This window comes from Arvicanthis niloticus, chromosome 9 (genome assembly GCF_011762505.2).
Source record: "Arvicanthis niloticus isolate mArvNil1 chromosome 9, mArvNil1.pat.X, whole genome shotgun sequence".
Lineage (NCBI taxonomy): Eukaryota > Metazoa > Chordata > Mammalia > Rodentia > Muridae > Arvicanthis > Arvicanthis niloticus.
Genome location: NC_047666.1, coordinates 72,437,678 through 72,509,766, shown reverse-complemented (window position 1 = coordinate 72,509,766; position 72,089 = coordinate 72,437,678). Strand labels below are relative to the sequence as shown.

General features: G+C 42.9%; 1 non-coding gene across 1 annotated transcript; it reads right to left on the bottom strand.

Annotated features, from left to right (window-relative positions):
• Positions 1–32,786: 32,786 nt before the first annotated feature.
• LOC117715928 (small nucleolar RNA SNORA36 family) lies at positions 32,787–32,915 on the bottom strand. Its single transcript, XR_004607708.1, has one exon. It is a non-coding gene; the product is annotated as a small nucleolar RNA SNORA36 family (small nucleolar RNA).
• Between the last annotated feature and the right edge of the window lie 39,174 nt (positions 32,916–72,089).

The window sequence follows — 72,089 nt, the reverse complement described above, 5'->3', positions numbered from 1 at the left end:
TGAGTCTCAGGCTAGGTGGTAGGGCAGCTTCCTGACTGGCTGCTCATGAGGGGTTGTTTTTCCTGGAATTGATTTGTTTCAGACTTTTCCTGTTCTAAGAAATAGAAATTTAGGCCTAGTCTCCCAAACTACCTGTCATGGAACAGCTTGGCTCTGGCTAACGCTGTCCTCTTAGCACATTCCTGGGAATGTCTGTGAGAGAATTTCCAGAGAGACTTATCTAAAAGTCAAAGATGCATCCTGAATGCAAGCAGTGGCATTCAATAGCTTGAAGATCCATAGACATAAAAGACAAAGAAGGAGGAAGCCACAGCACAGAGATGTGCTCTGTTTCCTGGCTGCCATGGGCCGGGCAGTTGTGCTCAACAGCCAATCCAGTGACTGTAGGCTGGAACTCATGAAACTATGAGACAAAAACCAATCCTGACCTCTAGTTGTCACAGCAGCAAGATAACTGATACCACAGGTATGGGCACTAGAAATCCTAGGCATAGGATTTCTATGCTAATAAGGTGAACTGTCTACTGAGCTTTGTAGGCATGAATGATGGATTCAATGATATGTAAGAACTGACAGTCAAAGTAGAGTCAGGGTCAAAACTCAGGTATGGAAATAGAAGTCATGCACATTCATCCAAGGCAGAAGGAAGAGCTTAAATGAGAAAATGGGAAGCAAGGATTTGAGAAAGCAAGAAATGGGACTTTAAATTACCTTAGCCACAGATGTAGGGAGTCATAAACATAAAGCTTATAAACTGAGGCATCTCCCACCACCATCAGGGGGCATCTTATGTGCCCCTTGCCGAGAAGTTCACAGACCCACAGATAGGATCAGTAAGCCACATTAGCAAACTGGAGACTGGAAAGAAACAGAAGTCAAGAGTACAAGTGAAACTTATTATAGCTGTTGACACTTCTATTTAAAGTATTGATCAAAGTACAGCTCGATGCCTGGCACTTGTTAAGAACACAAGCAACAGACATCTCCTGGCGGACTTGCTGATCCCCATTGGACAAATGTGACCCTGCTTGTGTTTATAATGATAGAACTAAGAACTGGCATCAGTGAGGTGCCTCGGCAGGTAAGGTCACCTGCCATGCAAGCCTGGCCACCTGTGCTCCATGTTCAAGCTTGTCCACCCATATGCACACCTGTGAGCAGAAGCATACCCATGAACACGCATGCACATGCATACACACACACACACACAGAGAGAGAGAGAAAGAGAGAGAGAGAGTCATAGACAGAAGACAGAGAGAGAAAGAGAGAGAGTCATGACAGAAGAGAGAGAGAGAGAGAGAGAGAGAGAGAGAGAGAGAGAGAGAGAGAGAGAGAGAAAGAGAGAGAGAAATTGAATACTTTGAAAAGGAGAACTGGCTGTGTTTCCTATCCTTAGGCTCTCCCATCTAAAGACTGTGACCAACATATTACTAAAACATAAGACATGGTAACATAGGTGCTAAGAAAAAGTTAAAATGTCAGGAGGAGACATTGGCTTCTCTTGAGATTATCTGGATGGTTTCATGGATCAGGTGGTAGGCTTATTTGAAAGACTATCTATGGCCTATCTTCATGACAATGACAGCTACAGGGGACATCACTAATATTCTAAACCTATGCTTCTTGGTGTATTCCCCCATGGTAGGTACTGAAACCTCCATTAAAATACCAGTGCGACATGACTTCAGCTGTGAGCCTCTTGGTGTTCTGGAGTCCAGGATGAGGGCTTGCTCTGTGGTGGGCAGCATTACTAGTGAAAAGTTAACACACAGGAGAGAAACTCCTCCTTCTATCTGCCTGCTTCCTTCCTCAGGCAGTGAATTGTTTCTGCTTCTTGCGTATCTGCTGGTCCTTGGATTCCAAGTGTACATGGTCCTGTGGAATTCAAGGTTTCTAAGGGTGAAATAAGAATCAGATCATTGCCATGGGCAACATCTGCAATGTTTGCCAAGACCCAATCAGATACCAGCAAAACTTGGACTTAAAGTGTAATCAGCTCGTGAGCATTGACTGAATTCTGGCATGGATGGATAGCTGAGTAAGCGAGGGAGATAAATGGAGTAGGAGAGAAGACAAGTAGATTCATCAAGTAAATTCCCCAAGGTTGTGAGGAGATCATTTCCTCTTTATGTAATCAACAGGCCATATGAGAGAATATTAAAGTTATGAGTGTTTGGAGGACAAGAGACTGGCAACATAAAGAGATAGAAAGGGGACCAGAAAACACTGTTGAAGCTTCCTAAATCCTGGTGAGAGGCATCACCAGGATTCAGGTCTAGATTAAAATGAGGGCTGGCCATGGTCTATACCACCTCCTCTACCAGCCGAGACTCTAATGAGAGATTTTATTGCTGAAAACACATAGGGACATACTCTGTAGCTGCTCCCTGCCATGTGCCTGGGTCCTTTACCTAAGCTTTGGCAAATCTCATGCAAGCAGTAAAGAAGTATGTCTAGAAAGGGAAGCAAAGCAGAGAGGGGACCTGGGACTTCCTCAGTTGTGTCTTCATGCCTGTCTCCAGGATCCAAGGACTCCACAGTGAGCATCTGGAGTGGTCGTCACAGCCACTTAGACGCTTTCACAGGTAGAAACAATCCAGATTACAATTAGGGTTCTTCATGTTGTCAAGGAGAAACTCTGTATGTAAGCCACTCTGTTAGCTACAACTTACTGTCCCCTTCATGAAGCTTTCCCTGAGATAGCCCCCTTCCTGTGACTTGTCATTTTGAATCTATCTAGGAAGACATAGATTACAGAGACCCATAGATTGGCATGCACAAAGGTTAGAAGAGGCTCACAGCTGAAGTCATGTCACACTGGCATTTAATGGAGGTTTCAGTACCTTTCATGGAGGAATCCAACAGTAAGCCAGTGAATGAATAATTATAGTTGAATGCTTATTAAATTTTGGGCTTCACTCAGAGAAGATCCTCTCTGGGAAGTAGTAGGATGTTGAGAGTTGATTATTGTATTGGTTTCTGGAGTTTATATAACAGAGTTTTACACAGTGTGGGGCTAAGAACAACAGAAATTTATTGTCACACAGTTTGGGATGCTCAGAGTTAGAAATGAAGCCATTAACAGAAAGTATTTCTCTTGAGGTCTGTAAGAATCTGTCCTGTGTTTCCCTCTTAACCTCTGCTAACCCTAGGCTTTCCTTGGATTTTAAAGGTCTCTTCTCCTATGTCTTTCTACTGTCTCCTACACATTGTGACTTTCTGAGTCTTTCTTTTTATTTAAATGAAGACACAGGTCATATTGCATTAGGATACACCTTAATATCTTTATATTCTTAACTTAATATGATAATTTGTGAATACTCAATTTTAAGTGAAGTCACATTCACTTATGACTATGAATTATGAATTATGAATCATGACTACAGTGTATTGGAAGATATATAGTTCAACATATAACCATTAATATTTGGATATTTAGAGATTCAAAGGAGCAGTATTTCTGGCCATAGATAAGAAACAAACTAAGTTGTGGAGGCAGGAGGTGCATGAACTGTGTGCTTCAGAGAGTAATCAACTTCGTTTGGCTCCATGAAAAGGTTTAATGACTATTAGTATATCCAAAGGTGGATCCATGAACATATATATATATATATATATATATATATATATATATATATATATATTCCCAGTATTGATGCTGAGACACTTTATTCCTAGCCCAAGACGACCCAGTTTCTGTGTTTTGAGAAGTTGGAGTTGGCATGACAAGGCTGTTGGTACATGCAGTATCAGCCACCAGTTTCTGATGTGAAGCATGGCTTGCTGAGGGTGGAGGTCCTTTGTGACAGACTGATGAGTCTTTCATTAGGACAAGAGAAGTCAGTGCTGATGGATTTTTTTGCAAAGGAAGATGGACACCTTCACTACCACCTCCTTGTAAGACATTATGCAAACCACTCGTTTTCCATTCCGCAAACACAGCATTCTTCCCTGGACTGACAGCTCCCAGGAGACCCATGTATGATGACTGCTTAGGGCCGGGTAGAGTTTGTCACAGCATTATCTTCACTCTAGTATCACTTCTGAGAGTTGCCACAGGGCCATGGGCAAAAAGATGTTTCGTAGTCCACTTTATTCCATTGCACTATAGTTGCTTCATTCTTCCCCCTACTTCATAAGTTTCATTGTCTGGTATCAGTGACAGTATCCATGGTGATGGCATGAGTGATGGAAGATGTGCACAATGTGGATGTGGGTTTGGAGGGAGGATGTCAAGTTTACAAATCACTGTCTTATTGAGTTACTAAGTAGTAAAGAACTGAAATGGTGGGTATTGGTTCATTAAATCAAACTTCATTAGCTGTGAGGGATCTTTCTAGCTGTGTGTCTTAGGGAAAGAGGAGCTGGGGGTTTGACTTATGTTCCACCTGCGTCTCCTGCTGCCCCATTTGTCATAGTCATAGGATGAGAAGAAGCAGAGAGATGTCAGAGCCTCAACAGCACAGAGGCTCTCCACTAGCCTTTCTATTTGTGTCTCTCCAATCTCTGTCTCCTCTCTCTGGTCTATTCACAAGCTTCTAAGTTAGCGCATCATGATTATATAAGACAACGCACCATATTCAACAAAAGAGCAAAATCAATTTAAAAATCACTGTTACTAAAGAGTATTTGGCCAAGAGTGGTTGTGTATACCTGTAGTGCCAGCATTTGGGATGCAGAGACCATAGGGCACTACAAGCTTAGGGACAGCCTGATCTACACAGCAAGTTCCAGTCAGAACAACATAGCAAGATTCTACATCCAAATAAAATGATACTTTATATCTTTGTAAAAGTGGTAAGTAGCCAACCTGAAGAAGAGATTGTGTTCATATTTCTATTGAATAAGAAAGTACTCATTGAGGCACAGAAATTCTGGACCAGTCAGAAGTCTAAACAGATAAGGTCACCTGTCACCAAGCCTTGACAACCTGAGTTTGATCTCTAGAACCTACATGGTAGAAGGAGACAATCAACTCCCACAAGTTGTCCTCTGATGTCTCCATGCGTGTCATAGGACATACATGACACACATACAAATAAATACATGCTGCTTAAGAAGAGGCAAAGTTTTCTCCACTATCTCTCTGAGATGAATACAAGCACACCAAATCAAAACTGTTAAAACATATATAAGGCCTTCAGACTTAATCAGCATTGAGTAAACAGTCCTTGAGGGTGAGGTGACTGCAACAGGCATGTGCACAGGCAGAATGCATCCATCCCAGGCAGAGTGACCAGGGCTCTGATGAGCCAATGAAGGTACAGACCACTTCCTGTGAAAACCCAAATGTGTCCAGCTGGCAAGATTGGAAAAGTCAGCTGCAGCCCACTTCAATGAGGTCTTTGTCTTTCCCTGGCTTTGTTAGTGGCTGATTGTCTCCACTTTGGTTCAATCTGAATCAGCTGTTAGCATTGTGGCACTCTCCGGACCAGCTATGCTTCTGTGCTTCTTAATAATAGCTCATATTTATTTAGTGCAGCATTTTCACACAGCCTCCAACATACATTATTTCACTTTATCCTCCCACTGCCCCTGTGAGCGAGCTCAGGCAGACAGCGGGGAGGTCCAGTGCCGAGCTCCAGGCTGCCACCCAGCAGGAACTCAATGTGTTCTTGCTGAAGTGGTTGGCTGGCCAGCTGGAGGGAGGAAATTACCTATTTAGTTTAAGTGGTTTTCCTAAAATGTCATGGGTCTTTAATGCCAGGCTGGGAACAGAATACAGCCTTCCAATATCTCTGCCCACTGTTCCTTTCACTGCGCCTTTGCATACCCCGAAGTCAGGAATCAGCACTTCCCCAGGTGGGCCTGGCTCTTCACTGAGATCTTTAGGCTCGTGGGAGCCCACGTGATATTCGTATGACCCCACGGTTCATAACTTGTGGGTTCTATACTGATTTTCAGGACTCAGTTTCCTTGGTTATCAACACATGGCCACTGTCATCAAAACTCAGTTGGAAAGATCTGCAGTATATAACACAGGGGATATTTGCACTGATGAGAGATACTTCACACTCCCATCTTTTCCAGATGGCCTTCTCTTTACTAATGACCCTCAAACTATGCAAAAGTTACTTCCTGTTCTTGTTTTTTCTGCAGTGCTGGAGATATAACATGAGGCCAAGTGCTTGCTAGGACAGCGCTCTGCCACTGAGCTACATCCCAGCTTTGACTTACATATTTGCATACTATACTCAGGTATGTCTAACTTCTGTTTTCAAGTGATGATGTAGACACAAGTTTCAAGGCACAGAATAAAATCTCTTAATTTTCTACATCCATCACTAATTGGCTTAACATAATGCATACAAATAATTACAGTGGTAATTTCCGAGTATTTTCCTTTTTGGTTGTTCATTAGTTTCTACTCCACGAAGACTGGTCTTCGCGTTGCTCTATGGATGCTATAATTACCATTTTAACAATTGTTCAGTATTCCATCATTTGTTCAACCATACCTCATTATTGAGCATGGTTTCCAGTTATTGGTTATTATAGATAACATTCCAGTGAAGATGTTTTAATTATAAACCGCACCATTATACTCTGATGCTTGTGACTCACGTAGCTGCTCAGAGTTGGGGCTTAGTGGGTAAAACTCAACAATGCTTGTTATGTAATCGCTGTGTCTTTAGCAATGTGCAACAGACACAAGAATCTCATAAAGTAATCTTTATCCAGATTAATTTATAAGATGAATGTTCTGGTACATACCTATAATTATAGCCCACCAGGACTTCTGTGAGTTCAAGGCAATTCTGGGCTATTTAGTAGTGTGACATCAGCCTAACCAACATATCACACGTGCGCACGCACACACACACACAAGGAAGGATAGAAAGAAGGAAGAGAGAGATGAGAGGAGAGGAGATACTTATGGTTTTGTTGCTAATGAGCTAACTGCATATTAGATCCCTATCCACTCTGTTAGAAGTCCAGTCTGAAGAACTCATGTTGGAAAATACCAAGGAGTCTGGGCTCTTGGAAAAAATATGCAGATATTGCAAAAGCAATGGCTAGAAAGTAGAAGGAAGGAAACACTGCCTGCCACGTTAGTGTTCACCCTGGGCCTCTGCTCTCAATATCATTCAGAACCAAGCTCCACATCACATGCATGCGGACTGGTTACCAAGTCTGAAGAAATTATTGATGGGAAACAAGTGATCCCCAAAATGTCAGAGGAGAAATGAAATGATGGAGTTGAGAGAATAAAAAAATTCCCTGGATTGAGTCTCAGACTTAGGAAGCACCTTGTGATTCTAGGGTACAGTGGCCAGTGCTGAAGGGTATGTGAGGATATTTCTATGAGCTTCACTCCCCTTTCAAGTAACAGAAAACCTATCAGGAAGCACATTGATCCCACTGAACAGCATAGTGATATTTCATTCAGGTACCCATTTGGTACGCATTCATTAGGTGTCATCAGATGACTGTGCTCTGGGAACTAGCCTAGACTTTGGGGTCACAAACAAGTAAAATGAGGCAATTTGGAAAACTCTTATAGGATACTGAAGGAGACACTGTTACAAACAAATCTTTTTAAGACAGATCAGAATAAAGTGAGTGGCAAAACTGGAGAAAGGAGTGATGTATTTTTGAGTGTGATACCCAAGGAAGGAGCCTGACAAGATGAGGCATAGGGTTGGGGGCGGGGGGGGGGGGGCTTTGAAGACAAGTGATTCCACAGACTCAGCAATGAAACAGTCAGTAAGGAGAGTGTTGGGCTTGGCCAGTGTCACAGGAGTGCAAACAGCCAGTGTGCTGGAGTTACTGTGATTCTGTTACAAAGGAAATAGATGGTATGTTCACAGATGTTGCATGAATCCAGCAGTAGCAAAGGATACAAAATGTTTTCTATCGAGACGGAGCTGGTGAGGGAGCTGGTGAAGCTTCCCTTTCCTGGGAAGCTCTGGACTTACGTTAGACCCATCCCAGATCCTTCTCTCCTACAAGTTGATCCCACACCATTAGTATCGATGGTGCCCTGGCACATCCTGGACATCAGAGCCACTGGCTTTGGCTCCCCAGCTGCCAGCCGCCCTTAACTCTTGCTTGTGAGAATAGAGCATCTACAAAGCTTGGCTGCTCAGCGGCTTTGCCCTTGTCAGTCATCAGTGGAACTGACAGACTCAGAAGATAAAATATATGCCTCCAGGAGAATGCAGAATAGATTCTGTATAATCTAGGTCACCAAGGAACCAAACCCCCATGGTGACTGGACCAGAAAGTCAAGAGACTTTCAAAACAGCCATTTGCATCAACTTCTCCACCCCATAGTACTGGATATCATACCTAGTATACACACACACAAGCACACACACACATATACACAAGCACACAAGCACACAAGCACACAAGGGAGGGGGGGCTTTTTTTGATTTCTAAGCCTTTTACGGTCTTCTTTATATGGTGTATTGCTGGAAGATTTGACCAGAAGTAAATTTAATTGAATAGTTGGTATTTGTGTGGTGTAGTACAGAATGAGTTGGGGATGGATGGGTGAAGACAGCGCACTGCTGTCTCTCTGTAACACAGAGTTCTCAATAGAAGAAACACAGCCATACGAGAAGGCTGGAGTTGATTGCAAAGAGGAATTGATTTCTTCTAGCCTTGAAGAAAGAGTCAGGGAAGAAGGAAGCTTTCCAAAGAAGGTGGTATTTCAATGGGAGACAGGAGTGTTTTGACTTGTAGATGGATGTCAATGACAATGGGAATGGGGGAAATACTCTTTGTTTGCTTGTTTGTTTGTTTCTTTGTTTGTTTTGTGGCGAGCCACTCAGGAACTTTTGCTTGTATAAGGTTTATTTTATGCAACAGTAGACAATCAAAGAAGATGTGGATTCAATAGTGAGAGCAAAAGTACAGATTATAGAACTCTTTCTGGTTTATACTACATTGCAGGTGAATTTGTAGCTTGAGTGAGGCTTAGATATACCAGACCACACATCATCTTCTTATTATAGCCCCTGGCCAAATGCCTATCACCCCCTAGTTCCTTTTTTTATTGAATAATTTATTTATTTGGGAATATCATTCTAGGCTATGGGACCAAAAAAGTTAAAAGTCCTGAATGAGAAGGGAGAGGATCTGGGAGCTGCTTAAGATCAGAAATGTTTTTTATTTCAATATCCTCAAAGCCTAACCCAGTAATTCAATAAATGCAATGAATGCACACGTGAATAAAGAACAATTGGTTTGATTTGGTGGAAGCTTCAGGAACATGAATGGAGTGATGAGAAATAATGTTGCAGAAGCCACACCTTGAGTAGATGTGGGCTTGATTCTACAGGGAAAAGAAGAGCTGGGAGGATATGAGATGGGTTAGGACATGGTGAGAACTATACTTCAGGTAGATTAACCTGATAGTAAGACTGATCTGAGAGAGGCAAAGAGAGACTGTTTGGGAGGTTATTGCTGCAATCCAAGTGAGAGGTAATAAACACCCGAATTAGGGCAGCAGCAATGGGAGCCGAGGAGGAGGAGACTGATAAAAGATGAAAGATGGAAAAAACAACAGACTGGGTGTTGGCAGGGAGGAAGAGGGAGAGACAAAGAGAACAAAAAGGCTTTGGGCGGCATGAAGGATGATGATGTCATTAACAAAAAATGGGCAGCACACAGGGAGTGCCGAGTTGAGATGAAATCTGCTGACCTGTGTCATACGCACTGAGACATGGTGCTATACTTGTTTCACCTGTAGTGTGGATCAACCCCCTTACCAGGAAAACACCCGGGAATGCTGGGTAGGCTCCCAGGGCCCGGCAGCTACAGGATTACATTTTTATGGACTAGGTCGAGACCCAAATCATTTTCTAAGTGCTGATTTTATGGACAAACTTCAATACTGCTCTGCACGAAAACTATTTTTGGAAAAAAAAATCCTCTGTTTTAATAAAGATTTGAGATAGAACTTGTCAGCATTCTTGCTTTTCCTCATTATTAATGAATTAGGAGATACTCAAAGCTAATAAAAAAGCACATAAAAGGCTCATAAGCATCCTTCAGATCTCCTTTATCAGTCAGTCACTCTCATTTTATAAAGCTAAAATTTCCAGTTTATAAATATTGCATAAGAGCAGAATTTGACTGTACTTTTAACATGTTATTTCAACAACCATAAAACATTGTATTCAATAAGCAGTCGTACTCTACAGCCCTGACCCACATTACACCCTGCATAAGAGGAAGAAAAGAGAAGGATTTCTGCCCTCAGGAAGACATAGTTGTAGAGAACATGCACACACACACACACACACACACACACACACACACACACACACCACTCTATAGCCTAGACCTACACCACACACTGAAAAAGAGAAAGAGAAGTGAAGGATGTTTACCCCCAGGAATTCCCAGTCATAGAGAAGATGCACACACACACACACACACACACACCAGAAAAGCAATAAGCACTCACAGTGTGACTTACACCACAAGAAAAGTGTAAGCAAGAAAGATGTGGTACCAATGTTTGAGTTCTTCTGTCTTCAAAGAAGGATGCTAGAAAGAATCACAGATGAGGTAACTTTTGACAATGGATTAGGAAGATTATTTTTTGCAAAATGACAAGAATTCATTCTAAACCAAAAGTAGGTGAAGAAGAAATGAAGATGATTGGTTATCAGATACTTGAGAGGGCAGTGGAGTGGGAATGAAGTGTCAGATCAAGAAAGGTCATGTGTCAAACACTAGGAGCCCTGGGCATTAGCTCCAAGAATTTGATAAGATCTGTCCTCTGGTTAGGGTTGCCATGGCAGCATTGTGAAGAATGCCTTTGAAGAATTTGAGGTGGGCTGGGATCACAGTTAGGATATTGTCACTATCCAGGTGACAGCTAGAAAGGCTAGAGAAGATAGCGAGTCAAGAATAAAAACTAGAGGATAGTTTTAGGGCATAAAATCAATTGAACTTGTTGATTAATGAAAGAGGAGTCTCGGGTGAAACTCGGATTCCTGAACGATGACACCTGTAGAGAAGAAAAATACAAGAAAAGAAATAGCTCAGGGCAAAAAGGACACAAGGTTGTATCCGTGTTATCCTATAGATATAAAATATTAGTGGAGGAAAAACTGATCCATAATGAAATAAAATCAGGGAAATAGTTTCTTCTCAGTGGAGAAAAGAACATAAGGTAATTTGTTAGGATGATGTAAGGATGTATAAATAGATTGGAGAGATGAAGATACAGACAGACAGACAGACAGACAGACAGACAGACAGACAGAATTATGGGTTACCTAAGACACATTTATTGGTATTTACCAAATAATAAAGTTAGGATCTGTGCATCTGTATTGTCTATGTAGATTTTAAAAAGCCCCACAAATATAGTGGCAGAACTTTGGTCAATTTGACTGTTATCAGGGTAGGTTGGATTAAGATTTCTAAAACTTATTTCTGTGTAGTCTAGGTTGAAGACAATGGGTGATATAGTAACGATGATAATGAAAAACAAGTTTCTTACAGTTGTGGCTGGGATATAAATGTCCACCAAAGGGCTCCTGAACAGAGAGGATTTGGACTTTGTTCTCATCAATAGATTAATTCATTGATTAGTCTGCTGATATGCTTTTAGGAGGTAGGATCTGGTTTCAGAAAGAAGGGAGCTGAGACCAGGATGTCATGGGGCATATCTTGTCCCTGATCACATTGACTTTTCTGTGGTTCCTATATGCCATGAGTGAACTCCCTATTCAAGCTGTTACTTGGAACTGGAACAATGGAGCCAGCTATCCTTGGGCTGAAACTTCCCAAACTGTGAGCCAAATTAAATCCCCCTTTTCTCAAGTTCTTTACCACAGTCAGGTATGCGGTCTCATTGGCAATGTCAATACACTATTGGATACAAAAACTATACATATAAAGAGGAAAACGGGTGTGTTCTGGGCACATGTACATATTCCAGCTCTCTTCCAGGAGAAAGCCTAGAAGCAGTGGTATCCTTCTAGCAATGGTATCCTACCTGTACACAAAACCAAGATGTTAGCTTTGAAATACAGATGTTCACTAGAGGCAGCCAGGTTCCTTGTAAAAAAGTATGATTTCAAGCAAGAGAGGCACAAGAAGAGTTGAAACATACAGATGGATGAGAGAACACTTAAAGAATGTCATCAAAAGAACATAGAAAACAGCCAAAATAAGTACCTACAGGCCAAATCAGAGCAGTGTAAACATCAAAACAACTATAATGAATGTACTACAACCTATGGGATAATATAAGAAATTGTCTTTTAAGATAACTTTTGACACAGTGCAAATAGAAGAATAAAATCTCAACATAATAGTATGTAAGATAGTCACAATAAATGACCTATTCTATGATTAAAACATCAACTGACAGGTTTTTCTCTAAGATCATGAATAAGATAAAAATTACCCCTTCTCATTGCACCTATTCAACATAGTACTAGGAATCACAGCCAGAGCAATTAGATAAGAAAAAGAAATAAAAACTGTCTAAGACATTCCAAAATGAAGAGGTAAAAGAGTAATTGTTTGTTAATGCCATGATCTTATATCCTAAGTGGTCATAAGGATTCCATTAAAAATCTGTAACAACTATGACCAAATTATAACCAAGCCCAGCATAGTGTCAGGATAAAAACTGAACATACATGTGAGTCAATTCAGTTTTTAACTTGAGATTTATTTTTATGCATTATTTTGCCTACAAAAATGTATGTGGGCCATATCTATACCTTGTACCAGTAGAAGTCGGAGAAAGCCATGGGATCCCCTGAGGCTAGAGTTATAGATGGATTCTATGAACCAAACCTGGGCTGTCTGCAAAAGCAACAAGTTCTCTTAACCACTGAGCCATCCCTTGAGTTTTTATATCATAACAATAAACTGCCCCAAAGGGAAGTTAGAGAAGCAATTCCATCTACTTTATCATTGGAAAGAATAAAAATAAGTAGGGAAAACTCAGAAGGTAAGTGTGTATGCTGAAAATTATAAAACATGTAAAAAATTAAATAAAACAAAAATGGAAAAGCATTTAGTTTATGGATTTAAACATGTAATATTAAAGTATCCATCATACACAAAGCAATTTATAAATTCAATATAATTTATATCACAATTCTAGGTCTTTTACATAAATAGGAAAATAACTCTAATATTTATATGGAACCAAAAAGACCATAAATAACTGTGGCAGTTGTCATATTGTCAACTGGCCACAACCTAGAACCACCCAGGAAGCAAGTCTGAGTGAGAAAATATCTAGATCAGGTTGGCCTATGGGTGTGCCTGGAGGAGGTTCTCTTGATTGTTGGTTGAGATGGGAAGACACACTCTGAATCCAGGCAGCACCATTTCATGAACCAAACACTAAACCATTTAAGAGCGGGGGAAGCCAACTGAGACCAAGAGGCTAACAAGCAAGCATGGGTATGATTAGTCTCTCTTTCCTCTCAACAATGGATGTGATGTGTTGCTTTCAGTCCTTGCCTTGACTTACCCCATGATAGTGGGAACTGTAACCTGGAAGTACAAGGTAGATAATCCCTTTACTCCCTTATATTAACTCAGTCAGGTCATTTTGTCACAGTAGCAGAAATTAAACTAGAAAAACAGCCAAATTGGCACTGAGAAAGAACAAAACTGGAAGCATTGTGCATCCTTATTTCACAATACATCATGAAGTTGCAGGATTCCATTATACTCCTGTCATAAAGCTAGATGGAGAGACCAACGAGAGAAACCAGTGCTCTAAACGAATCCATATGATCAACTGATCTCTAGCATAGAAGCTGAGAACACCTGAGGTCTCTTCAACAAGAGTATTGCAAAACCTGGATGTCTACAGGCAAAAGAATTAAAGCAGACCCTTGTTTTCCATAATGTATGAAAATGAATTCAAATCAGCTCAAAGTGAATTAAAGACACGAAGGCAGACACAGATTCAGCCACTAAAAGAAAACATAGTACAAGAGAAAAGCTTTGTGACATTGGTCTTGGCAATGATTTTTCTGAATGGTACTAAAAGCAAACGGAATAAAATAAAGACAAGCAAGAGACATAGAAAACTATAACCTTCTGCGCAATAAATATTCAGCAAAGGGCAGCCTACAGGGGAGAGAGAAGGTTTTGTTAGGTTTTGTGTTTGCTTGTTTGTTTGTTTAAAAGAAAACATTTGCAAACTATATCTCCAAAGAGGAGTTAATATTCACTATGTGCAACTCTATTCAAGTACTTTTTAGCATTATAAGCTGACAAAGTTGGCTAAGAATCTAAATAGATAATTCTCCAATTAAGACATTCATGTGGGGCTGGGGACATAACCCAGCAATCACTGTGCAAGCATGAGATCCAGAGTTCAGAACCCATAACCTCCATAAATGTCAGGCATCACATGACAGCTTGGCTGTCATTCCAGCACTGGGGAGCCAGTGACACAGGATCCCCAGGCAAGCTCAGTACATACTTAAGGCAAATCAGTAAGCTCTGGGTTCAAGAGAAACCCTGTCTCAAAATGTAAGGTAGAAAGCAATCTAGAAAGATTCTTGATGCCAGGCTCGGTCCTTTGCAGATATACCCACACATATACAAATCACATTCAGACAACAGACTCATACAACACATAAACACACACAACAGATGCACATAGACTCACATAACACACACATACGCACATATACTTACATAACATGTATATACACATCACACACAACACACATACAAACAGACATATTCATAACTACACATACATACATACAAACACACATATACTCATAACTACACACACATACAACACATACATACACATGCACACACATATGCACAAGCATGCACACATCACACACACAATGCACCCACCACCCCACATACAGACACACTCAAACAGAAAACACATGACACACGTATTCATTCAATGTACCCATACAGCACACATGCTCACACTACTCGCACAATATACCCATACAACACACTTACATAATACACACAGCACACACAGAACACACATACATGGCCTCTGTTATTGGGGTAGGGGCTGTTGTCCAAACAGGAAATCATATATACTATGTATGTAATATATATATTATATATTATAATATATAATATTATATATGTTATATATATATATATTGAACATTGTGATTGAGAGATGGCTGAGTTGTAACCATGACCACACAATGAAGCCTGAAGAATAGAAAATAAGAAAGCAAGCGAAAGAGTAATCTGAGTTCTGAAGGGGACCAATTATGGAGAAGGGGGTTAGTGAGAGAAAATGAGGAAGTAGATGGAATCACAATGCATTGCATATAAGTACGAGGTTGTCAAAAAACATTTAAAAAAGACTTAACATAATTACTCTTGAAGCATGGCCTCACCTAGAACTTAGCATGTAGCTGAGGCTAGCCTTAAACTTCTGATTCCCCAGCTTCACTCCTTGAATGCTAGGATTATGGTTGTGCACCACCATCTGAGGCTTCCCGCTTTAAACAAAATAATTACTTTATTACTTACTTTGTGTTCTTATCATGATAAAATTTTTATAAAAAAGTGTACAAACACTTTCATGATCATAAATATTTCTTTGAAAGAAGCAAATACAAGAATTAAGGAGTTAGAAAATAAAATAACCAGTGATTATCAAAACTAGTGGGTAAGAAATTGATGAAAGACGCTTCCCTCCATTAATTCCTAGGAAGTCACAAAAGAAGAAATTGCAAGTTAACAGAAGTAAAAACTAGCAGATGCTATGTTAAGCAAATAAGCAAAGCTAATATCAGGCGCATCAGGACAAACTGACATCAAAGGCTGCCAAAATGGTGTTCCAGCCAAAAACATAAAAAGTAAAAAATTCCCAGGCCGAGTTTACTTGTGAGGAAACAGACTCTAGAGACAACAACCCTCGCAGAAGGCTGAAATGGGAAGAAATTGTGACTCATCTTGCTGCCAGACTCCCTCCCTGTTCCTAACCCTCTGTGCTCCACTGCCTTATTGACATGAGTTAGAGGTACAGGTCGCTGAGCCCCTCTGTGGTCCAGATAGGTAGGGGAAGCTACAGGGGAATGGCTATATTAATGTACAGTGGTGTTGTCTGTTTGCCTTAGTCAACGACTCCCCAGTGAGGGAAAATGGAGACTTGGGTATTAATCTACTTCACAGTCATCAATGGAATCTGGCCTGGATAGAAAAACCTGAAAGGATTTTAAGACTGGAATCCTGGCCTTGGCATCTGAGTGACCTTAACAAGTTCCCACCCTTGCTCCATCAGTCCACCAATAGCTATGACAATACTTTCTCCACTAGGGATTAAGGGACATAATGATTTCAAAGACAAAAGAGGAGTAGGATTCCTTGGTGAACACACAGTAGGCACTCAGTAATCAGTAATCATGGAACACAAATCAAGGTTGACAGTCAATATGATTAACTTGACAGATCTTAGAATCACCTCAGAGACAAGCCTCTGGACACACCTGTGAGGGATTTACTTGATTAGGTTAGGGGAGGAAACCCAGTGTATGTGGCACCATTTTACAGACTGGGGTCCTCTGTTAGATAAAAAGGAGAAAATGAGCTGATAACTAGCAATTGTAAGTCTCTGCTTCCTGACTGTGAATCAAGTGTGGCCAGCAGCCTCAAGCTCTGGCTGCCATGATTGCTTCATACCCTGGGACTATGGAACAAAGCAAACCCTTGCTTAGTTTATTATCCTTATGGCTTTATAGCTACAGGGAAAATAATCAAAAACAAAGCAGAACAAAAACAAAAGAACAACAGGTAAAAGGCAGACACCAAGACGGGCTGTTGGTCTCTGCTCCAGTAAGCCCAATCGTATGACTCTTCAGCTTTTGGGTCTGGTGTATGGGAAGAACATGGAGGAGTTTGGAACTGTGCGCCATGGAAGCTCTGGAGTCCTGGAGCAGAGCAAAATGGCCTAGTTAGATGGGTGTTTCTAAGACTAGAATGCTATGAGTAATACAGACCATGGAGACTGTCTTAGTTAAGAATTCTATCACTGATAAAATACTACAACCAAAAGCAACTTTAGGAGGAGAGTTTATTTGATCTTCCAGGTAACAGACCATCATCATCCAGAGAAGTCAGGGCAGGAACCCCAAAGCAGGAACCTGGAGACAGAAACTGATGCAGAGTATATGGGGTGGGGGTGAGGGGAGAGACTGCTTACTGGCTTGCCTCTTCTGGCTTGTTCAACCGGCTTTCCAATAGAACACAGAACCACCAGCCTAGGGATAGAATCTGCCACAGTGATCTGAGGTCTCCCACATCAGCCACCAATCAAAAATATTCCCTACAGAATAGCCTGCAGGCCAATACTATGGAGGCATTCTCTTAATTAAGATTCCTTCTTTCCAGATGACCCTCGCTTGGGTCAAGGTGACATAAAAACTAGCCAGTACTGACACCTAGCTCATAATGTTTCAGAGAGAAACAAAGACTCTTTCAGAAGCACATTTCTGTAATAATTTCTGTAATAAGTACTATTCATGTTCTGGCCAAGAATCTGGTTGTATCCCACCCATGTCTTCATTACCTAAGTAAGCTGAATTTTAAGGTAATAAAGTAATTTATATAGGAAGAAAATTTTCCAAGTAGGATAATTATCAGGCTGGTGGCTACTACTTATTTCTCTCATTCAGGTCTTCCATGAAAGAGCAATAAGATGAAGTAAAAGAGATTTAAAACATGCAGCTTGGTGAGGAAAACGTGTGAATGAATTTAAACTTACGGACAAGGCAGGCCTGATATTAACTTTGATTACCTGCTTAACATAGCAATGTACTGGCATTGAAACTTTAGCTGCGAAAGAGCTCAGCACCTTTAAAAGGAAAGCTGGTGCTTTGTGCTGGGACAAGGGGAAGGTAGCACGGGGGCAAAACCCCATCCAGTAACGGCCTCATTTTGTGAAAATCCAAATTCACTGGACAGGAGAGAGCACAAAGGAGATGGAAATGATGCTGAAGAGTTGCCTAGAGAAGGATTTCCCAAGAAATACGTCAGCAAGCACACAGAAGCTGACGGCTCTACGTCAGCAAGCACACAGAAGCAGATGGGTCTACGATTTGAGAGGCAGCAATTTAAGCATCATCTATGGGCTTCTGCTTTTGCAGGCATGAAAGATGTAAAATAGAAGAAGTCATGGAATCTTCCAAAGAGTTGTCACTGCCAGGCAATGTATGGCAGAGTTGTAATTCCTAAAAGGAGGTGTAGATAGATAGATAGATAGATAGATAGATAGATAGATAGATAGATAGATAGACAGACAGACACACATGGATGAATGATAGATATATAGAGAGATACAGATTAGATATAGATATAAAGATTTGATGTTAAGCATAAATTGCAGTGAAAACTGTAAGATATTGGAAAACTGTAAGATGTTGGAAAAGGAGCAAGAAAGATCCACCAAGGAAAGCTACAAGCCTAGAGAGGAGCCAGGCCAAGAAAGAGACTCTGTGTGCCATGAGTAGCAGAGCTGGGAGCATGAGGCTAACCTAAGCCCTTTAAAGCCAAGACAATTCCATCACAGGCCACATGCCAGGCATGGAGCTGTGGGATTTGGGTTTTGCTGGTATAGAGACTCAAAACTAAGTGATTGCCTTAAACCTCAGATAAGGCTTGAACTTTGGACTTTTAAGCAATGTGGGACTTTTTGAAAACTCTAGGGACTTTGAAAGTTGAGCTGACCTTATTTTGCATTATAAGATAGCCTGATCCTTTAGAGAGGAGGGATAGAAACTTGGGACTTAACAGTAATTTGATTGGGTGTCAAGTTGGCAAGGATAGGAGTTGTGATGGTTAATACTGATTGTCAACTTGACAGGATTTAGAATCACCTGGGAGATTAAATTCGGTTAACCTCTAGCCATGCCTGTGAGCGATCATGTAAATTAAGTTAGCATCTAGCTGTGCCTTTGAAGAATTCTTTTGATTAGGGTAAAGAGCTGCCCACTGTGCACTATGTGTTCCACCATTCCCTTCAATGACCTGAACTGAATAAAAAAAGGAAGAATTGAGCTGATTGTAAGCATCCATTGTTCTTTGTTTCTGACTGTGATCCAATGTGAGGAGCCTCTTCAAACTCCTTCTACCATGACTTGTCCACTGTGATGGTCCATTGACCTGAAACTCAGAGGCAAACCAAACCCTCTTCCATTAAGTTGACTTAGTTGATGTGTCTTATCACTGCAATGGGACAACTGACACAGGGTGTATTAGATACCGTCATTTCCATCATCAAATATCTAACAAGAAGTTAGGGAGAAAGGGTTTGTTTGCCTCACGTTTTTAAGTACAGGTCACAGTTGTAGCAGCAGGGTTATGAAGCAGCTGGTCACTTTTCATCTATGGTCAGGAAGGAGAGAGAGTAGACAGGAAATGGAGCCACACTATGAAACCTCAAGGCCCGACCCCAGTGGTCTACTCTCAGCAATGGTCTGTATCCTAAAGATGCCACAACCCTTGAAAAGAATATCCCCAGCCATGGACCAGGCACTCAAAGCTGAAGGGGGTTCAAATTTTCTATATTCAAAGTGCAACACATTATCTGTAACATTAAAGACATGAAAGAGATTCAGATGTCCCTTGTTAGAATATCAGGCCAACACACTAAGTTATCTGCACAGTGACAAGGAACAAACCACAGGCCCTCCAGGTTTTGCTTTCAACAACAGCATTTACTGTTAGCCTGGTGGGTTTCCCTGAGATCAGAATTCTGCCCTCAAGGAAACAAAGACCATGCCACTAGCCCAAAGTCTTCCACTTGCTTCTTTTCATCTTGTATTCCCACTTAGAGAGTGCCATGCCAGGACCCCTCTGCCTGGATCATCACCTCCTTGTTCCCAAGAAATTCCAACTTGTCTTTCCTATCTCCCTCACTCCTTCCATGTACTCCTCCTTGATTTGGTTCTCTCTCTCTCTCTCTCTCTCTCTCTCTCTCTCTCTCTCTCTCTCTTTCTGTCTGTCTATTTCTCTGTCTCTTTCCTACCTCTCAGTAGATAGGTAGATATTGAGGTAGAATTAGAGAAAGAGGGGATAGATGATAGATAGATAGATAGATAGATAGATAGATAGATAGATAGAGACATAGACATAGACATAGATAGATATTTATATATCCCAAGACAGTATCAGCTCCCAACAAGCCTACCCAAGACATGAGAGTGTTGTTTCTCCATTAAAGAAAAAAAATAGAACCATCAGACAAGCCAAACTTCTCTGGCTTTTATAGAATGACAACCCTGGCCTCTTCTTTTCTTTTCTTTTCTTTTCTTTTCTTTCTCTTCTTTTCTTTCCTTTTTTTTTTTAGACAAGTTTTCTCAATGGCCCGAAATGGATCAAGTAGGTTCGGAGGGCTGACCAGCAAACCCCAGGGTTAAACCTGTATCTACCTTTCCAGTGCTGGGCTTACACACATGTTTCTGTAAGTGACTTTATGTGGGTTCCGGGAACTGGACTCAAGTCTTCATACTTACAAGGCAAGCGTTCTACCAACTGATTCATCTCCACTGCCACAGGTACTAATTCTCATGACAATTGCAGGGGCATCACCTTGCCAGTTCAATGAGGCCTTTCCCAGCACAGCCACACTTCTCTCTCCTTCTGCTCTCTTTCCCTCCCAATTGAGAATAAATAACCCTGTGAGAGTTCCAAGTACCTTAGATGGATCAAGAGTTTGCAGCCAGTAAAAGTACACCAGCTTGAATCCCACAGGCTCAAGAAAGCTGCCCAGAGGGCCACTCATCTGCTCCATCAATGGCTTTCTCTCTCACAGAGCACACTCCGTCCACTCACTATGGCCCCTGCTTCACTGCTGAATTGGCTTCAGCAGTGTCACAATGACCTGCCTTGTTGACAATCCAACATTTAGTGATGTTTCACTATGAGCTGGACACAAAGGCTCTTTTTCCAGTTCATTTTTTTTCTGGTAGAACTTGGCAATTCTGTTCATCCCTGACCCGTTCCAGCTGCCTCTAAAGAGTCGTAGGAGATATTTAAGAGGTAACACAATTCTATAGATAAGGATTTTGAGCTCCTGTGTGAGTTTTATACCATTGCATGACAAACTGGCTCCTTAAACAGTCCTCATTTCCTCGCTGATGCTCTGGAAGCCCAGCCTGGCAGTATCCTCTTATACCACCCAGACTCAGATGTGAACCCCATTTTTATCTACGACCTTCAACACTGCTCTGATCATTTCCGGATGCATTCAGGCTGGTAGCCAGAATTCAATTTCTTGTGGCTTCAGGACTGTCCTTTCTGACAGTCAATAGAATAACTTCAGAGTATGGATAGCACTCTGGGTTCTCCAGGACATGGCCCTCTTCATTGTTGTGACAGTCAAGAGATTTCCTCATGCTGAACGCCTCCTGTGCTCTGACTCTGTGTTACTAATCCCTTTTTAAAAGACTCAGCTCATCTAGAATAATCCTATCCTGTGGCCTGAATTGAAGCCAGCTAGTGTAGAATCTTAACTACATCTGCAAGATTCCTTCACAGTAGAAGCTGGTCCAGAGTCAATTGAACAACTGAGGAAGGGGTACAAGATTCCTTCACAGTAGAAGCTGGTCCAGAGTCAACTGAGGAAGGGTCCAGAGTCAACTGAGGAAGAGGTCCAGAACAACTGAGGAAGGGGTACAAGCATAACATAGGGAGAATCTTTAGGGCCCTGGTGGAATTCTGCCTGCTGCTTCATTCTCCCACAAATCAGGTAGCAAACAGAATATTCTGCAAAAAGATGCCTGGAGGTATGTCTCCATTTCCCTTTGTTTTCCTGGTGAATGTGATATTAATTGTTCCTCTCTGCTTTTCTTTCATATATATATGCCTTGCTAAGGTAAAGGTACTTACATCTTTCTAAGCTTTCTAAGCTGTATCCATTCTTCTGTAACTCTGTATTCATTGTCTTGGTGAAAGTCATCTGTGCTGATCTGTGTGCACTCCCCCCCCCCTTGGCTTTGTGGATATGGTACTCCATTGCAGTGATATCTCCTGATTTACTTGTTCTCCTATTGGTGGGTATTTGGATTGTTTTCAATCTCTCCTAATCACAAATGATATAGATGTGAATACTTCTGTGTTCATCTAGTTTCTGGGTAACAGTTTGTACACATCTCCTACTTTACTGGGAGATCAAGAAATTAGTTTTTAAGGCCTTTATAGCAATTTCACACCCGGGCCAACTGCTGTCTATAGGAAACCCAAGAGACTGTTTCATTGTACATATATTGTATACCAGAAAATAACTTGTACAAATGTACTATTGTGTTTCCTTTTTGGAAATTTAGGGATGAGACATGATTGTTATCCTCATGTTACATTAAAGATGCAAACTCTGAAAGATTTAGAGAGGAAGTGTTCCCCTTTTCCAAAGCTGGTGACAGAGCCATGATTCTAATCCACCAACATGAATCCAGAGAGAAGGCTCTTGATCAATATACAGGAGTGGCCTCCTTTTCCTCTTTGAGAAGGAGGCAAGATGCAGACGTGAATGAGAGGACAGAAAGGAGGCTCCCTTGTGAGCTCCTCCTGCCTGCTGTGGCCTTTCTCAGTCAGGCACGCTTGGATTGCCACCTTCTGGAAAGTGGGACCTAAAAGCTTACAAGACAGGAAGAAAAATTCAATTATAAGTCCATTCTCTACAAACAAGGCCGCTGGCTAGAGTTACATGATGCACTTGAACCACACTCCATCACTGGCCAGTGGTTTTTGAGAGGATTCTTGGCCTTTAGTACCCTCAGTTTCTTCATAGATAAGACGGGATGGTGACAATGTTGACTAAACATCTGGAAAGTTGGCTGAGATTACTGGAATCATCTAATCCTGAGACTGGCCCCTTGCAGAGACTCAGGAAATGTTGGCTAACGCCTCAGAGAGATGCTGGAAGTGTCCACGGGTCAAGCCTCATTCAAGTTTAGAGAGTATTTTCTTGAGGCCATGATTTACAAGTGCATATGTGCAGGTCTATTTAAGTTCCATTTATCTCTTATTAAAAGCAGGGTAAGGTGAGATCTGAATTAGACTAACTTTCCTGAAACTAGCCATATACTCACTGCCACAAAGACCATAATAAGCAAGGTTTGCTCTCAAGGTTTGCTCCTGTCCTACCTGACACTCTCTATGACAGCACTTTGGGTGGTGTTGGCCTAACTTCAGGGCTCTGGACCTGTTTATTCTCTTAGGACTTTGATCCCTATTGAAAGTCTAATCTCAGAAGTGAAGCTCTCAGAACCTGCAAGATAAATAATCCATGCTCAGTGGCTGACTCTTCTTTATCTATGTAAATATTCTATCCTGGGGAGAGGAAGGAAGCTAGAGAGTTTAGTAGCATTCACCAGTGCCTTATAAGACTCACAAGGTCCCTAACCAGAATTGTTTTCTGGTTATGTAACCAGAAAACACTTCTGGAGGGAGGATGAGACTCTTCAATGCTAGAGCTGCCCACAAGCTGTGCAGAGAACCCAGCGATGCAGCATTGGTGAGCTGTCAATCATCCATCACTACCCACACTGAGGTGGGCTGTCCACTGATACAGCTGCCTGAGTCACTCATGCAAGTGACCTCCCATTCACAGGAGTAACCCAAATAAGCCCATTGATTTACCAAACGAGACTTGGGTGAAATTGTTTCTTCAGTCTGTCTTCAGTGCCCTATCTGGAGTGAACATGTATTTGTTTATGTCTTCCCTGCTCCTTGTCCCATCCTCATTAAGGAACTTTGCTAAAACTGAGAACTGTGGGTTAGTGAGGAAGATAAAGTTGCTGAGATGACCTTTTGGTATAGGCATAAGCACAGAGTTCAGCCCTGACATAGCTAGGCTGCAGGAAAAATCAGAAGTACATTGACATGCATCACGTTATATATACTATATGGCACAAAGAAGTAAGATCTGAGAAGTTCCAGAAGTTATGAACACAACCACCCCAAGTCCACCATGGGTTTAGAAGTCAGCTCATTCGGAACAGCATTAGTTCTCTGAGCTAAAATGGGAATGATTGAAAGGCCCTGTGACCTGAGGAGTTAAGGACAACTAAGAACACAGGTACATACCTTAGCCGTGGGGATGATGGAAAAGGTGGCATCCTGACGTAGCAACTGCACAGTCTTGAAGACCACTGCTTGAGTCTTAACAGTCAGGAGCCATTACAGACACTGACCACTGACATAGGAAGAAGGAAGTGGGTGGGTATGGGGAGATGAGAAGTGGAGGGAAAAGAGGAGTTGGGGAAGAAATGAGGGGATGAGGAGAAACGAGAAAAGGAGGAGCTGGGGACTAGGGAGAAAGAAGTAAAGGAGATCTTGCAAGCCTCAAGATCCCCCCCTTCAGGGAGGGCCTATGGTGCAGTGTTAACATGGCCTTTTCTGAATACAAATAAAGAAATGGAGTCACTGCTCTCAGGCTCCTGCCTTAGAACTTCTGCCGTGAGTGATCTGAGATGCTGCAGTGCTGGCCTTCTGGATGGAGGATGCTGCCTTCCATTCCAACTTGGGAAAAGTAGCTCTGGGTGACAAGCTTGCCTAGGGATCATGCCTGTAAGTGGAACAGCAGATGGTCCTGTTTCCCACTGTTTCTTTGTAGCTATGTCAGTCTGACTGTGGGTGACTCACTTCCCAGTGCATTTCAGTTTCCCATCTGCAGTATGCAATGACAGCCCTAACCCTAAGCACTGGGAGGCAACGGGGAGGAACAATCTGAAGGAGAAGCTGAAGCCTCAGATTCCAAGCCTCATAGCTTCAAGAGGTAAACACTGGGGCTGAGCACACAGCTCTGTGGACAAGGCACTTACTGTACAAGCATGAAGACAACAGTCACATCTCAGCACACACATACATGTGGGGGACTGCTTTTCTCCTGCAATCCCAGTGCTCTTGAAGTAGAAGAAAACTCTCTGGAGCAATCTGGATAGACAGAATAATTAAACCCATGGGTTCTGGGCTTGGTGAGACAATTTATATCATTATATAATGTAGAGAGAAATGAGGAAGACACTCTAAGTCAACCTCTGGCCTCCACATGCATGTACATGCACATATACATTCACTGGCACACTCTTTATGCAAATACATGTACATGTATGTAGCCGCCCGCAGCCACAAGTCAACTGGATTCACCTGAAAGAGGGGCTGGGAATGAAAGGGGAAGGAGGGCGAGAAGAGATGAGGCCAAGACAAAGTTCTCTGATCAAGGCCCCAAGCTTTAATGTTCAGCTCTCAATTTAAAAGGGAAGACCCAACCTACAACCCCTCCTGGTTTCAGATGGGTGGGATAATCCATAGTCCATTCCAGGTCACGGCCGGAGATGTCTCAAGGCAAGCCCAGGGGCAGTTCTGCTTCTGTGTTCCGGGCAGCCAAGGTGGGTAATTCCACCTAGATCCTGTCACTTGACCTTGTTGTGGTAAACAAGGTCTCTCCAGGCTTGCTCATGGTGGGGGGAAGGTACACATGTACACATACAAGGCACACATGCAAAATAGAAATAATAATAAAAGTAACAACAAAAGTACTAGTGATAGCATAAAGCCCTAGGAGAAATGGGCCACAGACCTATGTCTTTGGCAAGAAATGTTTTCCTCTACTCAAAGACTAATTTCTCTGCAGAGCTGATCTCCATAAAATGCCAAGCCTGAGCAAAGGGTGAAAGAGTTTGGGGACATTCTTCCTCATAACAGGCACCTAGCACATAATTCAAATATATGGCTCAACAAATAGAAAATAAACTCATTTCCACCCATTAGGATCTTTGTCAAGTGGTCAAATCTATAAAATACCGCTCATGTGTATTGAGTTTTTGTCTAATTTTAAAATTGATATGTGTACATTTTTAAAGAATTAAAACACATAAAGAGGGTGGTAAAATGTCTCATAAATAGCTGTTGATAGTCTGGTATGTTTGCTTCCAATCTCTCTATATGTAAATAAGACCATGGGACCACATTACATGGATCCAATTTTAGATCTTCTCTTCCGTACTTTGTGCTATGCCGCGGGAATTTCCTAATGTCATTAAGTATTTTTCAGAAACATGATTTGTATTTGTTTCATAAAATTCCCACATATGCACATAATATAATTTATTTAACCTTAGCCCATATGGGGAACTTTATGTAGGCTGTTGCCCATTTTACCTTATAAATCATAGTGTCCTTGGGATTTTTGTGTGAATTAATGATCATTTTATTAGGGTAGATTCCTAAAAGTGAAACTACTAGGTCAAATTGGCAGGCTTTCAGTAGCAAATAGAAGAAAATTGAACTCAAACGTGGCTGGCGACCAGCCACTGTCAGGGCTGTGATGTTTTAGTCATGTCTAGTGGGAGGAGTTACATTTCAGTTTCCTGACTCCAAGGAAATACTTTAGTAATCACTGTGATTGAAACATAGGCTTTCTCTTCACCTACATACAAAACAAACACTGTGGGCAGAACTTTCTAGTGTTCCAATGGACTTAAGCCAATTAAAAGCATTTTGGAACACAGAGTCAGCTTGCCTTGATTCCTGTGTTCTGTAGATAAATAGATAGATAGATAGATAGATAGATAGATAGATAGATAGATAGATAGATATAGATAGAAAAAAAACATGAATAATGTCATGAAGGAAAAAATCAGAAACAAAGACTGAATTAATGTCAATAAATATTTACTAAATAAAAGAACTGACGTGTTACAGAATGTCCAGTCAGCAATGCACGAGAACGTCCAGCCATTCCCCGGCAAGCACTTGTGATTTCATTTTAAGACACCTTTGCATTTCGTATCCAATCCTAATATTATTCATCTTTTTCTGCATGTATGTGTAAGATGGTGATGACGTGTTTGTGTACATGCACATGTGACAGAAGACAGATTTAGGTGTCTGTCCTGTGCTTTCACCTTGTCTGAGGAAGTACCTTTTGCTCACTAGTGTGCATCCCCATGTCAGTGGTCACTGAACTTTTGGGACATTGATTATCTCATGTAGGAGCACTGGGGTTATAGATTTACATTATAGCACCCAGCTTCATAGGAACTTTGAGGATCTGAACTAAAGCCCCCATACTTAATGAGCCATCTCTGCAGACTTGCAATTATGATTTGCTGGGCCCACAGAACTACTAAATTCTGATTTAAGTTTACGTTCCCTTGGTTATTGCTGTATAATCACAGACATTTAATGTTTCTGTACTTTGAATGTTAAATATTGATTAGAAATATCCCAAAGAATTCCAAAGCTCATATTGATCTACTCTGCTATCTTAGTTAGGGTTTTACTGCTGTGAACAGACACCATGACCAAGGCAAGTCTTATAAATGACAACATTTAATTGGGGCTGGCTTACAGGTTCAGAGGTTCAGTCCATAACCATCAAGGCAGAAAACATGGCAGCATCCAGGAAAGCATGGTGCAGGAAGAGCTGGGAGTTCTACATCTTCATCTGAAGGCTGCTAGTAGAACACTGCTTCCAGGCAGCTAGGATGAGGGTCTTATAGCCCACACCCACAATGACACACTTACTCCAACAGGACCACACCTTCTAATCACACCACTCGCTGGGCCAAGCATATACAAACCATCACACCTGCCTTGTCCATTGAGAAACAGAGTGTAGTATTTGGGGGTGATGTCTGTGAACAGAGACTAGATTTTCACTGTATTCTTTAAGTAAACTTTCTTTCAGTGAAGCTCCCTCATATCCCCTGAGCCTCTGGAAAAACAGTTGTCCCCTAATCCCAGCCCTACTTTGATTTTGCCCCCCCAGACAAGTCGTTAAATTTTGGATGGGATCTGGGGTTTCCAAGTAGAAGGAGCATGGAATGTCTAGCTGAACATTAACCCCAAATTTCCATCCACAGTATTCTGCTTTGCTTACCTAGGAGAGGAGAGCTCGGTAACTGAGCTGTTACCCTTGAGCTCTGAGAATCTCTGCTAAACTGTTCCTGGGAGACTGAACCTCTAAAAATATCATCACAGAATCCCAGCACAGCATCCTATCTCAGCTTACAAGAGTGGACCAGTGCTTATGATGGTATTTGATGGCCCACAGAGACAGATCTCCATCCAAGTCAGTGTCTCTTAAGCTGCCCCCCAGGTGTCACCTCAATAACTTTCCTCTGCCTCTCCAAGCCCATCACTGTTATTCACTCTGCTTTGTTGCCACGACTTACCTGAGCTACCCTCCCTCCACCATAAACCACTGCTCTCCTTCATAGGTTTCTACCCTTTAGCTTCTTCCTTCCCGGAGGTTGGCATTAAGAAAGTAGTGAAAAAATATGTCATTAAGAATTGAAAAATGAGACCTCATGAAACTGAAAAGCTTCTGTAAGGCAAAAGACACAGTAAATAGAACATATCAGCAACCTACAGATTGGGGAAAAAAAATCATCACTAACCCCACACCCAATAGAGGGCTGATATCCAAAATATATAAAGAACTCAAGAAGCTAACCTCCAAAACACCAAATGAAAATGGGGTACAGAGCTAACCAGAGAGTTCACAACAGAGAAATCTTGAGTAGCTGAGAAGAGCTTAAAGTAATGTTCAAAGTCCTTAGTCATCAGAGAAATGCAAATCAAAAGGACCCTGATATTCGACCTTACATCAATCAGAATGGCTAAGATAAAAAACTCAGGTGACAGCAGATGCTGGCAAGGATGTGGAGAAAAAGGAACACTCCTCCATTGCTGGTGGGATTGCAAGCTGGTATAACCACTCTGGAAATAAATCTGACAGCTCCTCAAAAAATTAGAAATAGTTCTACCTGAAGACCCACATATACCACTCTTGGGTATATACCCAAAAGATTCCCCACCATACCACAATATATATATATATATGAATATAGTGGAGGACATGTGCTCCACTATATTCATAGCAGCCTTATCTGTGATAGCCAGAAGCTGGAAACAACTCAGATGTTCCACAATGTTGCAGCCTGTACTCGCTTGGGTGCCCAAGTGTTGGGACCTGTGCTCTGCCTCAATGTTTTGGGGCTAAGTGCTCTGGTCAAGAGAGAGAGTGAGGCTGCACGGGCAGGAGACTCGAAGAATGGAGACAAGACAGGGTGTGATCAAGTCTCTAGTCTCAAGTCTCTTTCTCGCAAGTCTCAAGTCTCTCTATTGAAGGGAATTCTGAAGTATTTATACGCTTTTGCCACGTGCCTTGTAGGCGCGTGGATACCACGTGCCTTGCAGGTGTTGATATGACGTAAGCCTTACAGGCGTCTATAGCGTGGATAGCACGTGCACCATGCGCCTTGCAGGCGTGGATAGCACATGCGCCTTATAAGCATGTATGGCATAGATAGCATGTGGACAGCACGTGAACTGCAATGCCTTGCAGGCGTGACTACCACGTGCGCCTTGCAGCTGGGGGCAGTAAACAGCAACACAAAATATGTGGGATATCAGAGTGTGCTTCAGCTGTTGTAGGCTATTGAAAACCAAATCTCTTATCAGGGTATATGGTTCCAGATGGCTGCAAAGTTGATCTAGCCGCTTTCTACTAAAGTTGGCTCCCAACACCACAATGGAAGGATGAATATAGAAAATGTGGTTCATTTACACAACAGAATACTATGCAGCTATTAAGAATGAGAACATCATGAATTTTGCAGACAAATGGATAGAACTAGAAAATATCATCCTGATTGAGGTAACTCTGATCCAAAAGGACATGCATGGTATATATTCACTAATAACTGGATATTAGCCAAAAAGTACAGAATACCTAGGATACAACCCATAGAACTTAAGTTTAACAAACAGAAAGACCCAAGTGAGGATGCCTCAATCACACTTGGAAGGGCGAAGAAAGTAGTCACTGGAGGCAGAGGGATGGAGGGCCCTGGGTGGGAGAGGAGAAGGGGAGGGAGAAAGAGAAACAGGATTGCTAGGGAGGGTAGGTGACAGGAGAGAAGAACAGAGGGCCAGCAGAATGAATGAAAATATGAACCCTTGAGAGTGGAAGGTGGGGGAACCCTCTAGAAAGTATCAGAGACTGGGAGGTGAGAGACTCGTGGGACTCAATGGCAGTGACCTTAGATGAAATGCTCAACAGTGGGAAGAGGGAACTCAGAGAGTCCACCTCCAGTAGGTAGATGGGGCCCCAAGTGGAGGGATGGGGTTACCAACACACAGCCAAAATTTCTGACTCAGAATTGTTCTTGTCTGAAATAACTGCAGGGACAAAACATGGAGAAGAGACTGAGGGAAAGGAGGTCCAGTGATTGGCCGAACTTGGGACCCATCTTATGGGAAGCAGCAAGGTCTGACACTATTACTGATGCTATGATGTGTTTACAGATAGGAGCCTAGTATGGCTGTCCTGTTGAGAGGCCCAACCAGCAGCTGAGACAGACTCAGATACTTACACCAAACCATTGGACTGAAGTCAGGGATCCCTATGGTTGAATTAGAGGAAGGATGGAAGAAGCTGAAAAGGAGGGCAACCCCATAGGAAGACCAGCAGTCTCAACTAACCCAGACCCCTGGGAGCTCCCAACACTCAACCACCAATCAGACAACATACACAGGCAGAGGACTGCCTGTTCTGGCCTCAGTGTGAGAGGATGTGCCTGATCGTCAGGAGACTTGAGGCCCCAGGGAGAGTGGAGACTAGGTGGGAGAGGAGCGTCTTCCCGGAGACAGGAGGAAGGGGAAATGGGATGAGGAACTATGGGAGGGGAGACTGGGAGGGGGAACAACAGCTGGATTGTAATTTTTTTTTAAGTAGAAAGGGAGTTGGAAAGATGGTGAAGCGAATAAGAACATTTGTTAGGCAAACCCAAGGGTCTGAGTTCTGATCCCAGCACCCACACAAAATTTATACGCTTGCAACACAGACAGTGGCTAGGGGATCCCTTGGGGCTTGCTGTCCAGCCTGTCTAACTGAAATGGTAAGTCCTGGGTTCAGTGAGAGTCTCTATCTAAAAGCAATAACACAGTAATATAGCAGAACTCAATAGCCTCCTCTGTCTTCCATGTTCTCTCATAGGCATGAGCTTGCACATATGCATGTGAACACACTGTACACAGAACACACACACACATACACACACACACATGCAAAAGGACTGGGTTCAATATTACCTTTTAGAAAAAAGTCTGGCAGATGTTATCTGGAAAGGGACCGCCACCACATTGATTCTGGTATTTGTTAATACCTTATTGAGTTCAGATCCATGTTATCTAGGGACTTCATAGCTTCTCTCGGTAAAATCCCAAGGATAATAGCTCAATGTGCTGAATCATGAAGAAGCTCCTTAATGGGGAGCCAAACTTTCTTAGAAGAATGTGAATCAACAGAAGATGGTAGGGGTTTGTTTGTTTGTTTATTTGTTTGTTTGTGTTTTCTGAAAGTGTCTGCATGTCACACAGAGGTGTCATTCTAGTAAAAAATGCATTTTTAAAAACTTTTTATTGATTCTTTGTACCCCAAACATACTCATCTTCCAGTCCTTTTATATCTACCCTCTGCCCTTCTAACCTCCCCCAAAAGAAAACAATAAAAATAAGCAATACAAAACAAAACATAAAAAAACATCTTTGTCATGGAAGCTGGAGTGTGTCACAGTGTGTCGCACAGTGTACCCTTTTGTCCACACATCTTTACTTGCAAATGTTCATTGCAATGAGTCATTGGTCAGTTCAAGGCCTCTGGCTTCTGCTACACTATCAATACTGGATTCTCACCGGAACTCCTCTGTGATATTCTGTTGTTGCCCTGTATCCTGGAGATCCTGCAGCTTTGGATCTTCAGGACTGGCCCTTTCACATGCTCCAGCACTATACAGATGAGGTAGATAGAGGGGTGGGCCAGCTCAAAACGCTGGATCTGGGCCTGGGTGGTAACTAAGTTGGTCAGCCTGCCAGCTCCCCCACACTCATACCACCAGAGCAAGCTTTCTATCATGGCCCAGGCTAGCTCATCCAGTGCCAGAGCTGGCAAGGGGTGGAGACAGCTCTTCAGCTCTCATACCATCTAGCTGGCTCATCTGTGCCCCCAGCCACCAGAGGCAGCTCTACTGCGCTGCCCAGGGAAGTTGCAGGGCCCACTCTTCCAAGTGCTGCAGCTGATAAAGGGTGAGCCCAGATTCCCAACCCCTCTTGTGATCTTCATGATCGGTGGGGGTGGGGGGGGGGGCTAGTTTTTCTGAATGGGACAGGTGGTGAGGAAAGGATGTTGGGGTGCATCTCTCTAAGCCCACACCACCTCACTCACAGCAGATATGTACCCAGACCAGCTCTACTGAGCTCGTGCCCTCAGGGCTGGCTCATCTGTTCTCCCACCACCAGGGCCCTCTCTACTGCCCAGAGAGGTGAGGCCAGCAGGCCAGAGTGCCTCAGCCATTGAGAGGTAGAACCAACTCTGCACAACCCCCATGGGTATCAACATAGTACCAGAAAGCAGCCCAGACCAGGAACACCTGCTTGGTCTTAAGGAGTAATATGAGCCAGGGACATCAACACTAACCTGCTGCTGTATGACCAGGGATACAGACACGGTCCTCAGAGGAAGCATGAACCAGGACCCCATGATGGTATCAGATTGACAGGGCAGGCCACACACAATAGGCCACTCCCCTCCCCATTGCATCTTCAGCTCCTCCTCTCCTCATAATACTCAAACTGTTCTACATCTCTTTCTCATCTTTCCACACATGTGCACATTTTAGTGGCTCCCACAGGGACAGGCCACATAGCTGGCAGGCCTCTGGGCCTCTTTCACTCACCCTTTCAATGTGGTATAGCTGCTGATGGCCCCCTGAGTATGTGTGTGTGCATGTATGCATGCATGTATGTATGTATGTATGTATGTATGCGTGCATGCATGTGAGCTAGAAGTATATGAATAGAGTAACACTCCATTTAGTCATTTCCCTCAGCCAATTTCAATGTTCCCATGTTTAATTAATAGAACATGGAAGCTGCCCTGAATTGCACTCAACACTTTGGAGAAGAACTGAAATTTTTGAATCTGAGGTCCAGAAACCATTTTCTGGTCTGCAAACTTTGATGTGACACTTGTCTTTAAAGAAATGAGTAAACAGATTCAGAAAATGAAAAAGACAACGGTAAAGGCCATCTAAAGGACAGACAGGGGGATCAGGAAGGGGAGGGGAAAAGGAGCAGCCAGAGACATAAGAACAGAAACCAAAAACCATGCAAGTGCCAGAGCCAAGGGCAGGATGTTGTGACATGAAGAAGAGCCAATGGGGTTCGGCATGTGCAGGGGTGAGGAAAAGGGCAAGTGTGGTCTAGAGCCTGTTAATGTGTTAGAGACACATCCTCCTGCCTTGTCTTAAACAAGGAAAGTGGACCTCTTTAACTCGGTCTAACCCTCCCCTTCTTTTCCCAATGGAGCCAACTAGAAAAAAAAAAAAAAAAAAAAAAAAAAAAAAAAAAAAAAAAAAAAAAAAAAAAAAGGTCCAGCTCAGCACTCAGAACCCAAGTATGATGAGAAAGAAGGAAAGGTGTTGCAAAGGAAAACTTTGACTTCCCGTCCTGTGCTCGGAACACTCACAACATCCTCTATTTAGGGGACAGAATGCCATGATACACTCAGGCTGGTGTCTCCATTATCCCCCATACCCATCCTGCACTCTTCCTCTAAAATACCTCTCTTCAATACCTCTTCCTCTAAAGACTCCATTGTTTCCAAAGTCACCACTACTGGCCATTCCCAGGTAGACTAAGAAGATTGGAGCAGAGTCGGGAAGATGATTCCAATTCCTACAAGGAGCAGAAAATGAAGGCTGTAGCAAGGAAGTGTAGGCTGAGCTGCCCAGACAGAACCCTGTTGCAAAAGAGAGAGTGTGTTAAGTGTGGCAGTCATCCCCAGCTAGGGCACTGCAGTGTGAACATTGCTGGCATCCAAACCTGCTGAGACTCTGGTCTCGGTGCCCCAGTCTCCAGGAAAGAGAAACATGGAGATCCATCCCCACACCAAAGTAAGCTTATAGCCTGCTCCTCTGGGGACTTTGCAGAACAAAATGAGGCGGCCCAGTGGGCTGTGTGGGGAATGAAAAACAAAGACAGTTACCCCAATAAACTTTGGGGGAGACTCCAGGGAGTTAACCACTGTGGAGATCTTCTGTGCTTAGAGCTGCCTGATACCAATATGAGTGCAAAGGCAAGTTGTGAAAAGGGTTCTTCAAGCTACTTGGGAAGTCTGCTCTTTCCCTGAGGGAGGGAGCTTCTTATGGCCCTGGGTGATCGCTGAGATTCCAGTGAGTCATGATCCTAAGGGTTCATCTTTAAACATCAAAGTTAATCACAAAACATCAGTAGATGGAGTATTTAAACTACCACCTAGTCTGTAAACTAGATAGTTACAGGATTGTCTCTTGCCTTCATTGTCATGGTAACCAGCCTGCAGCTTGAGAGTAATCCTGGCAAACTTCCCAAGCATCTGGTGGGCAGAGGACATTAAAATCTGTATGTAACTGGTTTACTGAGCACTCTGAACTCAGCAGGGTGTGTGCATAAGATAATTGTATTTTTTCCAGTCTCTGCATTTATCTACTCTCTGTAGAGCCTCCCTTTCCTAATATATAGCACAATCCCCTAATATCTTGAGCAGATCCCATAACTTGCTGGTCAGGTTTGTCTCTTAAAGCTCAGGATAAGACAATCTTCAGTGGACTTAAATTGCAGCCTCCCCACTCCCTCCCTCCTATACAGCTGTGAGCTTTGTGTTAGCCTCCTAAGGCTGCCATGACAATGCTCAACAAATGGGCTGGTTTGAGACCACAGAAATGTATTGTCTCAGAGTTTGGCACCCTTGAAGTAAAAAGAAACAAGACATGGGCAGGACAGAGCTGTGACTTCATGAAGTCCTAGGGAAGAATGCCTGTTGCCTCTTCAATTTCTGTTGATCCCGGAAATACCATAGCTTACAGAACATGGCAGCACCCTTTCCTTTCCTCTGGTGTCTTTTTGTCTAAAATTCCTTTTTTTTTTATTAAAATAAAGATGTGATCTCAGTAAATAAGAATCCACTCCAAAATGAACTCAATTTTGACACAATTACTTCTGCAAGATTCTTTTTCAGAATACAATGGCACTCTGAGATGCTAGAGGCCACATCTTCAACACATATTTTGAGAGCACACTCTTCAGTCCCTGTGAAGCTACAATTAGGAAGTAAGTTTTGGTTCTGAGCAATCTCCTGTGCCTGAGTCTGGAATCCTCCAGAGATAAATGATGTGAGGAGAGCAAAGGCAGGAAGAGATGGCTAACTTCTTTGTTTGTGTTACTTCTCTAGTTCATACATACTGGTCATGAAAGCCTCTACACCCTCTATTCTGCCAGTTGTGAACTGTTTCTTCTAGGGATTCATGGATAAGTTCCTTTGTCCCATGAGTCTTCCTGCAGCAAACCCATGATGTGAATGATTGGTTTTCCCAGCCCAGGTGCTCCAGCTCCCAAACTGGAAACCAACAGTACTCCAGCTCCCAGTCTCTTGCTTCAGATGTCTGGTGCTTTAGAAACCCTGTTTTCCAGACTCCAATTCGAAAGCAACATCAAACGTTGAACTTATCATTGTGTGTGTATCATCTGTTAATAAAAATCTGATGACCAATAAGCTGAGGTAGGATTAGAAGGTGAGACAGTGAGACATCTGACAGAGAGAGAGAGAACTCTGGGAAATAGTCAGGCATGGGAAGATTCTCTACCCAGACTCAGAGAAAGTTGGACATATGAAACTGAGGAGAGATAACCAGTCATATGGGAGACATAGAATAATATAAATTGGTTAATGAAGTTACAAGCTAGTTGGGGCACAAACCTAGCTTAAGACCTAGACATTTATTAATGAATAAAAAGCCACCAAGTCATTAATCAGGAACAGGGGTGAGGTAGAAAAGCCTGTGATTACGTGTGTGTGTGTGTGTGTGTGTGTGTGTGTGATAAATATGATAACACAGATAAGCCAACAGCAAGCAGATTTAATAACTTGGTCAAGATAAGAAGATTAACAAGTTTATATCAACTCTGAGTTATTGCCAATGTCTACTTAACAGTTACCCTTTACTTTGTTTTTCTAAAGCTAGTGCTAAGTTTTAGTTTATTTATTGTGCTGTAGTTCTGAGGATGAAACTCAGGATCCTGCATACGCTAGGAAAGTGATCCACAACCCAAGCACCAATCCATCCCCTTCTATTGAGTCAGAGTCATACTACATAGCCTAGGCTGGTCTTGAACTCATAATCCTACCTACCACTGTTGCCTCCCAGATACAAGCATGCACCATCACACCCAGCTTAATGATGGTTTTGAACATCATGTTCATGAATGAAGAGTCACCCCAAGAGACAGTTGAAGGAAGGATGGTTTCATTTTCTGATAACAAAACATGAGTGACAGGATAATACATACTACTTTATAATAACTTCCTAAATGACAGACCCTTTGCTGGATGCTTTTAAACACTGCCTAACTTTTCTCTGTGCTCTATGAGATATGAATTTCTGTCTTTGTCTTATAGGAAACTGCTTAGAGCAGTTAAAGTCTAGGCCCCAAATCACACTGCCAGCATCATACCTGGAGCTTGAAGCTGGATTTGGTTCATCTTCTTCACCATATCCTGCTGACCTAGGGGAATCTCCTGGATCATTCCTCAAAAATCTATCTCCTGCACAACCCATGTGACTGCACCAAAAGAACCCAGAACAGTCAAAGCAGCTCCTAGTGACCTCACATTGCCCTTCATTGGCTGCTGGCCCCTGAAAATTTAGCAAGTTTGTGTTCACCTGTGCCAATTGAGCTGAGCTGTAGTTCTGCTAATGAATCTGAGCTCTATGTGGGATTCATCAATATTTCAGGTTTAAATAAAAATCCAGGAGACAGGGAATAAAAATAGGGCTATACCATGATGAAGAAAAAAAACGTTCCTAACAGAACAAAGGGGAGGGGCGAGAAGCCATCACATTAATTCATTTTACTTCTTACAGGTCAATTTTTGCTACTCAGGCTAAGAAGAAAATCTATGAAATATGACAAAATTCATGTGCAATTATAACTACCTCTGGCAGTATTTTTGTTGTGTTCAAAGCAACTCTGAATACAAAATTAGGGGAGGAAGTGGAAAAGAAAAGAGAGCAGGAAGCTGACAAAAAGGAAAAGGGTGAGGTGTGTGTGTGTGTGTGTGTGTGTGTGTGTGTGTGTGTGTGTGTGTGTGTCTAGATTGGAGTCTGGGAAGAGAAAGAGCATGCACTAAGGGAAGAGCAAACATGCACTAAGGTACCGCTGGCATCTCTCAGCAGAGCACTGCCCATCAGCTGAAGACAACCATTGTCAGAGGCTCCAGTGGAACTAATAGTAAATGTCTGGCCACAGTGTGAGGTTATTTATAAATGGATGAAAGCACAGTGGTGAGCAAGACTGAAGAGAAATACAGAAAACTCAAGCTGGTGTATTGCTTTGCTGGTGTCATTGGGTGAAAAAGATATCCCACAATTCGAAACAAGCAATTATGTTGAATCCCCTTGTGAACAAAATAAAAATAAAAAAAGGATACAAGTGTCTCCTATGAGTAGAGAGACTTCAGACATGGCAGACATGGTTACAAGAAACTGCACACACACATACACAAAAACACATGGATGCACACACACACACACACATGTGCACATACACACACATGCACACATACTTTTTCTCATCTCCATCAGTTGTTCATTGCTTGTTGTGCATTAGTCGCAGGCATTCTCAAGTTAACATTCATTGAATGTACATGGCCTCATTTTCCAGGGGAATACACGGTACACAGTGGGCCAGATTTGTGCCTTCAGAGTGCTCAGTGGGTGGTCAGAATCACTCCCAGACATAAAAGATTTGCTCACATGCAAATATTAAAGAGACACTGGCTCCAGAACCAGTGCATTTTTGGAGGAAAAAAAATGACTAGCATCCCAAGTAAGTATTGCTTCCCTCTTCCAAGCTCTCTTCCTCCAGATCTCTCCTGTTCTCATACTTTTGACAGTCATGGTCCAGTACCTATCAGTTTTGCTGCCAGTGAATGCTTTCTTACATCCAGTCTCAGTGGCTCTTAGCAATGTTCAGATATATAGCCTAATAGGCATTTATACAGAGGAAGGCTGTTTCAAAGGCCACTCCCTTTCACTTTCTATATTTCCCCATATCTTACTCATCTTTATAACCAGATGCTGAGAAAGCCTTTCTGAATCACCAAGAGTGCACTGTCCTGAAGCGTCAGTCTGTATATAAATTTAAAGGAAGTTATAAAACACTTAAAAGTACAATTAGATCTTGCTCTTTGCCATCTGGAGAGAAGTTTCCAGCCAATGACCCAGCCAATGTTAAATCACAACACTGAGCTCCAGAGTTATTAATTTAACAGGCTGGCAAGCCAAGGTCGGGTAAGATTCTGCACCGAGCCTTACCAACCTAAGACAGAAGTACATGCATATTCCACAATAGGTAAGGAGGTCATTCTTGTCAGAACGACCTAAGACAGGCTCAGTCTTGTTTATAAAATAAAAAGATGTGGAGAGCTTTTGGCAGGAATCTGACATTGGCCAAGGACAAAGGAAGAATCTTCCCTTGAATTTACACTACAATTAACAATCCTTTAACTTTACAATCCACTTTCCTACAAGTTGAGGGGATTTTGTGTGATTTCTTTAGGATGATCATTTAGTCTTTGATCAGAAAAGTCCCAGGAGTAGAGAGTTTATGGCCTGTCTAAACTCCTTGTGTCCTCTCTATTTAATTCCTGTTTCATTTTGTTTTATTTGCATAGCTGTTTTTGCTTGCCTGAATGCCTATAATCACTAGTGTGCCTGGTGCATGTACAAACAAGAAGAGAGTATTGGGACTGGAGTTACATACAGATGGTTGTAAACAGTCATGGAGCTAGTAGGAACTGAACCCAGGTCTTTTGCAACAGCAGTCAATGCTCAGAATTGTAGAGTCGTATCTCCAAGCCTTTCTCTTGTCCTCACTTAATCATTCCATTTTTAAACTCTGGGAAGTAGCTTGTAGCCCACAGTTAAGTAAAGGCTGCCCTCTATTTTCCAGAGACACATTGCCCCAACTCTGCCCTAACTGTTTATCTCATCTGTGGGAAGCCGACAGAAGGCAGCTATCATCCTTGCAGCCATTTTGAGCCATATACCATGACAAGAGACTTGATTACATCAGCCTACAACAGCTGAGCACACTCTGATAACATCTTGGTTTAGATACCCAGGATTTTCCCTTGGGTGTGTAAGACTTAAAAGTATGTGACTTAAGGGCATGACTTAGAGATCAGATTTAGAGATGAGGCCTAAGGGCATGACTTAAAGGCATGACTTAGAGTCGTGGCTTAGAAGTGAGACATATAAAAGGCAGAGGCAGACAGAAGAAATTATGAATACAACTTGGAATTAGACATTAGGCACTTAGCACTTGGAAGAAGTAACTTGGAATTTGGAGGCACTAGGGACTAGAAATTAAGGACTAGGAACTCAAGACTTGGGACTTGGACTAGGAAGAGAGACTGAAGAATAAACAGGATTGAATCACACTCTGTGTGGTCTTCATTCTTCGAGTCCATCTTCACTCTGTCTCTTGCTGAACCCTGACCTGCAGACTGGAGCAGCTTGGGGCAGTGCTGGCTCTAACAATTTAGCTTCCAAGGCTTTTGGCAGTGTGGGTTCCAACATTGACAGAGTGGTCCATGACATTTTGGCCCCCAAACATGGGCTAGTGCGGTTCTCAACACTCATCTTAGTTGATATCTACCTTGGTTGTTGGTACAGCTCAGATTCCTGCCTCTTTCCCTTCTCAGAGAGTTTTCTTCTACCATCTGCATCCCCTTTCTTCGTTTGCCTATACCCTCTGAAAGCCCCACTATCTCAAGCCACAAACACCTAGATTGTATTTTCACTTTCCATTCCACACAACAAATCCCTTTCTAATCCCTAAACCTCTAAAGTGTGACAATTTATATTACTGCTGGAAGATTCTGAGCACTCTAAAGTTGCCTGTGGAGTACTGTCATCCACTTCAGACTGTGAGAACTTTGAAACTGGGGTCCTATCTTATCATTCTTTTCTAGTTTTGCCATGTAAGCCTACAGCTGTCCAAAAGCAGGTGTTCAATAAAACAGCATGCATGTACACAGGTGTTGGGTGTACTGAATCCTCCCTCCTAAGGTGCAGGCTTAAAGCATCCAAAATGTATATTTGACCCTGCTCTAAACATCACGTTCCTTGGCCAAGTCTCCAGCAACTCTTGTGTGACAAGTAATGTGTAGATTTAACAGTTTGGCTTTTGCTGCTTTCATAACACAGACTTGATCTTTCTCCCCAACATTATTGTCAACATTTCTGGCTTTCTCTTTGCACCTACTCTGCCTGTTCTCCCTGGTGCATCCCCCTCTGTCTCTCTTGCTCTACTCTGTTCCTTTGCTTTTCATATTTTTCTCTCTTCCTCTCAGATGATGTCTATTCTCCTCTTCATCATCCTCCAAGCTAAGGTCTTCTAAGTCAAAACAGTCCCATGTCTTCTGAGAAGCCTTCTCAAACCACCGTCTGTGAACTCTTAAAGCTAATGTTGTCTGTTTTCCTTTATATCATTAATCTTAATACCTCATGACACCCCAAACATTGTTTCTCGTGTTATTTAATTTCCACTCATTTATACCATGTATCTACACTTATTAAACAAATGTCTGCCTTATAATTCTTTGTAACCCCCAAAGTAGTTAGTCTTGTATCACATGTGCCTTAGGCATTCAATAAGTATGTTATATATTCTTTTAAATTGTTTAAAGCCTGGTTACATTTTCTCTCATTTACATATTTTCTCTTAAGACTGCAGAATAAATGTACCTTTCCCATTCCTATATTCAGTTATAATTACTGTCAGTCCTGCTCAGCAACTAAGTATATTGAAGGCTATGATCTTGTAAACATCTTTTTTAGATAAAACATCTTCATCCAACTGAATATCCTCTTCCATAAAACTAGAGCTTCTACATTCTGGCTAGTTTTTGTCAATTTAGCAACAATCTAGAATTATCTGGGAAGCGGGAACCGCAACTGAATTATTGCCTCTATCAGATTGGGCTGGAGGTAAGTTTGTAGGTCATTTCCTTGATCAGTGGTTGATGGAGAAAGACCCTAGTACCACCCCTGGGCAGGTGGTCCTGGGTGGAATAAGAAAGCATACTGAGCAAGCCGTAGGGAAGGAGGCAATAAAGGGCACACTTCAATGGTCTCTGCTATTGTTCCTGTCACTATTTTCCTGCCTTGAACCCCTGTTCTGCTTTCCCTTGATCCTGGAATATTACCTGAAAGTATAAGATGATAAAACCCTATCCCCCACAAACTGCTTTTGGTCATTGTTTTGTCATAGCTCTAGAGAAGCAAATGAGGACACCCTGGCTAGAAGCTTTTCTAGGACATGTTCCCAATACCATTTATCTAAAGCCATTTTCAAATTCTGGTGAGGTATACTCTAACAAGGTAGGAATTAAAAAGACACCCCAATAAGAACTGAATTGGATATGAATATAAATGTCCTTACCACTTGCTATATTATATTAAACTGACAAGCAGGATCTACAGCATAACATATAATTTGTGTGTCTATATTACTACTGTGACGAAGACATATCAAGTCACTTGCTAGGGTGTACTTGACAAGCTAGAAACGGACCAGAAAAATAACAATGAAAAAAAAACCACACACACCTATCAGTAAAACACCATTTGAGACCTGCTCACTTAAGCTACGGTTGGCTTATAACACTTTCTTGCTGCTGAGAATTGTCACTTCAGACACGTGTGTTTCAACAGCGGCTATGATGACTAATATGAAATAATACCTCGTTCCCAACTCCTCTGCATTTTATCTGTTAATAGACTTGTTTGTGCATTGATTCATGACTGCAGCTTCTGCTAGTACTGACTGTACAAAGGTGAACGTGGTGGAAGCAGCCTTTGTCCTGTAGAAATGGCCAGGCTAAATAATTGCTCAGAAGAAAACAGTGACAAAATGTGAAAAAGCTAAACATACTTTTGTGGGGTGGGCTATGTATTAGTCTGTTTAGGTGCTATGACAAAACATCATAAACTGGGCATCTTATAAACAAAGGTGACCTCATTTTTATTGTTCTGGATGCTAGGAAGTCCAGAGTCAAGGAAATCACTGTTTAATGAGGGTCTTATTTGCTGCTTCACAAGTGGAGTTTCCTGCTTTATGTTCCTGTGGTGGGAAAGGAAAACATTCTTTTTTTTTTTTTTTTAGACCTTTTATTAAGGCACTAATACTACTCATGGTAGCTCTGTCTTTCAGATCTAATCGCCTCCTGAGGCCTCCATGGCTAACATGGTCACACTGGGGATTAATTTTCAACATACACATTGGCAAGAGGAAAGACACAACAGAAATTTCTAAACCAAAGAAATCAGAGAAGGGATGGGTTCCCCAGGAAGTGAGTATGCAGAAGCTTGGGCTTGAGGAATGAGAGGAACTAGTCACAGGAAGTGCTGGAAAAGTAGCATACCAGAGAACTGCCTATGTAAAGACCCTGGGTTATAGGAAGACCTGAGCGAGCGGCAGCATACCTAGGACATAGTGAACGAAGGTAGCTTTCCTAGAGTGGACACTGCACACATCAGAGATGCAGTGATATTCAATCCTGACTGAAGGCCAGACACCCAAGCTATGCTCTAGGGTCCAGTTAGTAACACAACAATGGGACAACAAAAAGGAACTGGCTCACATAACAGAGGCATGACTTATGCCCACCCTATACATGCCACTAGACAACTGTGGGGTCCTTTCTACTGTCTGCAGCGATGTATTTATTTATTCATCCATCCATCCATTCATCCACCCATCCAGTCATCCAGTAATCCATTCAACAGAACCAATGCTTACCAGGCATCTACTCTGTACTAAGGCATATGCTAGGTACAAGGGATACATGAAAAATAAAACTCTTGCCATCCACGGGCATACATTCTAGGAGGGACCAGCCAATTATATAATCATTCTCTCCTCTCATCTATCTATCTATCTATCTATCTATCTATCTATCTATCCATCCATCCATCCATCTACCTACCTATCTTTAGGAGACAATAAAAATAAAGTCAAGAAAGTATTCTTAGAGACTCTATGGAGAATTTACGTGAGTCTGAAGGAAAGGAAAGGGCCCCTGCAAAGGAAGAGTTGCTAGCAACAAGAATCTCAAGGAACACTGAGTCCAGATTCTTGGAGCCAAACCTAAGGCCTGAGGTATGTAGTGGAAAGACAGGATGCTTGGCTCTGCTGTAAAAGACCAGAGAGTGAGCAATTGAGATATCATTCGTCTTTCAATTATATAATGTAAAAGGCAGTTCTCCTCCATGTCAGAGAGGACACAGGATTTGGGACATGGCCACTCTATGTCAAAAAAGCATACCTTGTCAGAAATAGCATTTTTGGTGATCCAAGAGAATTATTATTGTTTCTATTTTAATTTTAAGTTGGTTTCCCTAAAATAATGCCCCAAGGCTGGGCAGTGAGAGAAATGAATCAGAACCCAGGGAACTGGAAGCTCATGGTACACATTTATTCTCCAGTTTCCTCGTCATTTGCATAGCAAATAGGTCACCTGAGGGAGCAGTGGCTGTCTGATACATTTTTGTCCTGAATTGCACACCGGAGATAAAAATGCAGTATTGAGGGTTAGAGAGATAGATCATGGGTAAAGTGCTTACTGTGCACATATGAGGAGCTAAGTTCAGATCCCCAACCTCCAGGAAAAAAAAAGCCTGACATATTTAAGTGAGGAGAGGGATGGGATGGAAGGGCAGAGAAAGGGGTCAGGGGAGGGATAACTAACACTAAGGGCCATGTTTGTAAAAGCCATGTGAAAAACTATTTCATATTCTCTCTCTCTCTCTCTCTCTCTCTCTCTCTCTCTCTCTCTCTCTCTCTCTCTCTCTCTCTCCCCCCCCCCACCCCGTGTGTGTGTGTGTGTGTGTGTGTGTGTGTGTGTGTGTGTGTGTGTGTACCTACCCTACAGGGACAATGTTCCTTCCAGGTCACCAAATAAAAAGCCAAGTGCCAGGAGTTAGACACAATACCCAAGTTACTGGTCAGGGGTGTTTCCAGGAACCCAAAATAATGCAGACTATCACTGTTACCCTTGCTTTCCTACTGGAACTTAGTAGTAACGGCCTGTTGCTGATGACTTCCCACATTCCGGTCACCTGACATGGATAAATCAAGTTGGCACTGAGCAAGAAACTACCTTCTCACTGGCTAGCTTTAATCATACCGGAAGGTGCTTTTTGATAAGAAACAAAAGACAGATAACCTGGTTTCGGAGCCCAACAATTACTCTACCATCACAACCATCACATGAAAGACAGCTGACGTCTAACTATGGGGTCTTTAGCTCTGTGTGAAAGACTTTGGTACATATCATAATAGATGTTATACTCAATAATTTTGGTTTGACCTTCATAGAGAGAAAGTAAGTACTGGGAACAATTAGAAGAGTCCTCATGTACAAGAATGTATCTTAACTTAACCTCTGGGGGGAAAAGCTCCTTGGAGACTGTGAAACAAAATTCCTTCCTGTCAGGCGGCTCCTTGCTGCAACAAAGTATCAGATAAAAAGCAACACAAAAAAGGAAGGGTTTACTTAGGCTCAGAGTTTGGGGATTTAGCCTACCATGGTGGATAAGACATGGCCTCAGAAGCATGAGGTAGCTGGTCTCATGGTACCCACAGTTTGGAAACAAAACTAAATACTAGTGCTCACCTGGCTTGCTCTTTTTTTTATTCAGTCCAGGAAGTCATCTACCATCACACTTGAAAGACACCTGAGCATGTAACTACAGGGTGGTTAGCTCTGTGTGAAAGACTATGGTAGAACGGGACTACAGAGAGAGTAAATTTTCCCACTTCAATTAACCCAATCTACAAACGCCCTCAAAGGCATGACCAAAGGGTTGTCTTCAAGTAATCCTAGATCTTGTCAAATTGGTAATCAATATTAATGACCACAGCATGGAAAGCATGCACCCATGTTCCTGGTTAGACCCAACCATAAAGTTGTGAACCTAGATGTGTCTGTGGAAGCAACTGGGTGACCAAGGCCTTGCCTGGAGTAGACCACACACCTTTGTAAAGCTGTTCTGAGAACGTTTCACTCATTGGTAACACAGAAGAGAGCTGACCCAATGATTTAGTTATCTCTCTGCTTCCTTTTCTCAAGAGAGAGGAGGCTGTTAAGGGTGAAAAAAGACAAGTGTTACAACCTTGAACAATTCTCAGAGCCAAATAAACGACCTGCCAAATTTGTAAGTTTCTAATAGAAAAGCTGGAGAGACGGACGGCTGGAGAATACACAGTGTCAGGAAAGCAATTTGTTCCAAGAAAGTTTCCTTGGCAACTTAGTTTAAAATGGCTTGGACAAGGACCTAGCCTCATTGATTAAACCCTCCTGAAAGACCATGAAGATCAATCTCTAAGAAGTCCATTTCAGAGTTAAGTGTCTGACTAGTGCCGCACAGTTTAGGGTAAGAACCAGTCTCTCTCTGCAGTCTTATTAATGAGCTGGAAATGACTAGAAAAGGCTATGTTCAAGCACAAATGGGAGCTGCTGCAAGCAAGAGAACAACAGAATAGTAATACAAATAAACTAAACAACTCGGAAAATACCCCTACGACATTAAGCTTGGAAAAGCAAAATTTAGTCATTTAAAAAAAAAAAAAAAAAACAGGAAAATAAGGGGAGCAGGAGGATTAAATGAAAATATTTAATGGATTTAACAGACCTGGAATCATCACAAAGAACAGCAAGTGTATAAGCCCTGGGAAGGGTTGACGAGCCAGAGATCACAATGACTTTGGAGTCCATAAAGGATTTTAGAAATCAGTCAAAAACCACTCTGTGTCTACAAAATCCCAAAGCTGGTTAAGGTTGGGGATACAGCTCAGCAGCTAAGAGCACTGGCTACATTTTGGGAGGCTCTGGATTTGGTTCCCAGCAGCCACATGGTGGCTTACAACTATCAATAACTCCACTTCCATTGACCCAATACCCCTTCTGGCCTTCGGGGACACTGCACACACATGAGGCACATGCACACATACAGAGGGAACAAGCCTCACACAATTAAAATTAAAATAAATAATACCCCCCCCCCAATAAAAAAGCTGGCCTTAGCTTTCCCATGTACTCCTGATAGTATTCTTGTGTGTGCTGCCAGAAGAAGCAATAACTTAACAGCTCTGTAGCTAGGGTATGGCTTCTGGATGCTCACAGGCTAAGAATAGCATCTAAGGTTGCTAAAGTAGGAATAGAATAAGAACTATGAGTCCAGTGTTTGCACAGTGGCCAAGGATCATACTCTGTCTGGTCAAAATGTTTCAGATCCAGTGCGAGACTGGACCTCAACTCACACCTACACAGAGGATGTTTGCATTCTGAAGTAGCTGCATTATCTACAGAGATAAGTAAAGTGTCCAGTGATAGAAAACAAGGTACAGAAGACTTTCAGTGAAAGAAAGGCAATTATTGGTAGTACTTAGAGGAAGCAGACACAGCAATGCTTGCACCTATCCACACAGCATCCTAAGTTAATGTTTTACTGCATAGAATCAAGCCAGGAAATAGTCATAAAGTTTGTCAAGAAGAGTCCACATAGGAGAAGAAGAGAGCCAGTTTATGCAAGCTGTCTTCTGACCTGCAAGTATATTCAGTGACATGTGAACATTAGTTAGTTAGTTAGTTAGTTAGTTAGTTAGTTAGTAAATGCCATGAAGAAATAAGTGCTAAATCATAGGAATGATTTAAACCCACCTAGTGTAAGCCAACTGAATGGCAAGTACCTGAAATGTGGATCCTTGAATTCTCTGCCTTTGCCACCAATCCACACATTTTCATAAATGATCTAGACCACCCAGCTAACTGGGGTGGGGGGGGAGGGAGGAGCCTAGTTTACTGAGACACTCCTCACTCTCATCCTAGCTCTTAGCCAAAATACTTTCAGTCTCTGTTCCAGAGAAATCAAAGTAAAAAAGACTTTCTCTCTTTAGAAAGAGCTAAAGGCCGTTGTGAGAACTGAGTCAGAAGAAGAGGAAGTGGCTGATGTATGAAGCTGTGCACAGGTCACTGTACATGGAATGTAGAAACTGAAGATAGAACTCTCACAAGGGAGCTGGGGAAGTACCTCGGTTCACGGAATGATTGCCTAGAACACAGAAAGCCCTGAATTTCAGGCATAGCGATGCTTTAGCAAAGGATGACAATCCAAGTCTCTAATCCTGGAGGCTGGTGAGATGGCTCAGCAGTTAAGAGCACTAGCTATTCTTCCAGAGTTCCTGAGTTCAATTCCCAGAAACCACATAGTGGCTCACAACCATCTGTAATGGGATCTGATGTCCTTTTCCGATGTGTCTGAAGACAGCCACGGTGTACTCATACGCATAAAATAAATAAATCATTGCTTTTTAAAGATGTAATTCCAGTCCTTGAGGTGGAACAGGGGAGTCAGACCATCCTCAGTTATATGGTAAGTGTGCGGCCAACCTGGACTATATGAGAGAGGCTGTTAAAATGAAAAATTCAGAATGCATACACTGCTGAGGAGCATCTGCCCAAGACCCCTGAGTCCCAGAAGGAAACCTCATTTGGAAATAGAGGTTGTAAACATGAAGTTAGTTGAGGCAAGGTCATACTGAATCACCATGGACCCTAATCCTCAGAATAAAAGAAAACAGACAGATGAAGACCTTGGCAGGACACCCCGTGAAGACAGGGGCAGGAATTAAGCTGGTAACTCTCTATGCTGGGAATCACCAGCAACCTCCAAAAGCTAGAGGTGGCCAACCTGGCAGATCTCCAGAGCTGGAGGGGTGAGTAATACTGTGTCTTAACTTTAGACTGTTAGCATCCAGAGATATGAGAGAGAAAAAAAATGTATTGTCTAAGCAGTCCAGTGTGTGACATTTTGTTACAGCAGGCCCAGAACGGTAAACCATAGATAGGTCCATCTTATTCTATAAACAGTAGATAAAGACAGAGAGAGTGAAAATCCCTCTGCCCACCATGCCAACAAGGGGAAAGCCCACACTGGAAACTTGCTTCAGTGGTTCAGCACACTGCTGCACTGTCATAGACAAGGACAGGGGGCAGGGATGTGGAGAATTCTTAGTCTAAGACATTTATGTGGGAAGCACAGTAAGAGCCACATTTTATTAAATCCCAAGTCAATAAATCCCAGATCAGAAACACATGGGCTGACATATATTTTTTTAAATGTGAGATTTATTGAAATCAAAAGTCTACAGAGATATAAATATTAGATGATGTCATTTTTCATTAAATATATATTTAATCCCCTTTGTCAAAATAACAGTTAGATTATTCCTTCATAGCTCGAGAAGGTGCAGGTGGAATCTAGCTGTCAAGAACCAGTCTTTCTGTGGTCCAAGGCACTGATCCACGGGAAGTAAATGTTAGCTCTGCAAGGGGAGGAAATGGTTAAAACGTCAGTGGACTGATGACAAGAAGTCCTTACAGTATCTTTAAAGATACTGTATTTAAATTAATTAACTTAACCTGTAGTAGGACTTGATCTTCCAGCTAAAGTATAAACACAGCATTCCGGAGTTATATCATTGGACCATTGACCATGGCTGTTCTGTCATGTCATTTTTCATCTTGAAAGGAAGTGGCAAAGTACAAGTTGACAGAAAGGCGGAAGAAGGGGGAGAACAGGGGATGGGGACAGAGGGGATAAGTGGATTGCCAAGTAAGAAGCTGCAATTAGTAACTCTGAGAGCCTGGATCCCAAAAGAGGTCAGGAGACACCCAAAAGAGGCACACAGACAGGGGGGAGAAGGCAAAGAAGGGGTTTAAAGACATCACAGTAGGCTTTGCCAACTTGGCCATGTTGACACCTAGAACTCTGGAATGTTGGGTATGTGGGATTTGGAGAAACAGGCAGAGAGGTTTCTGGTGCTATAACCATTCTATCCTCCTTGTCTTAGTTTTCTGAGCTACCCAGCTCAGAAAAACAACAGGCACTAAGTACCACAAGCCCGTATATACATGTATATACATACACACACATATGTATGCACACATACACATATATAGATCATACACACACATATATGTATACACACATACATGTATATAAATACATACACACATATATATGTATACACATACTTATTTACTTACATACACACATAAATGTATATACACACACATATATACATACACATACTTTCACTCTCCTGCAGTGTTACTGTCTCAAGTTTGTACTGAAGAAGAAAACAACTCTGACAACTGGTACAACCCGTGGTCCTGCCTTCTCCCAGCCCAAAGTTGGAGGTATCTGTGTGCACATGGGACTAAACTTTCCAACTTTCCCCGTTGCTGGTGTTCCAAACAAACCTTCAGTATGGAATCCTGATTCTCAGTCCAGCTTTGCTAGGCTCAGATAATCAAGGCCCAAAGACCATCTCAGACTGTCAGGATGCAGACCTGGGAAGTGGGTAGGGTCAGGACACAGACTTCTCATGCCAAATGAGAGCCTTATGCTACAGACAGTGCCTCCCACCCTGATTAGAACATCTGCTAATGGTGGGTAGTGGTAACACACGCCTTTAATTCCAGCCCTCAGAAGGCAGAGGCAGGCAGATCTCTGAGTTTGAGGCCTGGGGCTCTGTCGTCTCCCTGCTAAATAAGAGTCTCAGTGGCAGGCGGGGCCTTGGAGTCTACATGCAAACTCCCATCTCAGGTGACTCTAGGGATCAGGAGAGCCCTGTGGGCATCAACAGTAAAGATGAGTGCAAGTGCCTGTGAAGGGGAGTGGCTGAGTATCAGTCCAGAAGGGGTTAGGAGGTGCTTTGGAAAGTGATAAGACCATACATCAGGAAAACATTCAGGAGGGTTTCAGTCATGCAGGAGGAAAAGATGAGAGGCTGACTGAAGACAAAAGCCCGTGGGGAACAGAGATGGACAGACGCTAGGAGCAACAGGACTCAGCAAATGATCAGGTGGTACTCAGAGGGTCCACACCCTCACACTGAGCACCCCGCAAGGAAAAGTCCTGATCTACTGAGTTCGTTAAAATGAGACTCTATAAAAAGTTTAGGTTTTTATAGTATCCTGCTGAATGTTAAAATGTCCCCACTTACTCTTATAAGTTCTGGCCCACTTGCTGTCAGCTGTCCTTTCTGGATTCCAGTAGCATCTGTTTCCCACCTTAATTGCCTCTACAAGCTTCTAAGCTCCCTTTGATGTTAGCCTTCAGCCCCTCTTACTCTGCCTTCTAGACTTCCATTTCTGCCTTCCTAGGAACTCCTCTACCAAGGGGTCAGAGCTCTGGGTGAACCATGCATAATGGTTGCAATAATAATTAGGGTTCTTGGTACCCAAAAGTTGGCATTGGGGCTATGTGGATCTGCTGTGACTTGGATTCCAGAGGCTCCTGTGTTAAACATTTGGTCTCCAGGGTAGCAAAACCCTCAGGATGTAGAGCCTTAGGAGAGTTTAGTCATTGAGGGTGCCCCCCCCACCAAAATGGGAATGTGGAATCTCCATCTCCATCTCCCACACCTCTCTTCCTCCTTCCTGGTGAGGATTTAGCTCATCCTCCAAATGGGGGCCCCAAAAAGAGAAGTCTGGGTGTCCTGGAATTTTCTGTGTTGGCAGAAATTCTTCCCTTCTTCTGCTGAAGTAGGAAAGGAATCTGATGCTTGTTTCTGGCACCTGCAGAAAAGAAATGGAAAATACATAGGAGCCTTCTAATCTGCATCACAGAGGAGGATCATCATGGAAAAGATAGGTAGGGATTTCCTCCTCCTCTTCCTTTTTCCCTGGGCACAGTTGTCCTGGAACCTGAGGGAGATCTCTTCCAGGGAAGTTCATTGCCCCCGAGGATGCCAAAATTCAGTGCTCAGTTCCTTTATATAAAATGACATGTAATATTCGCATCTATTTATATAAGTCTCTTGTTTACATTATACCATTTCTAAATTACTTAATGTAGAGGCTGTTAGTTGTTATTAGATGTCTGATGGCAGCTCAGAACAGACCACATAGTTCTGGGGGCGGGGAGGGGGAGGTTTGTTCAGGAGATAAGGCAAAGGTGGGGGGAAGAAGATGGAAGAAGAAGAGAGAAGAGGAAGAAGAAAAGTAGAGGCTGGCCATGACCACGTGGAGAGAGAAGAGAAGGGGGAAGAGACAAAGAGGCAAGAGGGTAAGTGGGTAAGAGATCAAGAGTAAGAGAGAGAGAGAGGAGGGGGCAAGTAGCCCCTTTTATAGTAGAGCAGGCCTACCTGGCTGTTGCCAGGTAACTGTGGGGAGGAGAATACCTGGCTATTGCCAGGTAATTGTGGAGGTGGAGTTTAGACAGAATACTAACAGAGGCTACACCTGGTCATGCTGCAGGCCAATGATCCCAGCTACCTAGGAGGTTGAGGTAGGAGGTTAGCAACTTCAAGGCATGTCTGGGCTTCAGAGTGAGTTCAAGGCCAGTCTGGGCAACTTAGTGACATCCTGTCTCCAAATAAAAAGAAAACAGATGTAATCTATAGTAGAAGAGTGTTTGTCCAGTGTATACACAGCCCTAGATTCAAATCCCTGGAATTGCAAAAAGAAACAATACACTATAAACGCTTTATAAACACTTGTTATACAGTATTGTTTAGGGGATAATGACAAGAAAAAGAGTCAATAACTCTTCAGTACCAAAATTTGTTTTCCAGAATTTTCAATCCACAGTTGATTGGATGCATGGGTGTCGAGCCCCTGGACACAGAGCCCTGCTGCAATTTGCTTTCCTTCTTTCTCTCGTTCTCCATTTTGATTTGGCCCTGACCTGACAGCTGTGTGCAGAATGTACCAGGGGGAACATCTCAGTGTTCAGAGAGCATGACTGGAATAAAATTAAGGCTAGGGGTGGACAACAGATAGCATGAGCAAGAGCCAGTGACCGGTCTTTAGGACTGAGAGGGAAGGTAATGGAGGGCCTTTGTTGTAGCGCAGATTCTCTGCAGAAGACAGGCAGGAAGCAAGGGCACTGCAGGTGCGTCAGCAGGAACCCAGGCTGTGAAGGTTGTCCTAGTTGCTTTTCTCCTTATTGTAATAAAATACTTGACAAAAGCAGCTTATGGAAGGAAGGGGTGGTTTTGATGCACAGTCTGAAAGGTTCATCAAAGCAGGAAGGCATGGAGGCAGGGACATGAGGAAGCTGGTCACCTGGGATCAGAAAGCCAAAGAGGCAACTACCAGTGCTGGGCTCACTCCCTCCTGTTTTCCAATCTGGGATTCTCCCCCAACCCTATGGGGTGATACCACTTACATTTAAGATAGGTCTTTTGTCTTTTCAGTTAAACCTTTCTGGAAACACCCTCAGAGACAGTCCAATTGGTGTGTCTCCTTGGTGATCCTAAATTCAATTAAGTTGATCAAAATTATCACCACAAAGGTGAATTACCTGAGTTTAGAGCTGGGGGGAAGGGGGAGAAGAGCCAGTGATTTGGCTACAGATAGCCCACAGCCTCACTTTGGGACTGTGCTGGGTTTCCACTTCCAACTAAGGCCTTTAGTTCAGTCACTGTTAAATGCTGGATTTTCCCAGCATGCTCAAGACTCCTCCTGCTCTGGATACAATGGTGCTGATGACCTTTTGCTTTAAAGAAGGGATGTGGGTGGGGTGTTTTCATTTACAAAATAAGAGATGAGATATCTTTTTTTGTTGTTTTTCAAGTTATTTTTTTCCCATGTCTCAGATAAGGGATGCAGAGTTCTTTTAATTGTAGTTTCAGATTGAGAATGCAAACCCTTTCTGCAATTTTGAGAGCTTCTTTTGGGAAGCTCTCTTTTACTCTGCTTTTTAATAGATCTATTTTCTTGGAAGGAAAAACAGCAGGGTTTTGCTTATTTGGTTGGTTTGGTTTGGGTCTTTATTTTTATTTCCTTTATTTATTTATTTATTTATTTATTTATTTATTCGTGTCACTGAGAAAATCTAGCATCTCACAAAAACCTATGTCTAAACCAGGGGACAGCAGAGGCAGGAGTTAAGGTGGGGCTAGTGGATAGTGGAAACTGCTGTTTCAGAAGGAAATTTCTCAACTGCAGATAAATGCTGGCCCTCTTAAAAGTCAAGCCTTAGACTTCTATCAAAGAAATAGAGATGGAATGAGGTCCATCCTGGGGCAGGCTCTTGGTCCCTTGGCCTTGTTGTCTGGCCAAGTGGGTAGTAACCAATAAGAGGTGAGTTCAACTTCTCACCCTGGAAGTACCATCCCTGCTACAGTCTCACGTGAACCTCCTTGGGCACTTCTCTGAGGCAGGCGGACAGGCATAACCACATGTGATACAACTTATTACTGATACATGCAGAAAGGGAGACATGGAGCGATGGGGTGAGGTGAGGTGAATGCACACATACTCACCAAGGACCACAAAACTAGTCATCAAGATGAGACTCTCCAGTATATGGAAGACTTTCCAAGTCCTTGCTTACCTCAGAGACATTCCACATGAAAGCTAAGTACCAAGTCATTTCTAGGGAAATCTTTGATCTCTCTGCTCTCCTCTTCCTCCTCTCCCTTCTTCTTCCTCCTCCTTCTCCATCCTCCCTCACCTCGCCTACTGCCAGCCAGTCACACCAGCTCCAGGAGATACCTCCTTTTCAGTCATCTAAATACTCCTCACATCAGCTAAGAGAGGAGAGTTGTTTCGTAGACCCTGGCTGCCTCAGCACAAATCAGCATGATTTGCCTATATCTAGGACACTCCTTGTCTGCCACCCGTCTGTGGTACTCACAGTCTACAATTCTATTTGTTCGCCTTCCGTGAGTTTGTCTTCCCTGAAGACTAAAATTTCAAACCCCATCACCTATTGTTCAAGGTCATCCGTGTCTGGCCCCTGCTCACTTCTCAGCCTGATTCTTAGTTACTCCATCATACCAAGCTTCCTTTTGATTAAACCATCTGCCTCTCTTGATTCCCTTCCAGTGTGCACTCATCCCTGCTGTTAGGCAGTTATTTAAATAAATGCACTGGTTAAAAGCAGAAGAAACAGGTTTGCACCCCTGCTTTGAGTCTAACTTTGTTAATTAGGTTACTTAACCTTCCTAAGCCTCAGTTTCTGCTCCTGGGAAATGGATCTAATACTACTACTTGATCCTAGCATTATGAAAACAAGGACTCATCACATGGTTTATATAGAGGGAGTGCTTTATTTGCCTACCTCTTTTCCCCTCCCTAAAGTATATTTTGTCCCTAATTTTTTTTCCTTAAAATGGCAACAGTGAGGACAAATAATAAGTAACATGTTCTTTCCCATATGCTAGGCATGGTTACATGTATCAGAAAATATTAACTTACTCGTCATAGCAACTACAATGTAGCATTATTGTATCTACTGTAATCTACAGAGCTCAGAGACCTTAACTTAAACTCTCCCAGTTTATTCTGGTAAAAGTGAGGGAGGCTGAGAAGCTCCACCCAAGTCTCAGAATCACTCCCTGTCCAGACCCTCCATGAGCAGTAAGCTATAGCATCTTCTCTGGGTTCCTTACAGGCAATGGCCAGGTTCCCAACACAATTCATCTGGCAGATGCTCAGAAACAAATGTCTTTTTTGCCAGTGATGGTGACTTTTCCCAGCTCTAGGCTGGACCTGGAAAAGTTCCCAACTCCTGTGAACTGATTTTGGTAGCATCCAGACTTATTCTGTAGTTCTGTACATGTGGACCCTAACCCAAGTCCCACGGGTTAAGATCAGGGTGTGGCCTGTGTTCTGCAGAGCCTCACTCTGCTGACTTTTCCTGCTGTAGACTCCCACCATTCCTGGCTTGAGCCACCTCCCTTTGTCTCTGTGGGTAACAATGGAAGAATGAGTCTTTATACAATTCACAGGAAACCTGCCCTCTCCTCCTTCTTCCATGTTTAAGAGTCACTGTAGCCAGGCCTGGTGGCACAGGACTGTGAGTCCATCTACTTGGGAGGCTGATGCAGGATGATTGTATGTCCAAGGCCAGCTCAGGTGTAACCCATTTGCAAAAGAGAGCAGAAGGCCCAGAGTGGGGACAATATAGTGTAATAGTGGAACATTTACCTGATATATACAAAGCCCTAGGTTCAAGCCCCAGCACCAACAAAACAAAAGCAAAAAGCAATCTATCCGAATGCAGCAGCCTGCCTAGAGAACAGAGCATAGGCTCCCCATCCTGAAGAGAACAGATTTGAAACCCTTTACCTTTAAAAACCATCATTTGCCTATGGGCCACATCTGTCTCCCCTCTATCTAAAAGGAGTCCTTTATCCCACTGTGGGAAAATACTCCTAACACCTCTTCCCTGATCAGGTCCCCCTCTCCCTCATCTTCTATCTCCTGTCTTCATCTCTTATTCACTGCCCTTTGTCCCTCTGGGGCAAATAAATCTATTTTGTGCTGATAGCTTGGTTTTGGGGTGTCTTGAACTAACTCTGAAGTTCCCTATAAAGTAGTATGAAAAAAATCTTACAAAATACTGTGTTTCCACATTTGACCACCTTCTTCAAATTGGGTGTACTTTGCTGCAAGTCTCCCATGGTTGCAGAGTGTCTAGCACTGACTAGGGTCCCGCCCCAAGCACCCACCCTGACCTTCTCTAGCTGTTCTTCCTCTTTCCTCAGCCTAGGGAAAGCAGAGGAAAGATAATACAGCGACCATCCAGAAAGGAAAGGATGGATTTGGGACCACAGAGGTGGTGAACGAAATGGATCCCACATCAGTGTTCCTGGCCACAGCCAGCTAGGTCCCCTAGCTCATGGGCACCATCAGAGTTGACAAATAAAGCTATAATATGCCAGCAACATCAGGAAGACAATGATTGGTGGGATGAACACTCAGAGAAGATAAAACTCTGGTCCTACTCATATTAAATGCTTTTCAGTTTTTATCGTAATTAAATGTTTTTAAAAACGTTAATGGAATAAATTGGACTTAACTTCTCCATTCTCTCCAGATCCTGCAATTATGCTCAAGGCCTGTCTTGAAAGGGTGCCAGAGGGTGATGGATTAACTCTAAAATAAATCAAATTTCCCCTGCCTTAGAGTTAGGGAAATACAATAAGCATTCCATCTTGCCTCTGGTGATGGAGGTGCTGCTTGGCTTTTCTACAGTTGCTCTACTAGGAGCAGCCTGAGGAATAAGCTTGCTAATATAGTGTCATAAACCAGATTCCACCAGGGCAATAAACCTGTGCTGCCACAGCGCAGTGGGTGAAAGGGCCCGGGCAGCATTTCTGCCGAGCTGCCTCCTCTTGCCAAGACTCCCTCCCAGTAAATATCTAGCTAGCAGCTCTTGGAAATGGGCTGGGCACCATGCCAGCCAGACTCCCAGCTTGCCAGGACAGGCAGTACAGAGGGCCAGGCACCTGTTCCCTGTACATTTGCTGGTATAGGGCACTGCTGACTAGTGGGGGTAGGGGGAGTCTCTGGGTGGGATCCAGGAGAGCCAGCACTCCATTAGCGCAGGCCTGAGTCAGCAACAAAGCCTCCCAGATGAGTCTGAAAACACCGAGACTGAAGCCTAGGCCAAGGGCAGTTCCCAGCCTCTGCCTGTGGTCAGGGCCTAAGGCATCTGAGCTTACTAATGTGGGCTCTTCTTTCTTCCCACTGGATTTGAGCTGAACAAATAAAACCAAAGACAAGCAGCCAGGCCTAGTGATGCACACCTGTAACCATGACTGCTTGGGATGCTGAGACAGGAGGATAGCAAGTTCAAGACATCTTGGGCTTTTTAATGATTACTTACCTCAAAATAAAATGTCCTCCTTTTGAAAGCCTGGGGTGATAGCTCAGTGGTGGAACACCGGCTGGTATGCAGGATGCCCTACTTCAGTCAACAGTGTCACAAAGAAAATGAGGAAGGGGAGGAAGAGAAGGAGAGAGAAGAGGAAAACTGAGAGGAGGGGAGGAAAAAGGAGGAAGAAGGGAAAGAAGAGGGAAAGAGGAGACTACAGCTTCCTGTGACAGGGTTTCCTATACATAAACCCCACTGTGCTCATCTTCCTGTCCACACACCTTCTCTTTCCCTGCCCTTAGAAATCTTCAACACTCGCCCTCAGTCACATTTATATGCAATTTACTGGTGTGGCACCTGGGTCCATTTGAAGAGAACAGTCATCAAGGCCTTAAGCTATAGAGACAACCTGCAAACAGTCATGTTTGGAAGCCAGGTAGGAAAGATTTTTCCAGTCATTAAGGTTTCAAACTGAGGGCCTGTCTGACAGCCTCCACACCAGTCACACTTGGTGTTGACCTTTCCTGTGCTTCACTGTGTTTCGTCAGAATTTTATTTCTGTGGAGCCCTCTTGAGTGCGACCATGGCAAGAAGCCAGTGGAAGTTCTGGAACAACCCTGGAGCTCTTTCCACCATGGGATCTGTTTCAGATATAAAATGCAACTGACCTCAGTGCTCTAGGTGAAAGGGTGAACAAGCTCCCTCTTTAGGCAAGAAGAACCAAGACCTCTCCCTCCCTGTGGAAAGGCAGAAGTAGAGTACTTGAGAAACCTCCAATCAGCAAGCCTGGGAGGAGGCAAGGTTACCCAAGCCTTAAGATGACAACCAAAAAAAGCATTCTGGGACAAAAACCAAACCCCTTTCCTGGAGTGAGGAGGGGCCCCTCCTGTAACCAACCTCTTTCTATGCACCAACCACAAGTTCCACCAAAGCTAGAGAATTACTTGACACTCAATCTTCTTCCTGACCTCTCACTGGGTACAATGTCCCTCCTGCATCTGGTTGGATTAAATTCCCTCATCTGGATGGGTTTCTCTCTTCTAATTATTTTAGGAAGGATCTTGAATCTTCTATTTCCTTCCTGTGTTCCTGGTCCAGATTGTTATTCCACAAGTCACCTGCTTGGCTGTGTCCTAAAACAAAATTTCTCAAACTTAGCCTGACATGGAGTTGCATCAGCGGATTTCAGAGGAAAGAGAAAAGGGTTTTGAGTCAATTAAAAATTAAATGTGTAATGAGTTCATCACCCATGTTACATCATTCAACTTCACTGCAGCCTTGGTCCTCAACACTGCACGTCCCCATGCATATGCCCTCATCCCATGCACCACAAACAAATGATACCTGACACCCCCAACTCAAATCTGAGTCTGCAGCATGGATGAAATGCAGTGTTTTTACTATGCATGCAAAATCTCCTGTTCTTATAGAAGCATAATGATTTAATTATGGAAAATAATGTCTTTTAATATTTTCAGACCATCATTTCTCAGCATGTAAGCATCAAATTAGTATATCTTTGCGTCATATTGCATTAGACAAACAAACATACCCATCTCATTCATATGCAAATTTGCCTTTTGTTCTTAATAAATAGTAAAATTACATGTGTATCAATAACTGTTTCAAAAGAGTCTCTTTAGATTTATTATAAGCAAACATTTGGTTCATATACCTGTTGTGTGTATGTACAATGTTTATGTGCATGCATCTGTGTATGTACATGCATCTGTGTGTGTGCATGTATCCATGTATGTGTATACATCCATGTGTGTGTATGCATACGTATGTGCATTTATCTGTGTGTGTACATGTATTCATGTGTGTGCATGCAGGCAAGTACAGCATATTTGGAAGTCAGATGATAATATCAGCTATCTCGCCTTATCTTCCATCTCTTTGGGGAATAGGGTCTCTTTCTTCTATTTTCAACAACTGGCTGGCACAAGGGTTTCTAGGGATTCTGTCTCTACTTTCTGTCTCCCCATAGGATCACTGTCATTACAGACACTCACACTGTGTGTCCAACCGCTACATGGGTTCTGGGGATTCCTCCGAGAAGCCACATCCCCAGCCCTGTATTCCTATTTTATGTTCCTATACACCCAAGAAATTCTCAGGGAAAGGAGGATGACAAGTGGAAAATTAAAAAGCCTAGGGCACCATGCTCCTCTCTGTGAGTGCCCTGTATCCATCTATTCGTTAATGGGAGCTATGTGCCTCAAAGTTCTTGGACAGGCCTACACCTGTCCTCACTGACGCTTGATATCCAGGCCTCACCCCCACACCCTTGATTTTCTCTAGCCTTGTTACCCTCACCATCCAACATGGGGCTCCTAGACAGCGTGTCTGGTGTCTTTTATAAACTGTCAAAGTTCCTTTTCCATTGCTGTAATTAAACACCATGTAAGTTGCCAAGATAACTTACAGTAAGGAAGCATTTAGTTGGGCTTATGGTTCCAGAGGGTTACAGTTCATTCATGATACAGGCATGAAGGCATGGCTGGAGAAATATCTGAGAGCTCACATCTTGAACCACAAGCCAGTAGAAGGCAGACAGCACACTAGAGGTATAGAGGGGCTTTTGAAAGCTCAAAGTCCAACCCTATGGCATATATATATACCTCCTCGTACAAGACCACGGCCCCTAATTCTTCCAAAACAGTTCCACCAAGTTTTGGTGAAAAACCAAAAGTTCAAATGCATAAACCTATGGAGGCCATGCTCAAACATTCACATGAACGAAGTCAGAAGTTCCAGATGTGAGTAATTGCTGTCTGCAGGTGAGTAGCAGGGATGAGGGCATTTGTTTCAACAATACTTTCACTGGTCCACTTTCAAAACTGCCTGTGAGATCGGCATCACATAATTTGGAATATTCCATTTCTGTTCAGGGTCTGCTGTCTCCTCATAAGTCCAAGGTTTTGGAGAAGCTTTTAATTTTCTTTAGAGAAGAGCTGGTAAAGAAAGTTAGCTATGTTATTAAGACACACACAGACACACACACACACACACACACACACACACACACACACGAGAAGGCTGAGGGAGGGGACAGAAATGCAATAGACAATGGACTATTTGTAGCATTTAATGTGATGCTGCAAAAGATCACATAAAGCCAGGGGAATATCATGGAGATGGAACTGTGGGTAAAAGGAGTGTCTTAGTTAGAGTTTTACTGCTGTGAACAGACACCATGACCAAGGCAACTCTTATAAGGACAATATTTAATTGGGGCTGGCTTAGAGGTTCAGCGTTTCATTCCAGTATTATCAAGGCAAGAGCACAGCAGCATCCAGGCAGGCATGGTACAAGAGGAGCACAGGGGTCTACATCTTCATCTTCAGGCTTCTAAGACTGACTTCCAGGCAGTTAGGTCTAGGGTAGTAAAGCCCACACCCACAGTGACACACCTACTCCAACAAGGCCACACCTACTTCAACAGGGCCACACCTAATATGGGCCACTCCCTGGGCCAAGCATATACAAACCACCACAGGGAGGCTGTGGCTTTGAAAGGATCCTGATTGGTATTACCAGTATCTGACTGTGGCCCAGACACACATCCTCTATGTGTGATACAGCTTGACTGTGGCTGCAGAGATACAACCCACATGTGTGACACAGCTACAGAGAAAAGCAGAATTGTTCTCCCATCCCTGTGAACAAAACACCCAGGAAAATAATGTGAAGGTAGAAATCTATTTTGGCTCATGGTTTCAGATGGTTCCATCCACTGTTGCTTGGCTCCTGAACCTGGGCAGATCACAACAGCAGTGAGAGCTTGTGGCTGAAGAATTCATGGTGGACTAGAAGCAGAGAAAGGACAGGACTGGACAGGAGGGAACAGGAAGGAACAGGATAGGATGCACCTTCAAAGGCCTCTCCAGTGATGTGCTTCCTGTAGTTAGTTTTCACTTCCTAAGGTTTCTACTGCCTCCCAACACAGCACAACCAGCAGAGAACTAAATGCTCAACACATAAATCTGTGGGGACATTTTATATTCAAACTTTAGTAAGAACTGAAAAGAAGGAGGGAGAGGAAGGGAAGGAGGGAGGGAGGGAGGGAGAGAAAGAGAGAGAAAGAGAGGGAGAGACAGACTGAATTTTATCAACATCAGTATTTTGGTTTTGAAAGATTTATTTATTCAAGTTTAAGTATGTGTCTGTGTACACATGAATACGGGTACCTACTAAGTTCAGAAGAGGGTGTCGGATCCTCCAAAGCTAGAGTTATAGGCAATTCTGAGTTACTAGGTTGGTGGATGTGGGACCTGAGAACTGAGCTCAAGTCCTGTGCAAAAACACTGAGCTATTTTAACCTCTGAGCCTTCTCTCCAGCCCCATGTTCTGTTTTTGATATAATGTTATCACTGGGAGGAATTGAGTAAAGAATAAAAATATCTCAATATTGTCTCATAAAACAGTAGATAACGCTACAATTATCTCAGCAAAAAATCCCCTTAAAGAACACATTCAATCCAATAGAGCATGATTTAAACATCATTTCCACGAATGCTGTTCTTTAATCTCAGGAAAGAACTAGATGGGCTCATCCACAGAGTAGTGCAAATAAATGATTCGATATAAGATATTTCAGACAAAAGCTTATGCATTTACCGCAGTTAGCACACTCATGTAGCACTAACAAAGCACATGTGTTTTACTTCATAATAGTAAGTTGCCGTGGGGCAACTTGCAGGGCCTTAAAAGTGTGGGCTCTTTGAGTTCATCTGCCCATTGCCCCATTCTGATCCCTGTCTCAACAATGCACCTCTGATGCTCAGGGATTCCAGCTGCTCAGGAAGGTGGCAGCACGCAGCTATGCTCTCATTCTTTGGAACCCAATGAGAACCCTGAAGGTCATGTACTCAGTGTTATAGATCTCCTTGGTGGCTTGTAGATACATCATGCCTTCTACAGATGCACTTAAAAGGAACTGCTGGCATGATTCTGGAAATCTCCACAGAAATTTATTTACCTGTTGCATAGAAGTTTTGTGAACATTTATTAAGTTCCTACTGTGTGCCAAGGAAGTTTCTGGAGGTAAGAAGGAGAGTACATGTCTTCGTGTATTGTGTGTATTGTTTTGTAAGGCCTACGTAGAAGACCAAGCCCAAAGCAGAGGTATGGCTTTTATCAAAGACTATCTGCTAGTTGTGTTCTAGATTGTCATCTCACGGTGACATGTTGTCTCATAGGCCTGTGTGATCAATATAAATCAGTTACTCCATCTGGGAGGGAAGATTTTTCTAATCTTTCTTTTCTCGCCATCTGGAAATGCTGAAATCCAACTAAAACTTTGCACATCAAAGCCTGCCATGTTGGACTGAGTGAGATTAAAAACAGAGATTAAACCATTACCTGAGGTCAGGAGCCTCGTTTTAGCACAGAACCCCTTGAAGTTTGAGATTTCCTGTATGGAATCACAAGTCTTACAAAACAATACACACATTGGAGATGGTTGAAACAGCAATGCTGCAAGGAAATAGTAAAATCAGGGGCTAAAGCACTTGGCATAGCTACAGCCACATAGACCCGAATGAACCATAGCACTTGCTAATATATGAAGGTGTTCAGGATGCAAAAACCTTCTTCACAATTGATCCCTCAACACAGCTGAGTACTGACCTGATGCCCTCTGCCTATGATTGTGTCCAAGAAATTGGGAAGTGTCATAATGGGAAGGCTCATAAATTCAGTACAATTACTGAGGTGTGAAGCCACACACCCATAATCCCAGCACTGGGAGGCAAACACAAGAGTATTAGGGACTTAGGCCAGCCTCTGCTGCATAGTGAGTTTGAGGCCAACCTGAGCTACATGAGAGAGAACTTGTCTCCAAAAATACCAACAAGAAAAACACAAAGGCAGCACAACACTTGAATCTTTGTTTTTTGTTTGTTTGTTTGTTTGTTTGTTTGTTTTTATAAGCATCCACTTCTAGAATCTAAGTAGAACAGGGCATGATGAACACTTGCAGATTTTAAATCAAGTCAATAAGCCTTGATGGATCCCAAGGCTGCACCCTGGGCCACTAGGGTAAAGGGTGAGTATCTCTAATGACTCACAGTTCTCTTTGGGTTCAAAGGAACTCGATTATAAACAACGAACAAGTAGATTGTGGACAACTATAGTCCCACATAGGATAATAAAATACATGTCAATAGAGATCCAGGAAAGGAGCTGTTAAAAACTTCATCAATTTTCTCATCCATTATTTGAGCACACACTGCCATTGGGGTAGCTCTCTGGATATGTATAGTGTAACAAGCACTATATCCTAGACATTGGGCTTTCAAAGATAAATATTGAAGGAGATGCACTCAATCTCACTGTCCAATGAGGGAGACAAGTAATTATACATTTATTATAGGTACAGTGAAATAAACACACATAGGGCCCACAAGCAGGAGGAGTGAGTTAGGAAGTCTTCATTCACATGGATATGTCACAGGGGATAAGGAGAGAAAGGCTTACCAGCAAGTACAAACCCAAGTTTGGCCCTTGGGAGAAGTACAGTTGGGTTACTAAAACCTTGGAGAGCATGCTAGTTAGTTTCTGTCAACTAAAACCAGACATATTTGGAGAGAACATCAACTGGGAAAAAAGCCTTCACCAAGTTGCCTGGAGACAAGTCTATACGACATTTTTTTTAAATGACTAATGTAGGTGGGCCAAGCCTATGGTGGTGACACCAACTCTGGGAAGGTGGTCCTGGATTGTCTATGAAAGGAGCCAAGGAAGCCATAAAGAATGAGCCAAAAAGCCAGTAGTTACCACCCTCTGGATCATGACCCCTTTGGGAGTCAAATTGAAGACCCTCAAACTCGGGAGACCCTCAAGTCTCAGGAAATCATGACCACCCAAAAACCACAAGAAACCATAACTGGAGAGGTTTATTGGGGAGTTGGTAGCCAAGGTCAAAACTGCTTTTTCATGCAGGAACAGAATTTTGACAAAAGGCCAGCAAGCTGAGGGGTTTTTTTTTATAGCATGGGATGGGGAAAGTAAGGAATTTTCGTGCGGTTACACATGATTGGTTGTTTTACAAATTTTGAACATAACACTGGGAAGACCAAGTGAGGGAGGGGTAACCAAGAACAGTGGAACATTTCAGAGGAATCCAGCCCAAATGATCCAGAGTCATGTGAAAATCACTCTGCACACTCATTCCTCTCAAAAATGTAGTTCTACCATGTCACTGTGCCCTACCCTGTCATTACCAACTATTTCAGGTTAATTATTTTCACTTCTTCCAGCTATAGCCCCACCTAGATGGCTTGCATCTTTCTCTGTGGTCAGGAATGTGTCTTCCTGCCTTGGGCTTTTCCCACCCACAGGTGGGATCTACTCCCTGAGGCTTGAAGAATGTAATCCAGCAAGTGTCCTCTGATTCAGGGATAATGTCCTCCACCCAGAATGTGTCCCAGGGCAGTAAAGGCCTGAAATCTTATTTTCAGTTCCGCGTTCTGGAACTTGCACTTTTTCTGCTCAGGTCTAAGGGCAAAGAAAAAGTCTATATATATTTCATAAAATGATCTTATAATTTTTCACTCTACAAAATGACACTTTATCAAGGGTCACCTAAGATAGTCCTGTGAAAGACCCAATTTTCAAAAGACCCCAATTTGTCTTTTGAAAAAAAAATGAAGAAAATGATTTGGACATAAAATGGATGAAGAGGATGCCGACAGGTGAGTTTCCTAATTCAGCCAGAGTCATTGCACTGGTGATGGTAAGAGTTACTAGGGGAATAGAAGATCAGAGAAGAGAAGGAGAAGGGAGGGGGGAGGGGAGGGGAGGAGATGATAGGGGAGGACAGGGGAGGGGAGGGGAACAATAAAATAGAGGGGAGAGAAAGAGATGTTTATAAGTTGGAATGCCAAAAGTTTAGTACTGACAGGACAGGACCAAATTGTGTTGTTAAATGTGTCAAAGGCCACACTGGGTGACAGCAGGAGAGAGCAGTAATATGGAGGAAGAGGGCACCATAGGGAAGGGAAGAGCCCAGAAGAGCCCTCTTCAGAGGGCACTGAGACTAAGGAGGAAAACTCACAGCAGGTCTTGATGGGGAATACAGTTTTCTGTCTCCAGGTTTAAGAGAGACACTGTGCAGCCGCATCTGAGTGGACTTCTGTGCCAGTTTCTCTTGGGTACAGGCAGGGCAGGACAGGAAAGGACAGGACAGGACACAGCCACAGGAGGTGGCTTCTCTCTCCTGTCACACTTTCTAGAGACTCTCACAAGAACTGGTTGGCAGAGACACACTCAGAAGTCAAACTTGATAATTGACGCTGTAATCCCTTGGATTCCCTCATTAGCAACGGCTAATGGCTGGTGTGCTAACGAGTCAATTAGGGCTCTAATAGGCCCGTTGTAAAAGGAGTCCCTTCAAAGGGAAGGGAATTGCTTAGAAAGATGACTGGAACCCCACCCAACAGGGAACTGAGAGTACCCAGGGGTTTCTGCTTTTTAACTGGGAACCCCTGAGGTCTGGATTAGCCAGAGGCCAGTCTGGTGGCTAGACTGCAGACCAAAGTAAGTGAGCCTCTGCGTTTTGGAGTCTTATGCATAGGAATCTAGTGTGAAGCTCACAGTATAAAAAGAGGTGCCCTTCAAACCTCAAGATCAAGTCTGGACTTCCCGCTGTGATGCACCCTCTCAGAAGCCTGTAACTGTGACCTCTGCCTTTTCCCCCACATGCGCTCTGCAGCCATGACCTAAAGCTGTCCTTGGAGGACTCATTGCAGAAAGATTTATCATGCAGCCATCTTCTCCGGCACCTGGCTTCCCCTACTACCTTTTACCTCGACCATTTTTCGTTTTGGTTAAGACTTTGACATTTTTAGAGCTAGAAATGGTGGCACAGGCATTATTCCAATACTTGGGAGGTAGAAGAAGGTTCAAGACCAATTTTGTCTATATAGCAAGTTCAAGGCTCTCATAAACAAACAAACAAACAAACGAAACAAGTTTCAAATTTAGAATTCAAGAAATTCAGTGGAAGAGTGGGTATTGCCAACACTGGGGGCTCTCACGGTTGGTTCAGCGGGCCCAGAGGAACGCTCCATGGGTGGTGTTCTAGTTCTCTTTCTGTTGTTGTGCTAAACACATGGGCCAAAAATAAGTTATGAGAGGGAGGAACCTAATGGCTTATACTTCCAGGTCATAGTCTGTCATAGAAGAGGAAAGATATTCAAGACAGGAAACTAAAGCAGGATCTATAGGGAAGCACTCCTTATTGGCTCGTTCTCCAGCTCACTGGTATTTAGCTAGCTTTCTTAGACAGCCCAGGACCATCCGCCAGACCCTCCTCAAAGACATGCTCATGGATCAATCTGATGGAAGCAAATCCTCAATCTAAGGCTTTCCTCTGAGATAACTCTAGGCTGTCAAGTTGAAAAATCAAAGCTAACTGGGTCTGGTTGCCTCTCTCTTACGGATTATTAAATGTGCTCTAGAACCACATCAGAGGCCAATTCCTTACCAGCGAACTTGACTGTCACCAATAGCAAGAAACCTTCACTAGATGAAGCCAGAATGCTGCTGGTGCCGAATGTAATGTTGGGAAACATTATACGTAGCCTTGAGATGGTGAGAAAATGCAAGCAATTTGGGGATTCTCAAAGACTTTATTTTTGCTAAGCATGGTACCATATATCTATAATCCTGGTGCCTGGGAAGCTGAGGCAGGATGATGGCCATGAGTTTTAGGCAATCTCACTACAGATTCATACTCAGACCTTGCTATGTGATACCCAGATCTGGAACACAATGAAAATCCCCATGCCCACCAAAAACAATTTAGAAAGCAGGGCACTCAGCCATGCAACCATCTGCTAGCCTCCTTTCTTTCTCAGCCCTATCTGCATCATTTCAAGGTTCTCTACTGGTGGGAGCCAATTCCTCCAGGCGACTCTGCCAGTGTCTATTGGTATGTTACTCTCACTACTCAACTCTCATGGTCATCAGCCTGCACAATGCAACTTGTGATTCTTCCTGCTATGCTACAGGACAGGAGACTGAAGACACTAGGGAAGGTTTTTCAGAGATAACCCAGAGGCCAGGACAAAGACCTTACAAAGAAAGCAGCAGCAGATCTTAGTGTTGATGAAGGACTCAGGAAGCACACCAAACTGGGAACTTGATGCATTCATGGTAACTTGAATTAAATTACCTTTTCTCCTTCTGATGTCATTGCAAGAAACTATTGCACTCATTTTTATATTGGTTCTGCTGAAGAAATCAGGGCCTGAGAACCTGAGAACCTGAGAGCCCAAGCCTGCCTTCTGCATCTCTAAGTATGGGCTGAAAGAGCCTGAAAGATGGCTTGGGCCCTTATCTTACCCTGTCAGAACTGCCACTCAGAGAGGATTCCCTCCAGATCTCATGCCTGCTTTTCCCTTACATACTATGTGACAAATGAAATGAAATACTGTGTAGCCAAGCTGGTTTATCCAGTCAGGTAAATGCAGAAGAAATCTGAGCAACTGTCACAGGAACAAACATCTACATTATCACCATCCTCAGAGGTCATAAGAGAAGGTGGAGTGTGCTAGGGTTAGTGGCATCTACATAAGAGCTGTAGGCAGACTTCTTAGTATGTCTCCCTTTTTACCCCCCAAAAAGCATAGACTTATGCTATGCCATAAGTCTAAAGGGATTTGCAGAGGCAGCTAAAGTTACTAACCAATTGGCTTTGAGGTAGAGAGATGATCCAGGGTGACGTAGTCAAGTGACATGGAACCTTTGAAGCTTTCTCTAAGTGGTAGGAAAAGGAGGGTGTCTCAGTTTCTATTGCTGTCAAGAGTCACTGTGACCATGACAACTCTAAGGAAAACATTTAATTGAAACTGGCTTACAGTTCAAGGGCTTATTCCATTATTATTATAGTGGAAAGCATGGTGGTGTGCAGGCAGACATGGTTCTGGAGAAGGAGCTGAGAGTTCTACATCCAGATCTGCAGGCATCAGGGAGTGAAGACTATGACATGCTGCTAGTCTTGGGCTTCTGAGACCTCAAAGCCTAGTGATGAACTTCCTCCAACAAAGTCACACCTACTCCAACAGCTGCACCTCCTAATAATGCTACTCCCTGTGGGCCTATGGGGAGCATTTTCATTCAAACCACCACAGAGGGGTCAAATGTGAGAGGGATTTGATGAGGAGGAAGCCTCCTGTTGCTAGCATGTGTGAGTCATGTGGGATGACCTCAGGACTACAGTGACTATAGGCTGACAAAGACTAATAGACACATCCAGAAGGAGACTAGAGAATATGGTCCTATACCCACAAGGAACTGAATTTTCCTCACAGTCTGAAGGGGCCTAGAAATGGACTCAAAGCATTCAGGAGATATCCCAGTCCACCCAACAACTTGACTTCAGTCACCCAACCACGCAACAGATCTGAGATGATAAACAGATGGATTTTAAAGCTTGAACTTGATGATAATGTGTTACACAGAAATGTAAGCCTTGGTGTAAGTGACTGCCCTGTGTGCTGTTCTACCTTACCTGAACATCTGAGGTCTGGGGCTAATTCAAAGTGTGTACATCATAAGAGAAAAGCCAGCTGTGATGGCTCATTCTAAATGGCAATTAGGATGGGCTAAGAAAGGCCCAGAGATCAGCAAAGTGTTTCATTTCTGGGTGTGGCTGTGAGGGAACTTCTGGAAGAGATGATGTTTGAGTCAGTAAAGTGAATCGTGCTCACTAATGAACGGGGCATAATATATTCTGTTGAGCCTCGGTGGAATAAAAACACAGGGAAGCCTGTCTGCTTGAGATGGGACAATCATCTCTCCCTGCCATTGACTGTGAGATCTATTGGTTCTCAGCCCTTGGGGCTGGATTAGAACTGCCTGATCTTTCCTACGACATGAGCTGGCTAAGGACAGATTGAGGGACTTATCCCCCATATCCACATGACCTGATTCTTCATAGTAAAATCTCTATTACCTACTATCTATTATCTATCTATATACCATCTACCATCTACCTATTATTTATCTGTCATCTATATCTATCAATCATCTACCTATCAACTATCTACCTACTATCTATCTATATTGTCTATCTATACATTATCTCCTTATCATGTAGCTTCTATCTATGTATTATCTATCACCTATCGTCTGTTTATCTACTATCTATCTACTTGTCATCCATCTATCTCCTATCAATTCTGTTTCTCCCAAAGCTCTAATACATCCATGCAATGAAAAAAAAAAATAACAACTGTAATCCTGAAAGTGAGGAACCATTTTCTCCTCTGCCATTTACTATCTCACAAACAGCAGGTACTCCACCACTTCCATACCTGTAAATAAAAGGCCAGAGCAGCTGAGCTCTGATTTTCTGTGAGAGGCTGAGGGGCTTTGAAATTCCCTTCAAAGAGACAAGCCTTGCTCTGAAATGCTCTATGTAATATTTCATTAGAAGAAGCATTTCCTTTGCCAAATGGAATCTGAGAGCCACTGAACTGGGTGATTTCGAGACTTCTTTCAACTCCCACGTCCTTCCTACAAACAAATCCAGTTCTGGACCATGGAGAGAGATGGCATGAAATTGGGCTTGACTTGATAGGGACAGTCTCCAAATCAGGACTTCCCTTTCATCAAATTATCTCTGTCTGTCTCTTTCCCCTGGAAGCCTGAATTTCTTGGAACTCAACACACAAACCGGATGAATGTCTGCTCGTCATAACTCATCATTCAAATCCTGACACTAGGTGACTAATTAAGTCTCCTCAGTTCTCAGAGCAGCAAGTCCCTAGCCTATATGATGTTGAGAGTGGTGCTGCATGCTCTAATGAGTTCTGGAGTATGTCTGTCAGTAGGGTCTTGACTACACATGTTCAAATGCAACAGTGCAAGAACAAGGTGGGTGTTTGCTTACTTTGTTTTGATTTTTGTCTTTTATTCACACTGTAAAGACTTTTTTCTAGGGCCTTCTGCCATAAGGATTCTATAGAGGATCTACAGGGATGACTTGCTCTTCCAGCCATAAAAAAACCAAAAACAAACAAACAAAAAAAAAAAACCGGGGGGTGGGATGTTAATGGAGATGATATGGAGAAGCCCTGGGATAAGCTTTATCATTAGGTCTGGAAGTGGCTCAAATCACTTCCACGCATGCTTTCTTGATGAGATCTTGCCATGTGACACACCCAATCTGAAGGAGCCAGGGATATACCCTCGTCTGAGTCAATACTTCCTGTCTGAAGTGCTACTGACTTCTGCTTGGTAGTGTAATGTGCTAGTTGGGTTTTTGGTTTTGTACATTTGTTTGCTTGCTTGCTTGATTGCTTGTTTTTGTAAAGTTAATATAAGCTAGAGAGTCACCTGGGAAGAGGAATCCTCCATTGAGAAAATGTCTCCATCAGATTGCCTGTAAGCAAATCTGTGGGATATTTTCTTCATTAATGACCAATATGAGAGGTCACAGACTGATATGGGTGGTGCCACCTTAATACAGGCATTGGGGAGAGAGCAGAGACTGGGAGAATAGCCAACCAATAAGTGGCTCAACTTGATACCCATCCCATGGGCAAGCACCAGTTTCTAACACTATTGATGATACTCTGTTAAGCTTGCAGACAGAAGCATGCTGTCCTCTGAGAGGCTCCACCCAGCAGCTGACTTAGATGGATACAGAAACCACAGCCAAATAGTGGGTGGAGCTTGGGGACTCTTATGGAAGAATAGGAGGAAGGATTGTGGCTTCAAAGGGGATAAGGACTCCACAGGAAGACCAACAGAGTCAACCAACCTGGACCCTTGGGGTTCTCAGAGACTGAACCACTAACAAAAGAACATACACGGTCTGGACCTAGGCCCCCCTGCTCATAAGGAGCAGATGTGCAGCTTGGTCTTCATGGGGGTCCTGAACAATTGGAGTGGGGGTTATCTCAAAAGCTGTTGCCTGTACGTGGAATATGTTTTGCTAGCTGGGCTGCCTTGTCTGGCCTCAGTGGGAGAGGAAGCACCTAGCCTCACAGCGACTTGAAGTGCCAGAGTGGGAGTATATCCAGGGGGTCCCTACTAACTCAGAGAAGGGGAGGGGGAATAAGGGAAGGGTTGTGGGAGGGATGACCAACCAGGAGGAGGACAGTGAGCAGTATGTAAGTGAATAATTTTTAAAAAAATTAAATTTAGAAAAATAATAAAAAATTTTTAAAAAACCAAGCCAACGGAGCCATAAGGTTCAAGCCTGTGAGGAACACTCCTCTATAGCCTCTGCTTCAGTTCCTGCCTCCACTCTCCTTCCCTAAGTTCCTGCCTTTGCTCCCTGAGTGGTTAACTGCTGTCTGGAAACGTAAAATGAAACAAACCCTTTTGTTCCCCAAGTTACTTTTGGTGAGAACAATAGAAAGTTAACTAAGATGGGTGGAGACTTAGCAGGGATTCCTTTATATAGACAGAAGAATTTAATACCCAGAAAGTTAGGACTCAGCCTTCCCAGTAGCCTCGAGTCTGATAACTATCAAGTGCAGATAACTATCTAGAGTTCATATCCTCATTTCAGAAGTCTGCATAACTGCTCCTAATTTTCTTTCTCTGAAGGGCTCTCATTGGCTCCACCCCTTTTCCAGAGTATACATATCCTCTAATGACCCTCCCTGGCTTCAGTCCCCACTGGTTCACAGTCTGAAGGCCTCACTAGCCTGTCTGGAATTCGGCCTTTTGAGTCTTGTCAGAGCAGCTTTGCATCCTTAAGGGGCTACAGTGCAAAGTGCCAAGCAGGCTGCCGGCCACAGGCAAGCTTCCTAAAAGGAGTCGAGCCAGCCGCAGCGATGGAGGGAGCAGTTCCCTTGAATAACTTTGGTAATATGTGAAAATTAGCTCCTTTGCTCCTTATTGGGCTACTGGGCATTAGAACAAAAGAGCAAGGAGAAGGGCAGAAGCAAATTAAAGCTCAGCCCCTGCAAACAGCATATGCAGAAGAGTCCCACTGCTTATAATCCTGGGGCTTCCAGGGGCTCCCACGTTCACTGGATCAGACTTCAGACTTGCTGGACGGGTGGTAACCGGAAAATTTCTAGGATTTTTTTTTTATCAAATATCTACGGGTAGTACACATTTCAATTAAAATTCTTCAAAGCCCAGATCCAGCAAACAGCTGCTAAAAGCTGTGTTCTGTTCTTCTGGCTTCAGAATTTACTCCCACAAGCATGGCACATTAGGTATGCCCAGTTCTGGGATAACAGGAAACTGTCAGTTTCCACATGGGTATGATTTGGTTTTAGAACTGGGCATGAGAACATGTCCCTATGTCCCCCGCCAGGCGACAGATGAATAACTGTTGAACGCTGGCTTTGGACTAAGACATGAAGATTGTTTCCC